The sequence below is a fragment of the Arachis ipaensis genome, chromosome B1 (genome assembly GCF_059453495.1).
Source record: "Arachis ipaensis isolate K30076 ecotype BB chromosome B1, ASM5945349v1, whole genome shotgun sequence".
NCBI classification, from domain to species: Eukaryota; Viridiplantae; Streptophyta; class Magnoliopsida; order Fabales; family Fabaceae; genus Arachis; species Arachis ipaensis.
Genome location: NC_142436.1, coordinates 60,848,729 through 60,920,817, shown reverse-complemented (window position 1 = coordinate 60,920,817; position 72,089 = coordinate 60,848,729). Strand labels below are relative to the sequence as shown.

Below are 72,089 nucleotides of genomic sequence, written 5' to 3'. Positions count from 1 at the left end.
GATGATGCTAAGCCAGTGGTTCAACCACAGAGGCGGCTAAACCCAACCATGAAGGAAGTGGTGCAGAAAGAGGTCACCAAGTTACTAGAGGCTGGGATTATTTATCCTATTTCTGATAGCCCCTGGGTGAGCCCCGTCCAAGTTTTCTCCAAAAAGGGAGGCATGACAGTGGTTCATAATGAAAAAAAATGAACTGGTTCCTACAAGAACAGTTACAGGGTGGCGCATGTGTATTGACTATAGAAGGCTCAATACGGCCACCAGAAAGGATCATTTTCCTTTACCATTCATAGACCAGATGCTAGAAAGACTAGCAGGTCATGATTATTACTGCTTTTTGGATGGCTATTCAGGCTACAACCAAATTGTAGTAGATCCCCAGGATCAAGAGAAAACAGCATTCACATGTCCATCTGGAGTATTTGCCTACAGAAGGATGCCATTTGGACTGTGTAATGCACCTGCAACCTTTCAGAGATGCATGCTCTCTATTTTCTCTGATATGGTGAAAAAATTTTTGGAAGTCTTCATGGATGACTTCTCAGTATATGGAGACTCATTCAGCTCCTGTCTTAATCACCTGACACTGGTTCTGAAAAGATGCCAAGAGACTAACCTGGTTTTAAACTGGGAAAATGTCACTTTATGGTGACTGAAGGGATTATCCTTGGGCACAAGATTTCGAACAAGGGAATAGAGGTGGATCAAGCTAAGGTAGAGGTAATTGAAAAATTACCACCACCTGCCAATGTTAAGGCAATCAGAAGCTTTCTGGGACATGCAGGATTCTATAGGAGGTTTATAAAGGATTTTTCAAAAATTGCAAAATCTCTGAGCAATCTGCTAGCTGCTGACACGCCATTTGTGTTTGACACAGAGTGTCTGCAGGCGTTTGAAACTCTGAAAGCTAAGCTGGTCACAGCACCATTTATTTCTGCGCCAGACTGGACATTACCATTTGAACTAATGTGTGATGCCAGTGACCATGCCATTGGTGCAGTACTGGGACAGAGGCATAACAAGCTTCTTCATGTCATTTATTATGCTAGCCACATTTTAAATGATGCCCAAAAAAATTACACAACCACAGAAAAAGAATTGCTTGCAGTGGTTCATGCCATTGACAAGTTTAGATCATACTTAGTAGGATCAAAAGTGATTGTGTATACCGACCATGCTGCTCTTCAATATCTACTCACAAAGCAGGATTCAAAACCTAGGCTCATAAGATGGGTGTTGCTTCTGCAAGAGTTTGATATAGAAATAAGAGACAGAAAAAGGACAGAGAATCAAGTAGCTGATCACCTGTCCTGGATAGAACCAGTAGCAGGAGAATCCCTCCCTCCTACTGAGATCTCTGAAACCTTTCCAGATGAGCAATTGTTTACTATTCAGGAAGCTCTGTGGTTTGCAGACATCACAAACTATAAGACACAAGGTTCTCCTTCTGTAACCATGGAGAGGAAGCATGAAAAGCTTCTCTCAATACAGAGTCAAACAAAACCCCCACATTCAAACTCTAAGTTTGGTGTTGGGAGGCCACAACCAAACTCTAAGTTTGGTGTTGAGAGGCCCCAACCCTGCTCTGATTATCTATGAGGCTCCATGAGATCTCACTGTCAAGCTATTGACAATAAAGAAGCACTTGTTGAGAGGCAACCCAATGTTTTTTAACTATATCTATTTAGTTTACATTGCTATTTTATGTTTTCTATAGGTTGATGATCATGTGAAGTCACAAAAACTACTAAAAATAAAAAACATAATGAAAAATAGCATTAAAAACAGCTCACCCTGGAGGAAGTGCTTACTGGCGTTTAAACGCCAGTAAGAAGCATCAGACTGGCGTTTAACGCCAGAAACAAGCACCAAGTTGGCGTTCAACGCCAAGAAAGGGGAAAAGCTGACATTTAACGCTAGAAACAAGCAGCAGTCTGTCGTTAAATGCCAGGATTGCACACTAAAGGCATTTTGCATGCCTCAATGGAGCAGGGATGCTATGTCCTTGACCCCTCAGGATCTGTGGACCCCACAGGATCCCTACCTACCTCACCATTCCAATTCAAACCATTCCACTCCCATACCTACCCATTCACACACCTCCTTCTCTTCCACTTCTCCTTCTACTCCCTTCTATCTTCTTTTGCTCGAGGACGAGCAAAACTTTTAAGTTTGGTGTGGAAAAAAGCGTTGCTTTTTGTTTTTCCATAACCATTTATGGCACCTAAGGCCGGAGAAACCTCTAGAAAGAGGAAAAGGAAGGCAGTTGCTTCCACCCCCGAGTCATGAGAGATGGAGAGGTTCATCTCAAGGGTCCATAGTTCAGTGATAGAGCATTTGACTGCAGATCAAAGAGCTATGAGGAAGGAGCAAAAAAGACAAGGAAGAGACATAGAGGAGCTCAAGAGCACCATTGGTTCTTCAAGAAGAGGAAGATGCCACCCTCACTAAGGTGGACCTGTTTCTTAATCTCCTTGTTCTTATTTCTCTGTTTTTCGTTTACTATGCTTTATGTTTATTTATGTTTGTATCTTTATTACATGATCATTAGTGTCTAGTGTCTATGTCTTAAAGATATGAATGTCCTATGAATCCATCACCTTTCTTAAATGAAAAATGTTTTCTAAAAAAGAAAAAGAAGTACATGAATTTTGAATTTTAAAATAGTTTAATTATTTTGATGTGGTGGCAATACTTTTTGTTTTCTGAATGAATGCTTGAACAGTACATATGTCTTTTGATACTGTTGTTTATGAATGTTAAATATGTTGGCTCTTGAAAGAATGATGAAAAAGGAGAAATGTTATTGATAATCTGAAAAATCATAAAATTGATTCTTGAAGCAAGAAAAAGCAGTGAATACAAAAGCTTGCGGAAAAAAAAAAGAAAAGAAAAATGAAAAAAACAAGAAAAAAAAAAAGAAAAAGCAAGCAGAAAAAGCCAAAAGCTCTTTAAACCAAAAGGCAAGAGCAAAAAGCCAATAGCCCTTAAAACCAAAAGGCAAGGGTAATAAAAAGGATCCAAAGCTTCGAGCATCAGTGGATAGGAGGGCCTAAAGGAATAAAATCCTGGCCTAAGCGGCTAAACCAAGCTGTCCCTAACCATGTGCTTGTGGCGTGAAGGTGTCAAGTGAAAACTTGAGACTGAGCGGTTAAAGTCAAGGTCCAAAGCAAAAAAAAAAAGAGTGTGCTTAAGAACGCTGGACACCTCTAATTGGGGACTTTAGCAAAGCTGAGTCTCAATCTGAAAAGGTTCACCCAGTTATGTGTCTGTGGCATTTATGTATCCGGTGGTAGTACTGAAAAACAAAGTGCTTAGGGCCACGGCCAAGACTCATAAAGTAGCTGTGTTCAAGAATCAACATACTGAACTAGGAGAATCAATAACACTATCTAAATTCTAAGTTCCTATAGATTCCAATCATTCTGAACTTCAAAGGATAAAGTGAGATGCCAAAGCTATTCAAGAGGCAAAAAGCTAATAGCCCCGCTCATCTAATTAAGACTGATCTTCATAGATGTTTTTGGTATTCATTGTGTATTCTCTTCCTTTTATCCTACTTTGTTTTTAGTTTCTTGGGGACAAGCAACAATTTAAGTTTGGTGTTGTGATGAGCGGATAATGTATACGCTTTTTGGCATTGTTTTTACATGTTTTTAGTATGATTTGATTAGTTTTTAGTATATTTTTGTTAATTTTTAAATAAAAATCACATTTCTGGACTTTACTATGAGTTTGTGTGTTCTTCTGTGATTTCAGGTATTTTCTGGCTGAAATTGAGGGACCTGAGCAAAAATCTGATTCAGAGGCTGAAAAAGGACTACAGATGCTGTTGGATTCTGACCTCCCTTCACTCAAAGTGGATTTTCTGGAGCTACAGGAGTCCTAATGGTGTGCTCTCAATTGCGTTAGAAAGTAGACATCCAGGGATTTCCAGAAATATATAATAGTTCATACTTTGCTCGAGGATAGATGACGTAAACTTGCGTTCAACGCCAGTTCTATGTTGCATTCTGGCGTTAAACGCCAGAAACAGGTTACAAGTTGGAGTTAAACGCCAGAAACAGGTTACAACCTGGCGTTTAACTCTAGAAACATCCTAGGCACGTGTAAAGCTCAAGTCTCAGCCCCAGCACACATCAAGTGGGCCCCAGAAGTAGATTTCTGCACTATCTATCTCAGTTTACTCATTTTCTGTAAACCTAGGTTACTAGTTTAGTATTTAAACAACTTTTGGAGATTTATTTTATACCTCATGACATTTTTAGATCTGAACTTTGTACTCTTTGACGGAATGAGTCTCTAAACTCCATTGTTGGGGGTGAGGAGCTCTGCTGTGTCTCGATGAATTAATGCAATTATTTCTGTTTTCTATTCAAACACGCTTGTTTCCATCTAAGATGTTCATTCGCACTTCAATATGATGAATGTGATGACCCGTGACACTCATCACCATCCTCAACCTATGAATGCGTGCCTGACAACCACCTCCGTTCTACCTTCGATTGAATGAGTATCTCTTGGATTCCTTAATCAGAATCTTCGTGGTATAAGCTAGAATCCATTGGCAGCATTCTTGAGAATCCGAAAAGTCTAAACCTTGTCTGTGGTATTCCGAGTAGGATTCAAGGATTTAATGACTGTGATAAGCTTCAAACTCACAAGGGTTGGGCGTAGTGACAGACACAAAAGGATCAATGGATCCTATTCCAGTATGAGTGAGAACCGACAGATGATTAGCCGTGCGGTGACAGCGTACCTGGACCATTTTCACTGAGAGGACGGATGGTAGCCATTGACAACGGTGATCCACCAACACACAGCTTGCCATAGGAGGAACCTTGCGTGCATGAAGAAGAAGACAGGGGGAAAGCAGAGATTCAGAAGACAAAGCATCACCAAAACTCCAACATATTCTCCATTACTGCATAAAAAGTATTTAATTCATGCTCTTTTATTTTTTCGCAATTCAAACTGATAATCATAATTAATCTCCTGACTAAGATTTACAAGGTAACCATAGATTGCTTCAAGCCAACAATCTCCGTGGGATCGACCCTTACTCACGTAAGGTATTACTTGGACGACCCAGTGCACTTGCTGGTTAGTTGTGCAGAGTTGTGAAAAGTGTGAATCACAATTTCGTGCACCATACACCTCTGAGAGGAGTCCTGTGAATAATGGGACGCCTCAGAAGAAGGGAGTTCTTGAAATTGATACTCTGAATGCCATATTGGCTCAGAAAAAAATATTGACTCAGCAAGTCAATATGATTTCTCAGAGTCTAAATGGATTGCAGGCTGCATCCAACAGTACTAAAGAAGCATCTTCTGAAGAAGAAGCTTATGATCCTGAGAACCCTGCAATGGCAGAGGTGAATTACATGGGAGAACCCTATGGAAACACCTATAATCCTTCATGGAGAAATCACCCAAATTTCACATGGAAGGACCAACAGAAGCCTCAACAAGGCTTCAACAATAATGGTGGAAGAAATAGGTTTAGCAATAGCAAGCCTTTTTCATCATCTTCTCAGCAACAGACAGAGAATTCTGAACAGAGCCATTCTGGCCTGACAACCATAGTCTTTGATCTATCTAAGACCACACTAAGTTTCATGAATGAAACAAGGTCCTCCTTTAGAAATTTGGAGGCACAGGTGGGTCAGCTAAGTAAGAAAATTACTGAAACTCCTCCCAGTACTCTCCCATGCAATACAGAAGAAAATCCCAAGAGAGAGTGCAAGGCCATAACCATGACCAACATGGCCGAACCTGGAGAGAGTGAGGAGGACGTAAGTCCCAGTGAGAAAAGCCTCATGGGACGTCCTCTAGACAGAAAGGAGTTTTCCTTTGAGGAACCAAAAGAATCTGAGGCTCATATAGAGACCATAGAGATTCTATTGAACTTTCTTCTGCCATTCATGAGCTCTGATGAATATTCTTCCTCTAATAAGGATGAAGACATCACTGAAGAGCAAGTTGCTAAGTATCTAGGAGCAATCATGAAGCTGAATGCCAAGTTGTTTGGTAATGAGACTTGGGAGGATGAACCCCCCTTGTTCACCAATGAACTGAATGCATTAATGAGGCAGACATTACCTCAGAAGAAACCGGATCCCGGAAAATTCTTCATACCTTGTACCATAGGCACCATGACCTTTGAGAAGGTTCTGTGTGACCTGGGGTCAGGGATAAACTCATGCCACTCTCTGTAATGGAGAAACTGGGAATCTTTGAGGTACAAGCTGCAAGAATCTCACTAGAGATGGCAGACAAATCAATGAAACAGGCTTATGGACTGGTAGAAGACGTGCTAGTGAAGGTTGAAGGCCTTTACATCCCTGCTGATTTCATAATCCTAGACACTGGAAAGGATGAAGATGAATCCATCATCCTTGGCAAACCCTTCGTAGCCACAGCAAAAGCTGTGATTGATGTTGACAGAGGAGAGTTGGTCCTTCAGTTAAATGAGGACTACCTTGTATTTAAGACTCAAGGTTCTCCTTCTGTAACCATGGAGAGGAAGCATGAAAAGCTTCTCTCAATACAGAGTCCAACAAAACCCCCACATTTAAACTCTAAGTTTGGTGTTGGGAGGCCACAACCAAACTCTAAGTTTGGTGTTGAGAGGCCCCAACCCTACTCTGATTATCTGTGAGGCTCCATGAGAGCTCACTGTCAAGCTATTGACATTAAAGAAGTGCTTATTGGGAGGCAACCCAATGTTATTTAATTATATCTATTTATTTTCCATTGTTATTTTATGTTTCATGTAGGTTGATGATCATGTGAAGTCACAAAAACAACTAAAAAAAAATCAAAAACAATGAAAACGAGCATTAAAAACAGCACACCCTGGAGGATAAGCTTACTGGCATTTAAACGCCAATAAGAAGCATCAGACTGGCATTTAACACTGGAAAGATGCATCAAGCTGGCGTCAAATGCCAGAAACAGGCTACAGTCTGGCGTTTAACGCCAAGAAAGGGAGAAAAGATGGCGTTTAATACCAGAAACAAGCAGCAGTCTAGCGTTAAATGCCAGGATTGCACTCTAAGGGCTTTACACGCCTAAATGGAGTAGGGATGCTAAGTCCTTGACTCCTCAGGATCTGTGGACTTCACAGGATCCCCACCTACCCCACCTCTCTCTCTCTCTTTCTTCATACCTTTTCATAACACTCTTCCCCAAATACCCTTCACCAATTACCTCATTCACTCTTCCCCAAAAACCCCATCTACCTTCAAATTCAAAACCCTTTTTCCCTCCCAAACCCAACCCTAATACATGAAACCTAACCCTCCCCCCACCCCTATATAAACCCCTTACCATTCCTTCATTTTCACACATTACAACCACTACTTCTACCCCTTGGCCGAACCATATATCTCCCTCTATCTCCTCCATTTTCTTCTTCTTCTCCTTCATTCTTTCTTCTTTGCTCGAGGACGAGCAAACCTTTTAAGTTTGGTGTGGTAAAAGCATTACTTTTTTATTTTTCCATAACTATTTATGGCACCTAAGGCCGGAAAAACCGCTAGAAAGAGAAAAGGGAAGGCAAAAGCTTCCATCTCCGAGTCATGGGAGATGGAAAGATTCATCTCAAAGGTCCATCAAGACCACTTCTATGAAGTTGTGGCCAAGAAGAAGGTGATCCCTGAGGTCCCTTTCAAGCTCAAAAGGAAGAGAGCCCACTCATAGACCTCAACAAGAGGATGAGGAAGCTCCTCATCATGAAATCCCTGAGATGCCTCAAGGGATGCACTTCCCTCCACAAAATTATTGGGAGCAAATCAACACCTCCTTAGGAGAATTAAGCTCCAAAATAGGACAATTAAAGTTAGAGCACCAAGTGCATTCCATCCTCCTCCATGAAATTAGAGAAGATCAAAGAGCTATGAGGGAGGAGCAACAAAGGCAAGGAAGAGACATAGAGGAGCTCAAGAGCACCATTGGTTCTTCAAGAGGAGGAAGACGCCACCCTCACTAAGGTGGACCCGTTCCTTAATCTCCTTGTCTATTTATTTTTTCTGTTTTCATTCTCTATGCTTTATGTTTATTTATGTTTGTGTCTTTATTACATGATCATTAGTGTTTAAGTGTCTATGCCTTAAAGCTATGAATGTCCTATGAATCCATCACCTTTCTTAAATGGAAAATGTTTTAATTACAAAAGAATAAGAAGTACATGGTTTCGAATTCTATCTTGAAATTAGTTTAATTATTTTGATGTGGTGGCAATACTTTTGTTTTCTGAATGAATGCTTGAATAGTGCATATTTTTGAATTTGTTGTTTATGAATGTTAAAATTTTTGGCTATTGAAAGAATAATGAAAAATGAGAAATGTTATTGATAATATGAAAAATCATAAAATTGATTCTTGAAGCAAGAAAAAGCAGTGAAAAACAAGGCTTGCAAAAAAAATGGCGAAAATAAAAGAAAAAAAGAGAGAGAAAGAAAAAGAAAAAGCAAGCAGAAAAAGCCAAGAGCTCTTTAAACCAAAAGGCAAGAGCAAAAAGCCAGTAACCCTTTAAACCAAAAGGCAAGGGTAAAAAGGATCCAAGGCTTTGAGCATCAGTGGATAGGAGGGCCCATAGGAATAAAATCCTGGCCTAAGCGGCTAAACCAAGCTGTCCCTAACCATGTGCTTGTGACGTGAAGGTGTCAAGTGAAAAGCTTGAGATTGAGTGGTTAAAGTTGTGATCCAAAGCAAAAAGAGTGTGCTTAAGAACCCTGGACACCTCTAATTGGGGACTCTAGCAAAGCTGAGTCAGAATCTAAAAAGGTTCACCTAGTTTTGTGTCTGTGGCATTTATGTATCCGGTGGTAAAACTGGAAAACAAAGTGCTTAGGGCCACGGCCAAGAATCATAAAGTAGCTATGTTCAAGAATCAACATACTGAACTAGGAGAATCAATAACAGTATCTAAATTCTGAGTTCATATAGATGCCAATCATTTTGAACTTCAAAGGATAAAGTGAGATGCCAAAACTGTTCAGAGGCAAAAAGCTACTAGTCACGCTCATCTAATTGGAGCTAAGTTTCATTGATATTTTGGAATTTATAGTATATTCTGTTTTTTTCATCCTATTTGATTTTCAATTGCTTGGAGACAAGCAACAATTTAAGTTTGGTGTTGTGATGAGCGGATAATTTATACGCTTTTTGGCATTGTTTTTAGGTAGTTTTTAGTATAATTTAGTTAGTTTTTACTATGTTTTTATTAGTTTTTATGCAAAATTCACATTTCTGGACTTTACTATGAGTTTGTGTGTTTTTCTGTGATTTTAGGTATTTTCTGGCTGAAATTGAGGGACCTGAGCAAAAATCTGATTCAGAGGCTGAAAAAGGACTGTAGATGTTGGATTCTGACCTCCCTGCACTCGAAGTGGATTTTCTGGAGCAACAGAAAACCAATTGGCGCGATCTCAATTGCGTTGGAAAGTAGACATCCAGGGCTTTCCAGCAATATATAATAGTTCATACTTTGCCTGATTTTTGATGATGAAAACTGGCGTTCAAACACCAACTTCCTGCCCTATTCTGAAGTTAAACGCCAGAAACAAGTTACAAACCAGAGTTAAACGCCACAAATTGGCTGCAACCTGGCGTTTAACTGCATGTGAAGTCTCTACACGTGTAAAACTCAATGCTCAGCCCAAGCACACACCAAGTGGGCCCCGGAGGTGAATTTTTGCATCATTTACTTATTTCTGTAAACCCTAGTTACTAGTTTAGTATAAAAACTACTTTTAGTGATTTATTTCACATCTTTTGATCATCTCATTTTTGAGACTATCTTTGTATCACTTTTGATCTCTTGATCACGTTTAGGGGCTGGCCATTCGGCCATGCTTGGACCTTCATCACTTATGTATTTTCAACGGTGGAGTTTCTACACCTTATAGATTAAGGTGTGGAGCTCTGCTGTTCCTCATGAATTAAGGCAAAGTACTATTGTTTTTCTATTCAACTCAAGCTTATTCTTATTCTAAGATATTCATTCGCACTTCAACCTGATGATTGTGATGATCTGTGACACTCATCATCATTTTCACCTAGGAACGCGTGCCTAACAACCACTTCCGTTCTATTTGTACTAGCTTGAGTGTGTATCTCTTAGCCTCCTGGTTCATGATCAGAGTCTTCGTGGTATAGGCTAGAATTATTGGCAGCCATTCCTGAGATCTGGAAAGTCTAAACCTTGTCTGTGGTATTCTGAGTAGGATTTGGGAAGGGATGACTGTGACGAGCTTCAAACTCGCGAGTGTTGGGCGTAGTGACAGACGCAAAAGGATCAATGGATCCTATTCCAACATGATCGAGAACCGATAGATGATTAGCCGTGCGGTGACAGCGCATTTGGACCATTTTCACTGAGAGGACGGATGGTAGCCATTGACAACGGTGATCCCCCAACATAAAGCTTGCCATGGAAGGAGTATGAATGATTGAATGAAGACAGTAGGAAAGCAAAGATTCAGAAGGAGCAAAGCATCTCCATACGCTTATCTGAAATTCTCACCAATGAATTACATAAGTATTTCTATCTTATTTTCTGTTTTAATTATATTTTAATTATCAAAATCCCATAACCATCTGAATCCACCTGACTGAGATTTACAAGGATGACCATAGCTTGCTTCAAGCCAACAATCTCCGTGGGATCGACCCTTACTCACGTAAGGTTTATTACTTGGACGACCCAGTGCACTTGCTGGTTAGTTGTGTGGAGTTGCGAAAAAGAGTTGAGATTAAGATCATGCGTACCAAGTTTTTGGCGCCGTTTTAGAGATCACAATTTCGTGCACCACTAATCAATTGTCAGATTTCTCGTCTCGGATGAAAAATACCAGGTACAGCTACCGCATGGCTAATCATCTGTCGGTTCCTGCTAGCGTCGGAATAGAATCCATTGATCCTTTTGCACACTGTCACTTGCGCCCAACATTTGCAGGTTTGAAGCTCGTCACAGTCATTCCTTCCTGGATCCTACTCGGAATACCACAGACAAGGTTTAGACTTTCCGGATCACAGGAATGGCTGCCAATTGGTTCTAGCCTATACCACGACGATACTAATCTCACGGACTCGGTCCGTGTATTAGATATCCAAGAGAATATACTCCAGCTGTCGTCCAATGACTACGTTGAACATCATGTAGACCGCTTTGTGGTTGTTAGGCACGCGATCTTGGCTAAGCGAGTAACGAAGATTGGGTGATTGGCACGGATCACCCCTTCATTCTGACTTAACTAAATTAAGTACGAGAGTATATCTTGGAGAAGAAGTAGGCATGAATTGAATAGAGAACAGTAGTAATTGCATTAATTCGTGAAGAACAGCAGAGCTCTACACCTTAATCTATTGGGTGTAGAAACTCTACCGTAGAAAATACATAAGTGAAAAGAGGTCTAGGCATGGCCGTGAGGCCAGCCTCCAAACGTGAACATTGGTCTCAAAGATCAAAGTGATCAAAAGATATTCTAAAGATGTAAAATAAATCTCTAAAAGTAATTTTTATACTAAACTAGTAACCTAGGTTTACAGAAAATGAGTAACTAAGTGCAGATAGTGCAGAAATCCACTTCCGGGGCTCACTTGGTGTGTGCTTAGGCTGAGAATTAAAGCTTTTTCGTGCATAGGCTGTTTCTGGAGTTAAACGCCAGCTTTGGTGCCAGTTTGGGCGATTAACTCCAATTCTGGTGTCAGTTTGGGCATTTTACGCCAAGATGTTTTAGGCTGTCTTTAGACACCAGTTTGCGCCATCAAATCTCAGACAAATTATAGACTATTATATATTGCTAGAAAGCCCAGGATGTCTACGTTCCAACGCAGTTGAGAGTGCACCAATTGGGCTTTTGTAGCTCCCGAAAATCCACTTCGAGTGCAAGAGGGTCAGAATCCAACAGCATCTGCAGTCCTTTTTCAGCCTCTGAATCAGATTTTTGCTCAGGTCCCTCAATTTCAGCCAGAAAATACCTGAAATCACAAAAAAACACACAAACTCATAGTAAAGTCCAGAAATATGATTTTTGAATAAAAACTAATAAAAATATAATAAAAAGTAATTAAAATATAGTAAAAATTATGTAAAAACAATGCCAAAAATAGTATAAATTATCCGTTCATCAAGCACCAATTGCAAGGTCACTTACATCACACATAAGTTCAAAAGGTAATTTCCAATCAGGGGGTGTGATGATTGGTGTTGTAATAAGTTTTCTCTTTAAAGTTTCAAAGGCATGCTTGCAATTGTCATCAAAGATGAAAGGACTATCAATCATTAGCAAATTGCTCAATGGTTTTGCTATTTTTGAAAAATCCTTGATGAACCTCCTGTAAAAACTAGCATGTCCAAGAAAACTCCTTACTGCTTTCACATTAACAGGTATATGAAGCTTTTCAATGATTTTTATTTTAGCTTTGTCAACTTCTATACCTTTTCTTGAAACCATATGCCCAAGAACTATCCCTTCAGGAACCATGAAATGGCATTTCTTCCAATTCAATACTAGGTTAGTTTCTTGGCATCTTTTCAAAACAAGAGTTAAATGATGCAAGCAGGTGTTAAATGAATTGCCAAATACAGAAAATCATTCATGAAGACTTCTAAAAATTTTTCTACCATGTCAGAGAATATAGAAAGCATCCACCTTTGAAAAGTTACAGGGGCATTACACAAACCAAAGGGCATCCTTTTGTAAGCAAAAATTCCAAATGGACAGGTGAAGGAAGTCTTTTCTTGATCGTTGGGATCCACCACTATTTGATTGTACCCAGAATATCCATCAAGGAAGCAATAATAAGCATGGCCAGCCAATCTCTCCAGTATTTGATCAATGAAAGGGAGAGGAAAGTGATCTTTCCTTGTAGCATCATTCAGTCTTCTATAATCTATGCACATCCTCCACCCAGTCACTGTCCTGGTGGGGATCAACTCATTCTTCTCATTGATGATTACTATCATTCCTTCTTTCTTTGGTACAACTTGAACCGGACTCACCCATGAGCTATCAGAGATTGGAAAGATTATCCCAGCATTCCATAACTTCATGACTTCTTTTTGAACCACCTCTTTCATAGCTAGGTTGAGCCTTCTTTGGGGTTGAACTACAGGCCTTGAATCTTCCTCCAATAGAATTTTGTGCATACAGATGGCAGGGCTTATGCCCTTGATATCATCAATCGTCCATCCCAAGGCTGTCTTGTGAGCCTTTAACGCTTCAATGAGCTTTGTTTTTTCTTCTATTTTTAGAGAGGAGTTTATGATTACTGGTAAGGCATCTGCTTCCCCAAGAAACACATACTTGAGATGAGGGGGAAGGGACTTTAACTCTTATTTTGGCTTCTCTTCTGCCTTGCTTTCAAAGGAGATCTCCACCACTTCCTTTTCTATAAGTTCTTGTTCCTCTTCTTTCTCAATGGAACTTGAAGCTTCTTCTTTTTCCATTGTCTCTTGATCTCCTTCCCCTTCTTCTTCCTGTTGCTCATGATAATTGGTTTCCAATATTTCTTCAACCAAACTTTCTATCATATCCACTTTCATGTAGTTCTCTTGCTCAAGGGGATGTTGCATTGATTTGAAAATATTGATGACCATTTGCTCATTGTGCACCCTGAAGATCATTTTTCCCTTTTCTACATCAATAATAGCTCTTGCTGTGGCTAGGAATGGTCTTCCCAAGATAATTGAGTTGTTTCCCTCCTCCTCTATGTCCAAGATCACAAAGTCTGCAGGGAAGATAAATTCTCCAACCTTCACTAAGAGATTTTCCACAACTCCATTGGGTGTCTTGATTGATCTGTCGGCCATCACCAGTGACATCCTAGTAGGTTTGATTTCTTCTATGGCAAGCTTTCTCATCATTGAGAGGGGCATCAAGTTGATACTAGCACCTAGATCGCAGAGAGCTTTCTCTAATGTCATCTTACCTATGGTGCACGAAACCACAAAGCTCCCTGGATCTTTAAGCTTTGGTGGAATACCCATTTGGATCACAGCACTGCATTCTTCAGTGAGCATAATGGTTTCCTTCTCATGCCAGCTTCTCTTTTTGTTAATGAGCTCCATCAGGAACTTTGCATATAGAGGCATCTGCTCTAATGCTTCAGCAAGTGGGATATTAATCTCCAGCTTCTTGAAGACCTCAAGGAACTTGGGGAATTGTTGATCATTGAGTTCTTTTTGTAGCCTTTGAGGATATGGTAAAGGAGGTGTGTAAGTCTTCACTTCCTTCCTCTGTTCTTGTGATGATTCCTCCATGACTTGTTTCCCTTTCCTTGAAGCTTGGAGCTGCTCATCTTTCTCTTTAAGCTCCTTTTGTTCTTGCTCGTCTTCTTTCTTGTTGCTGGCTTCATATTTCTTGCTGCTAGCCTTGTCATTGTCCATAGGATTCTTGTTAACTTCTTTGTCATTCACCAAGGTTCATCTAGTCCTTAATTGAATAGCTTTGCATTCTTCCTTGGGATTTGAAATGGTATCACTTGGGAGTGAGCTTGTTGGCCTTTCAATCACTGCTTGCTTGGACAGTTACCCAATCTGCCTTTCTAAGTTTCTCTTTGAGGCTTCATGATTCTTGCTGGTCATCTCCTGATGCTTCATCATTTTTTCCATCAGTATCTCTAAGTTTGAGATCCTATGAGCATCTTGTGGTATTTGTGGCTGGTTGTGGGGTGTAGATGTTGGATGATAGCTTTTTTGGTTAGTGGATGGGTTATTGGGTGGATAGTAGCTGGAATTTGGGTAGTTGTTTTTGGGGTTTTCTATATAGATTATGGTTAGTGTTTTGCTGATTGTGGTTTGTATTTCTTGAGTTATTTTAGTTTGAATTTTTTTGCCAAGGCTGCTGGTTTTGATTGTGGTTATCTCCTCATCTTAGATTTGGATGGTTCTTCCAAGAGGGATTGTATGTGTCTCCATGGAATTCATTCTGGCTGGATCCTTGGTTGTGCATGTAGTTCACTTATTCCTACTGCTGATCTTCACAATTTTCCTCATTTTGTCCCCACCCAGTTGGTGGTTGATTGGTGACATTCACTGATGCAACTTGTAAACTATCAATCCTCTTAGCCATCTACTTAAATTATTGCTGGATTTGCTGCTGCATCACCTTGTTTTGAGCTAGAATAGTGTCCACTCCTTTCAACTCCAGTACTCCCTTTCTTTGAGCTGGTTGGCGTTGTCTTTGATGAGAAAAAAAGTATTGATTATTTGCCACCATATCTATGAGGTTTTGGGCTTTCTCTGTTGTCTTCATTAATTGCAATGAGCCTCCTACTGAATGATCTAGTACTTCCTGAGCTTTCAGAGTCAACCCTTTATAGAAATTCTGAAGTATGTCCCATTCATTAAATATTTCAGGGAGACATTTTCTAATTAAGGCCTTGTATCTCTCCCATGCCTCATAGAGAGATTCTGCATCCATCTGTGTGAAGGTTTGTACCTCTGTCTTCAATCTGATAATCCTCTGAGGTGGGTAGATGGTGCACGAAATTGTGATCATCAACAATGGCGCCAAAGGACTTGGAGCTCTTAAACGTGAAGCACACTTTGTCACAATTCTGCACAACTAACCAGCAAGTGCACTGGGTCGTCCAAGTAATAAACCTTACGTGAGTAAGGGTCCATCCCACGGAGACTGTCGGCTTGAAGCAAGCTATGGTCACCTTGTAAATCTCAGTCAGGCTTAATTCAGATGGTGATGGAGAATTGATAATTAAAAGATAAATAAAACATAAAGATAGAGATACTTATGTAATTCTTTGGTTGGAATTTCAGATAAGCGTATGAAGATGCTTTGTTCCTCCTGAACCTCTGCTTTCCTATTGCCTTCTTCCAATCATTCATACTACTTTTCATGGCAAGATTTATGTTGGGCATCACTGTTGTCGATGGCTACTTCCCGTCCTCTCAGTGAAAACGTTCCAAATGCGCTGTCACCGCACAGCTAATCATCTGTCGGTTCTTGATCATGTTGGAATAGGATCCATTGATCCTTTTGCATCTGTCACACGCCCAACAATCGCGAGTTTGAAGTTCATCACAGCCATCCCTTCCTAGATCCTACTCAGAATACCACAAATAAGGTTTTAGATGTTCCGGATCTCAGAAATGGCCGCCAATAATTCTAGCCTATACAACGAAGGTTCCAATCTTAGATTAGAAACCCAAGACATACACATTCAAGCTTGTTTGCATGTAGAACGGAAGTGGTTGTCAGTCACGTGTTCATAGGTGAGAATGGTGATGAGTGTCACATAATCATCACATTCATCATGTTCTTGGGTGCAAATGAATATCTTGGAGAAGAAATAGACTTTAGTTGAATAGAAAAACAATAGTACTTGTATTAATTCATGAAGAACAGCAGAGCTCCACACCTTAATCTATGGTGTGTAGAAACTCCACCGTTGAAAATACATAAGAACAAGGTCAAGGCATGGCCGAATGGCCAGCCTCCAAACCTGTCTAAGATAGCATAAGACTTATCAAAGATCTCAAATACAATAGCAAAAGGTCCTATTTATAGAAAACTAGTAGCCTAGGGTTACAGAAATGAGTAATTAATGCAGAAATCTTCTTCTGGGCCCACTTGGTGTGTGCTTGGGCTGAGCATTGAAGCTTCCATGTGTAGAGACTTTTCTTGGAGATAAACGCCAGCTTTTGTGCCAGTTTGGGCGTTTAACTCCAACTTTTGTGCCAGTTTTGGAGTTAAACGCCAGAATTCTTGAGCTGACTTGGAACGCCTGTTTGGGCCATCAAATCTTGGACAAAGTATGGATTATTATATATTGCTGGAAAGCCCAGGATGTCTACTTTCGAACGCAATTGAGAGTGCACCAATGGGGCTTCTGTAGCTCTTGAAAATCCACTTTGAGTATAGGGAGGTCAGAATCTAACAGCATCTGCAGTCCTTTTTCAGCCTCTGAATCTGATTTTTGCTCAGATCCCTCAATTTCAGCCAGAAAATACCTAAAATCACAGAAAAACACACAAACTCATAGTAAAGTCCAGAAGAGTGATTTTTATTTAAAAACTAATAAAAACATAATAAAAACTAACTAAAATATACTAAAAACATACTAAAAACAATGTCAAAAAGCATATAAATTATCCGCTCATCACAACACCAAACTTAAATTGTTGCTTGTCCCCAAGCAACTGAAAATCAAATAGGATAAAAAGAAGAGAATATACAAAGAATTCTAAAAACATCTATGAAGATCAGTATTAATTAGATGAGTGGGGCTTTTAGCTTTTTGCTTCTGAACAGTTTTGGCATCTCACTTTATCCTTTGAAGTTCAGAATGATCGGCTTCTATAGGAACTCAGAATCCAGATAGTGTTATTGATTCTCCTAGTTAAGTATGTTGATTCTTGAACACAGCTACTTTATGAGTCTTGGCCGTGACCCTAAGCATTTTGTTTTCCAGTATTACCACCGGATACATAAATGCCACAAACACATACCTGGGTGAACCTTTTTAGATTGTGACTTAGCTTTGCTAGAGTCCCCAATTAGAGGTGTCCAGAGCTCTTAAGCACACTCTTTTTGCTTTTGGACCATGACTTTAACCGCTCAGTCTCAAGTTTTCACTTGACACCTTCACGCCACAAGCACATGGTTAGGGACAGCTTGGTTTAGCCGCTTAGGCCAGGATTTTATTCCTGTGGGCCCTCCTATCCACTGATGCTCAAAGCCTTGGATCTCTTTTTATCACCCTTGCCTTTTGGTTTAAAGGGGTATTGGCTTTTTCTGCTTGCTTTTTCTTTTTCTTTCTCTTTTTTCTTTTTTTTTTCTGCAAGATTTTCACTGCTTTTTCTTGCTTCAAGAATCAATTTTATGATTTTTCAGATCATCAGATAACATTTCTCCTTTTCCCATCATTCTTTCAAAGCCAACAATTTTAACATTCTTTAAACAACAAATTCAAAAATATGCACTACTGTTCAAGCATTCGTTCAGAAAAACAATAGTATTGCCACCACATCAAAATAACTAAACTGTTTTAAAATTTGAAATTCATGCACTTCTTTTTCTTTTTCAATTAAAAACATTTTTCATTTAACAAAGGTGATGGATTCATTTTCATAACTTTGAGGCATAGACACTTAGACACTAATGATCATGTAATAAAGGCACAAATATAAATAAACATAAAGCACAATTTTCAAAAAACAGAAAATAAAGAACAAGGAAATTAAAGAACGGGTCCACCTTAGTGATGGTGGCTTGTTCTTCCTCTTGAAGATCTTATAGAGTGCTTGAGCTCCTCAATGTCTCTCCCTTGCCTTTGTTGTTCCTCTCTCATGGTTCTTTGGTCTTCCCTAATTTCATGGAGGAGGATGGAATGCTCTTGGTGCTCCACCCTTAGTTGTCCCATGATGGAACTTAATTCTTTTAGGGAGGTGTTGATTTGCTCCCAATAGTTTTGTGGAGGAAAATGCATCCCTTGAGGTATCTCAGGGATTTCATGATGAGGAGTTTCCTCATGCTCTTGGTGAGGTTCTCTCACTTGCTCCATCCTTTTTTTAGTGATGGGCTTGTCCTAATCAATGAGGATGTCTTCCTCTATGTCAATTCATGCTGAATTGCAGAGGTGACAAATGAGATGAGGGAAGGCTAACCTTGCCATAGTAGAGGACTTGTCCGCCACCTTGTAGAGTTCTTGGGATATAATCTCATGAACTTCAACTTCCTCTCTAATCATGATGCTATGAATCATGATAGCCCGGTCTATAGTAACTTCAGACCGGTTGCTAGTTGGAATGACTGAGCATTGAATGAACTCCAACCATCCCGCAGCCACGGGCTTGAGGTCATGCCTTCTTAGTTGAACCAGCTTCCCTCTTGAATCTCTCTTCCATTGAGCGCCTTCTTCACATATGTCCATGAGAACTTCGTCCAACCTTTAATCAAAGTTGACCCTTCTAGTGTATGGGTGTGCATCTCCTTGTATCATGGGCAAGTTGAACGCCAACCTTACATTTTCCGGACTAAAATCTAAGTATTTCCCTTGGACCATTGTAAGCCAATTCTTAGGATCCGGGTTCACACTTTGATCATGGTTCTTGGTGATCCATGCATTGGCATAGAACTCTTGAACCATTAAGATTCCAACTTGTTGAATGGGGTTGGTGAGAACTTCCCAACCTCTTCTTCGGATCTCATGTTGGATCTCCGGATATTCGCCCTTTTTTAGCTTAAAAGGGACCTCGAGGATCACCTTCTTCTTGGCCACAACTTCATAGAAGTGGTCTTGATGCACCTTTGAGAATAATCTCTCCATCTCCCATGACTCAAAGGTGGAAGCTTTTGCCTTCCCTTTCTTCTTTCTAGAGGTTTCTCTAACCCTTGGTGCCATAAATGGTTATGGAAAAACAAAAAGCTTTAGCTTTTACCACACCAAACTTAGAAGGTTGCTCGTCCCCGAGCAAAAGAAGAAAGAAGAGAGTAGAAGAAGAAGAAATAAAGGAGATGGAGGGGGCTTTGTGTTTCGGCCAAGGGGGAGAAGTAGTGTTTAGGTTGTGTGAAAATGAAGGAGTGAAGATGGGTTTATATAGGAGTGGAGAGGGGGCTATGGTTCGGCCATTATGGGTGGGTTTGGGTGGTGAAGAGAATAGTAGGATTTGATAGGTGAGGTAGTGGGGTTTTATGAAGGATGGATATGAGTGGTGAAGAGAATGGTAGGATTTGATAGGTGAGGGGTGTTTGGGGAAGAGGTATTGAGGTGATTAGTGAATGGGTGAAGAAGAGAGAGAGAGGTGGGGTTGGTGGGAATCCTGTGGGGTCCACGGATCCTGAGGTGTCAAGGATTTCTCATCCCTGTACCATGTGGCATGCAAAACGCCCCTTGCTGCCAATCCTGGCGTTAAACGCCAGGCTGCTGCCCATTTTTGGCGTTTAACGCCAGCTTCTTGCCCATTCCTGGCGTTAAACGCCAGTCTGGTGCCCATTTCTGGCGTTAAACACCCAGAATGGTGCCAGACTGGGCGTTTAACGCCCATTCTGCTACCCTTACTGGCGTTTAAATGCCAGTAAGTTTCTCCTCCAGGGTGTTTTGTTTTTCATTCTGTTTTTCCTTTTGTTTTTGCTTTTTCAATTGTTTTTGTGACTTCACATGATCATCAACCTATAGAAAACATAAAATAACAAAAGAAAACAGAAATTTAACATAGATAATTAAAGATTGGGTTGCCTCCCAACAAGCGCTTCTTTAATGTCAATAGCTTGACAGTTGGCTCTCATGGAGCCTCACAGATGTTCAGAGCAATGTTGGAACCTCCCAACACCAAACTTAGAGTTTGAATGTGGGGGTTCAACACCAAACTTAAAGTTTGGTTGTGGCCTCCCAACACCAAACTTAGAGTTTGACTGTGGGGGCTCTGTTTGACTCTGTATTGAGAGAAGCTCTTCATGCTTCCTCTCCATTCTGACAGAGGGGTATCCTTGAGCTTTAAACACAAGGGAGTCTTCATTCACTTGAATGATCAATTCTCCTTTGTCAACATCAATCACAGCTATTGCTGTGGCTAGGAAGGGTCTGCCAAGGATGATGGATTCATCCATACACTTTCCAATCTCTAGGATTATAAAATCAGCAGGGATGTAATGGTCTTCAACCTTTACCAAGACATCTTGTACAAGTCTATAAGCATGTTTCTTTGAATTGTCTGCCATCTCTAGTGAGATTCTTGCAGCTTGTACCTCAATGATCCCTAGCTTCTCCATTATAGAGAGAGGCATAAGGTTTATACTTGATCCCAGGTCACACAGAGCCTTCTCAAAGGTCATGGTGCCTATGGTACAAGGTATTGAGAATTTTCCAGGGTCTTGTCTCTTCAGAGGTAATCTCTGCCTAGTCAAGTCATCCAGTTCTTTGATGAGCAATGGAGTTTCATCCTCCCAAGTCCCATTACTAAATAACCTGGCATTTAGCTTCATGATTGCTCCAAGGTACTTAGCAACTTGCTCTTCAGTAACATCTTCATCTTCTTCAGAGGAGGAATATTCATCAGAGCTCATGAATGGCAGAAGTAAATTCAATGGAATCTCTATGGTCTCAATGTGAGCCTCAGATTCCCATGGTTCCTCATTAGGGAACTTCATGGAGGTCAGTGAAAGTCCATTGAGGTCTTCCTCAGTGGAGATCACTGCCTCTTCCACCTCTCTAGGTTCGGCTATGTGAGACGTGTTTATGGCCTTGCACTCTCTCTTTGGATTCTCTTCTGTATTGCTTGGGAGAGTACTAGGAGGGAGTTCAGTAATTTTCTTACTCAGTTGACCCACTTGTGCCTCCAAATTTCTAATGGAGGACCTTGTTTCAGTCATGAAACTTTGAGTGGTTTTAATTAGATCAGAGACAATGGTTGCTAAGTTAGAGTGGCTTTGCTTAGAATTCTCTGTCTGTTGCTGAGAAGATGATGGAAAAGGCTTGCTATTGCTAAACCTGTTTCTTCCACCATTATTGTTGTTGAAACCTTGTTGAGGTCTCTGTTGATCCTTCCATGAGAGATTTGGATGATTTCTCCATGAAGGATTATAGGTGTTTCCATACGGTTCTCCCATGTAATTCACCTCTTTCATTGCTGGGTTCTCAGGATCATAAGCTTCTTCTTCAGAGGAAGCTTCCTTAGTACTGCCGGGTGTAGCTTGCATTCTAGACAGACTCTGAGAAATCATATTGACTTGCTGAGTTAATATTTTATTCTGAGCCAATATGGCATTCAGAGTATCAATTTCAAGAACTCGTTTCTTCTGATTTGTCCCATTATTCACAGGATTCCTTTCAGAAGTGTACATGAATTGGTTATTTGTATCCATTTTAATGAGTTCCTGAGCTTCTGCAGGCGTCTTCTTCAGATGAAGAGATCCTCCAGCAGAGCTATCCAATGACATCTTGCATACTTCAGACAGACCATCATAGAAAATACCTATGATGCTCCATTCTGAAAGCATGTCAGAAGGGCACCTTCTGATCAATTGCTTGTATCTTTCCCAAGCTTCATAGAGGGATTCACCTTTCTTCTGTCTGAAGGTTTGGACTTCCACTCTAAGCTTGCTCAATTTTTGAGGTGGAAAGAACTTTGCCAAGAAGGCATTGACTAGCTTTTCCCAAGAGTTCAGGCTTTCTTTAGGTTGTGAATCCAACCATGTCCTAGCTCTGTCTCTTACAGCAAAAGGAAAAAGCATAAGTCTATAGACTTCAGGGTCAACCCCATTGGTCTTGACAGTGTCACAGATTTGCACGAATTCAGCTAAGAACTGATGAGGATCTTCCAATGGAAGTCCATGAAACTTGCAATTCTGTTGCATTAGAGAAACTAATTCAGGCTTAAGCTCAAAGTTGTTTGCTCCAATGGCAGGGATTGAGATGCTTCTCCCATAGAAGTTGAGAGTAGGTGCAGTAAAGTCACCAAGCACCTTTCTTGCATTGTTGGCATTGTTATTTTCGGCTGCCATGGTTTCTTCTTCTTTGAAAAGCTCTGTTAGGCCCTCTAGAGAGAATTGTGCTTTAGCTTCTCTTAGTTTTCTCTTCAAGGTCCTTTCAGGTTTAGGATCAGCTTGAACAAGTATGCCTTTATCTTTGTTCCTGCTCATATGAAAGAGAAGAGAACAAGAAAGTAGGGAATCCTCTATGTCACAGTATAGAGATTCCTTGAGGTGTCATAGGAAAAGAAGAATAGAAGGAGGATGTAGATAGAAGAGAATTCGAACATATAAAGAAGGATAGAGTTTGAATTGCACCTTGAGGATGAGTGTTAGTCCCTTGAATAGAAGGATATGAGAAGAGGGGAAGAATTTTCGAAAATAAATTAAGAAGATTTTGAAATAATAAAAAGAAATTTGAAAATTTGATTGAGATTTTCGAAAATTAAGATTTGGAAAGAAATTAAGTGATTTTTGAAAAAGATTTTGAAATTAGAAATCAAAAAGATATGATTGAGAGTTGATTTTGAAAAGATGCGATTGAAAAGATATGATTGAGAAGATATGATTGAAAATCAATTTAAAAAAAGAAAGTTTTAAAATTAAAGTTGATTACTTGACTAACAAGAAATTAGAAGATATGATTCTAGAATTAAAACTTTTGATCCTTTCCTAATAGGCAAGTAACAACTAGAAAATTTTGAAGTAAATCATTAATTATAACAAGGATTTTCGAAAATAATAAAAAATGGAAAGAAATTGATTTTGAAGAGATATGATTGAAAAGACATGATTTGAAAAAGATTTGATTTTGAAAAATTACGAAGATTTGAAAAAAAATTTGAGTTAAAAACAAAATCTTTCCTCTAGTGTCATCCTGGCGTTAAACGTCCAGAATGGCATCCATTCTGGCGTTTAACGCCCAAAATGCTACCTTTTTGGGCGTTAAACGCCCAGCCAGGTACCCTGGCTGGCGTTTAAATGCCGGTTTTCCTTCTTCACTGGGCGTTTTGAATGCCCAGCTTTTTCTGTTTGATTCCTCTGCTGAATGTTCTGAATCTTTAATTCTCTGTATTATTGACTTGAAAAGACATAGTTTTAAGATTTTTTGTTGAATTTTTTAATGATGAGAAACAATCAAAATATAATTAATCTTAGGAAACTCAAATCAAACAGACAATGCATGCAGGACACCAAACTTAAAAATTTTCATATAGGGGACACTAACATATTGAGAATGCATATGAGAAACAACAAAACACACAAAACAAGAGAATTTAAAGATCAGAGCAATGAAATCATCAAGAACAACTTGAAGATTAATGAAGAACATATTGCATGTTTTCGAAAAATGCAAGAAGAATGCAATTGACACCAAACTTAAAAATTGATACTAGACTCAAACAAGAAACATAAAATGTTTTTTTATTTTATGATTTTATAAAAAAAATTTTGTGATTTTTGAAACTTATATGGAAAAGAAAATAAAGGGATTCAAAACTTTTAATAAGAATTCCAGGAATCATGCAATGTTAGTCTAAAGCTTCAGTCTAAAAAGATTAGACATGGTTGGCCAAGCTTCAGCAGGACATTACATTCAGCAGCTAAATTGATGAGAATCAATCAGCTTTTGTGATGATAAGAACATCACCTTGAAACTCTAGAATTCATTCTTAAAATTCTGAAAAATAAAAAGAAAAGTACCTAATCTAAGCAACAAGATGAACCGTCAGTTGTCCAAACTCGAACAATCCCCGGCAACGGCGCCAAAAACTTGGTGCACGAAATTGTGATCATCAACAATGGCGCCAAAGGACTTGGAGCTCTTAAACGTGAATCACACTTTGTCACAATTCCGCACAACTAACCAGCAAGTGCACTGGGTCGTCCAAGTAATAAACCTTACGTGAGTAAAGGTCGATCCCACTGAGACTGTCGGCTTGAAGCAAGCTATGGTCATCTTGTAAATCTCAGTCAGCCTTAATTCAGATGGTGATGGAGAATTGATAATTAAAATATAAATAAAGCATAAAGATAGAGATACTTATGTAATTCTTTGGTTGGAATTTCGGATAAGCGTATGAAGATGCTTTGTTCCTCCTGAACCTCTGCTTTCCTATTGCCTTCTTCCAATCATTCATACTCCTTTCCGTGGCAAGCTTTATGTTGGGCATCACCATTGTCAATGGCTACTTCCCGTCCTCTTAGTGAAAACGTTCCAAATGCGCTGTCACCGCACGGCTAATCATCTGTCGGTTCTCGATCATGTTGGAATAGGATCCATTGATCCTTTTGCGTCTGTCACACGCCCAACAATCGCGAGTTTGAAGCTCGTCACAGCCATCCCTTCCCATATCCTACTCAGAATATCACAGATAAGGTTTAGACGTTCCGGATCTCAGGAATGGCCGCCAATAATTCTAGCCTATACCACGAAGGTTCCAACCTTAGATTAGAAACCCAAGAGATACACATTCAAGCTTGTTTGCATGTAGAACGGAAGTGGTTGTCAGTCACGCATTCATAGGTGAGAATGGTGATGAGTGTCACATAATCATCACATTCATCATGTTCTTGGGTGCGAATGAATATCTTGGAGAAGAAATAGACTTGAGTTGAATAGAAAAACAATAGTACTTGTATTAATTCATGAAGAACAGTAGAGCTCCACACCTTAACCTATGGTGTGTATAAACTCCACCGATAAAAATACATAAGAACAAGGTCTAGGCATGGCCGAACGTCCAACCTCCAAACGTGTCTAAGATAGCATAAGACTTATCAAAGATCTCAAATACAATAGTAAAAGGTCCTATTTATAGAAAACTAGTAGCCTAGGGTTACAGAAATGAGTAATTAATGCAGAAATCTTCTTCTGGGCCCACTTGGTGTGTGCTTGGGCTGAGCATTGAAGCTTCCATGTGTAGAGACTTTTCTTGGAGTTAAACGCCAGCTTTTGTGCTAGTTTGGGCGTTTAACTCCAACTTTTGTGCCAGTTTTGGAGTTAAACGCCAGAATTCTTGAGCTGACTTGGAACGCCTGTTTGGGCCATCAAATCTTGGGCAAAGTATGAACTATTATATATTGCTGGAAAGCCCAAGATGTCTACTTTCTAACTCAATTGAGAGCGCGCCAATTGGGCTTTTGTAGCTCCAGAAAATCCACTCTGAGTACAGGGAGGTCAGAATCTAACAGCATCTGCAGTCCTTTTTCAGCCTCTGAATCTGATTTTTGCTCAGATCCCTCAATTTCAGCCAGAAAATATCTAAAATCACAGAAAAACACACAAACTCATATTAAAGTCCAGAAGAGTGATTTTTATTTAAAAACTAATAAAAACATAATAAAAACTAACTAAAATATACAAAAAATATACTAAAAATAATGCCAAAAAGCGTATAAATTATCCGCTCATCACAACACCAAACTTAAATTGTTGCTTGTCCCCAAGCAACTGAAAATCAAATAGGATAAAAAGAAGAGAATATACAAAGAATTCCAAAAACATCTATGAAGATCAGTATTAATTAGATGAGCGGGGCTTTTAGCTTTTTGCTTCTGAACAGTTTTGGCATCTCACTTTATCCTTTGAAGTTCAGAATGATTGGCTTCTATAGGAACTCAGAATCCAGATAGTGTTATTGATTCTCCTAGTTAAGTATGTTGATTCTTGAACACAGCTACTTTATGAGTCTTGGCTGTGACCCTAAGCATTTTGTTTTCCAGTATTACCACCAGATACATAAATGCCACAAACACATACCTGGGTGAACCTTTTTAGATTGTGACTCAGCTTTGCTAGAGTCCCCAATTAGAGGTGTCCAGAGCTCTTAAGCACACTCATTTTGCTTTTGGACCACGACTTTAACCGCTCAGTCTCAAGTTTTCACTTGACACCTTCACGCCACAAGCACATGGTTAGGGACAGCTTGGTTTAGCCGCTTAGGCCAGGATTTTATTCCTGTGGGCCCTCCTATCCACTGATGCTCAAAGCCTTGGATCCCTTTTTATCACCCTTGCCTTTTGGTTTAAAGGGGTATTGGCTTTTTCTGCTTGCTTTTTCTTTATCTTTATCTTTTTTCTTTTTTTTTTCTGCAAGCTTTTCACTACTTTTTCTTGCTTCAAGAATCAATTTTATGATTTTTCAGATCATCAGATAACATTTCTCCTTTTCCCATCATTCTTTCAAGAGCCAACAATTTTAACATTCTTTAAACAACAAATTCAAAAATATGCACTACTGTTCAAGCATTCATTCAGAAAAACAATAGTATTGCCACCACATCAAAATAACTAAACTGTTTTAAAATTTGAAATTCATGCACTTCTTTTTCTTTTTCAATTAAAAACATTTTTCATTTAAGAAAGGTGATGGATTCATTTTCATAACTTTGAGGCATAGACACTTAGACACTAATGATCATGTAATAAAGACACAAATATAAATAAACATAAAGCACAATTTTCAAAAAACAGAAAATAAAGAACAAGGAAATTAAAGAACGGGTCCACCTTAGTGATGGTGGCTTGTACTTCCTCTTGAAGATCCTATGGAGTGCTTGAGCTCCTCAATGTCTCTCCCTTGCCTTTGTTGTTCCTCTCTCATGGTTCTTTGGTCTTCCCTAATTTCATGGAGGAGGATGGAATGCTCTTGGTGCTCCACCCTTAGTTGTCCCATGTTGGAACTTAATTCTCCTAGGGAGGTGTTGATTTGCTCCCAATAGTTTTGTGGAGGAAAATGCATCCCTTGAGGTATCTCAGGGATTTCATGATGACGAGTTTCCTCATGCTCTTGGTGAGGTTCTCTCATTTGCTCCATCCTTTTTTTAGTGATGGGCTTGTCCTCATCAATGAGGATGTCTTCCTCTATGTCAATTCCAGCTGAATTGTAGAGGTGACAAATAAGATGAGGGAAGGCTAACCTTGCCATAGTAGAGGACTTGTCCGCCACCTTGTAGAGTTCTTGGGATATAACCTCATGAATTTCAACTTCCTCTCTAATCATGATGCTATGAATCATGATAGCCCAGTCTATAGTAACTTCAGACCGATTGCTAGTAGGAATGACTGAGCGTTGGATGAACTCCAACCATCCCCTAGCCACGGGCTTGAGGTCATGCCTTCTTAGATGAACCGGCTTCCCTCTTGAATCTCTCTTCCATTGAGCGCCCTCTTCACATATGTCCATGAGAACTTGGTCCAACCTTTAATCAAAGTTGACCCTTCTAGTGTATGGGTGTGCATCTCCTTGTATCATGGGCAAGTTGAACGCCAACCTTACATTTTCCGGACTAAAATCTAAGTATTTCCCCCGGACCATTGTAAGCCAATTCTTAGGATCCGGGTTCACACTTTGATCATGGTTCTTGGTGATCCATGCATTGGCATAGAACTCTTGAACCATTAAGATTCCAACTTGTTGAATGGGGTTGGTGAGAACTTCCCAACCTCTTCTTCGGATCTCATGTCGAATCTCCGGATATTCGCCCTTTTTTAGCTTAAAAGGGACCTCGAGGATCACCTTCTTCTTAGCCACAACTTCATAGAAGTGGTCTTGATGTACCTTTGAGAATAATCTCTCCATCTCCCATGACTAGAAGGTGGAAGCTTTTGCCTTCCCTTCTTTCTAGAGGTTTCTCCGGCCCTTGGTGCCATAAATGGTTATGGAAAAACAAAAAGCTTTAGCTTTTACCACACCAAACTTAGAAGGTTGCTCGTCCCCGAGCAAAAGAAGAAAGAAGAGAGTAGAAGAAGAAGAAATAAAGGAGATGGAGGGGGCTTTGTGTTTCGGCCAAGGGGGAGAAGTAGTGTTTAGGTTGTGTGAAAATGAAGGAGTGAAGACGGGTTTATATAGGAGTGGAGAGGGGGGTATGGTTCGGCCATTATGGGTGGGTTTGGGTGGAAAAGTGGTTTGAATTTGAATGGTGAGGTAGTGGGGTTTTATGAAGGATGGATGTGAGTGGTGAAGAGAATGGCGGGATTTGATAGGTGAGGGGTGTTTGGGGAAGAGGTATTGAGGTGATTGGTGTATGGGTGAAGAAGAGAGAGAGAGGTGGGGTAGGTGGGAATCCTGTGGGGTCCACAGATCCTGAGGTGTCAAGGATTTCTCATCCCTGTACCATGTGGCATGCAAAATGCCCCTTGCTGCCAATCCTGGCGTTAAACGCCAGGCTGCTGCCCATTTTTGGCGTTTAACGCCAGCTTCTTGCCCATTACGGGCGTTAAACGCCAGTCTGGTGCCCATTTCTGGCGTTAAACACCCAGAATGGTGCCAGACTGGGCGTTTAACGCCCATTCTGCTACCCTTACTGGCGTTTAAATGCCAGTAAGTTTTTCCTCCAGGGTGTTTTGTTTTTCATTCTATTTTTTCTTTTGTTTTTGCTTTTTCAATTATTTTTGTGACTTCACATGATCATCAACCTATAGAAAACATAAAATAACAAAAGAAAATAGAAATTTAACATAGATAATTAAAGATTGGGTTGCCTCCCAACAAGCACTTCTTTAATGTCAATAGCTTGACAGTAGGCTCTCATGGAGCCTCACAGATGTTCAGAGCAATGTTGGAACCTCCCAACACCAAACTTAGAGTTTGACTGTGGAGGCTCTGTTTGACTCTGTATTGAGAGAAGCTCTTCATGCTTCCTCTCCATTCTGACAGAGGGGTATCCTTGAGCTTTAAACACAAGGGAGTCTTCATTCACTTGAATGATCAATTCTCCTCTGTCAACATCAATCACAGCTATTGCTGTGGCTAGGAAGGGTCTGCCAAGGATGATGGATTCATCCATACACTTTCCAATCTCTAGGATTATAAAATCAGCAGGGATGTAATGGTCTTCAACCTTTACCAAGACATCTTCTACAAGTCCATAAGCCTGTTTCTTTGAATTGTCTACCATCTCTAGTGAGATTCTTGCAGCTTGTACCTCAATGATCCCCAGCTTCTCCATTACAGAGAGAGGCATAAGGTTTATACTTGATCCCAGGTCACACAGAGCCTTTTCAAAGGTCATGGTGCCTATGGTACAAGGTATTGAGAACTTTCCAGGGTCTTGTCTCTTCAGAGGTAATCTCTACCTAGTCAAGTCATCCAGTTCTTTGATGAGCAATGGAGGTTCATCCTCCCAAGTCTCATTACTAAATAACCTGGAATTTAGCTTCATGATTGCTCCAAGGTACTTAGCAACTTGCTCTTCAGTAACATCTTCATCTTCTTCAAAGGAGGAATATTCATCAGAGCTCATGAATGGCAGAAGTAAATTCAATGGAATCTCTATGGTCTCAGTGTGAGCCTCAGATTCCCATGGTTCCTCATTAGGGAACTCCATGGAGGTCAGTGGAAGTCCATTGAGGTCTTCCTCAGTGGAGATCACTGCCTCTTCCACCTCTCTAGGTTCGGCTATGTGAGACGTGTTTATGGCCTTGCACTCTCTCATTGGATTCTCTTCTGTATTGCTTGGGAGTGTACTAGGAGGGAGTTCAGTAATTTTCTTACTCAGTTGACCCACTTGTGCCTCCAAATTTCTAATGGAGGACCTTGTTTCAGTCATGAAACTTTGAGTGGTTTTAAGTAGATCAGAGACAATGGTTGCTAAGTCAGAGTGGCTTTGCTTAGAATTCTCTGTCTGTTGCTGAGAAGATGATGGAAAAGGCTTGCTTTTGCTAAACCTGTTTCTTCCACCATTATTGTTGTTGAAACCTTGTTGAGGTTTCTGTTGATCCTTCCATGAGAGATTTGGATGATTTCTCCATGAAGGATTATAGGTGTTTCCATAGGGTTCTCCCATGTAATTCACCTCTTTCATTGCTGGGTTCTCAGGATCATAAGCTTCTTCTTCAGAGGAAGCTTCCTTAGTACTGCCTGGTGCAGCTTGCATTCTAGACAGACTCTGAGAAATCATATTGACTTGCTGAGTTAATATTTTATTCTGAGCCAATATGGCATTCAGAGTATCAATTTCAAGAACTCCTTTCTTCTGATTTGTCCCATTATTCACAGGATTCCTTTCAGAAGTGTACATGAATTGGTTATTTGTATCTATTTCAATGAGTTCCTGAGCTTCTACAGGCGTCTTCTTCAGATGAAGAGATCCTCCAGCAGAGCTATCCAATGACATCTTGCATAGTTCAGACAGACCATCATAGAAAATACCTATGATGCTCCATTCTGAAAGCATGTCAGAAGGGCACCTTCTGATCAATTGCTTGTATCTTTCCCAAGCTTGCTCAATTTTTGAGGTGGAAAGAACTTTGCCAAGAAGGTATTGACTAGCTTTTCCCAAGAGTTCAGGCTTTCTTTAGGTTGTGAATCCAACCATGTCCTAGCTCTGTATCTTACAGAAAAAGGAAAAAGCATAAGTCTATAGACTTCAGGGTCAACCCCATTGGTCTTGACAGTGTCACAGATTTGCACGAATTCAGCTAAGAACTGATGAGGATCTTCCAATGGAAGTCCATGAAACTTGCAATTCTGTTGCATTAGAGAAACTAATTCAGGCTTAAGCTCAAAGTTGTTTGCTCCAATGGCAGGGATTGAGATGCTTCTCCCATAGAAGTCGGGAGTAGGTGCAGTAAAGTCACCAAGCACCTTTCTTGCATTGTTGGCATTGTTGTTTTCGGCTGCCATGGTTTCTTCTTCTTTGAAAAGCTCTGTTAGGCCCTCTAGAGAGAATTGTGCTTTAGCTTCTCTTAGTTTTCTCTTCAAGGTCCTTTCAGGTTTAGGATCAGCTTGAACAAGTATGCCTTTATCTTTGTTCCTGCTCATATGAAAGAGAAGAGAACAAGAAAGTAGGGAATCCTCTATGTCACAGTATAGAGATTCCTTGAGGTGTCATAGGAAAAGAAGAATAGAAGGAGGATGTAGATAGAAGAGAATTCGAACATATAAAGAAGGATAGAGTTTGAATTGCACCTTGAGGATGAGTGTTAGTCCCTTGAATAGAAGGATATGAGAAGAGGGGAAGAATTTTCGAAAATAAATTAAGAAGATTTTGAAATAATAAAAAGAAATTTGAAAATTTGATTGAGATTTTCGAAAATTAAGATTTGGAAAGAAATTAAGTGATTTTTGAAAAAGATTTTGAAATTAGAAATCAAAAAGATATGATTGAGAGTTGATTTTGAAAAGATGCGATTGAAAAGATATGATTGAGAAGATATGATTGAAAATCAATTTAAAAAAAGAAAGTTTTAAAATTAAAGTTGATTACTTGACTAACAAGAAATTAGAAGATATGATTCTAGAATTAAAACTTTTGATCCTTTCCTAATAGGCAAGTAACAACTAGAAAATTTTGAAGTAAATCATTAATTATAACAAGGATTTTCGAAAATAATAAAAAATGGAAAGAAATTGATTTTGAAGAGATATGATTGAAAAGACATGATTTGAAAAAGATTTGATTTTGAAAAATTACGAAGATTTGAAAAAAAATTTGAGTTAAAAACAAAATCTTTCCTCTAGTGTCATCCTGGCGTTAAACGTCCAGAATGGCATCCATTCTGGCGTTTAACGCCCAAAATGCTACCTTTTTGGGCGTTAAACGCCCAGCCAGGTACCCTGGCTGGCGTTTAAATGCCGGTTTTCCTTCTTCACTGGGCGTTTTGAATGCCCAGCTTTTTCTGTTTGATTCCTCTGCTGAATGTTCTGAATCTTTAATTCTCTGTATTATTGACTTGAAAAGACATAGTTTTAAGATTTTTTGTTGAATTTTTTAATGATGAGAAACAATCAAAATATAATTAATCTTAGGAAACTCAAATCAAACAGACAATGCATGCAGGACACCAAACTTAAAAATTTTCATATAGGGGACACTAACATATTGAGAATGCATATGAGAAACAACAAAACACACAAAACAAGAGAATTTAAAGATCAGAGCAATGAAATCATCAAGAACAACTTGAAGATTAATGAAGAACATATTGCATGTTTTCGAAAAATGCAAGAAGAATGCAATTGACACCAAACTTAAAAATTGATACTAGATTCAAACAAGAAACATAAAATGTTTTTTTATTTTATGATTTTATAAAAAAAATTTTGTGATTTTTGAAACTTATATGGAAAAGAAAATAAAGGGATTCAAAACTTTTAATAAGAATTCCAGGAATCATGCAATGTTAGTCTAAAGCTTCAGTCTAAAAAGATTAGACATGGTTGGCCAAGCTTCAGCAGGACATTACATTCAGCAGCTAAATTGATGAGAATCAATCAGCTTTTGTGATGATAAGAACATCACCTTGAAACTCTAGAATTCATTCTTAAAATTCTGAAAAATAAAAAGAAAAGTACCTAATCTAAGCAACAAGATGAACCGTCAGTTGTCCAAACTCGAACAATCCCCGGCAACGGCGCCAAAAACTTGGTGCACGAAATTGTGATCATCAACAATGGCGCCAAAGGACTTGGAGCTCTTAAACGTGAATCACACTTTGTCACAATTCCGCACAACTAACCAGCAAGTGCACTGGGTCGTCCAAGTAATAAACCTTACGTGAGTAAAGGTCGATCCCACTGAGACTGTCGGCTTGAAGCAAGCTATGGTCACCTTGTAAATCTCAGTCAGGCTTAATTCAGATGGTGATGGAGAATTGATAATTAAAATATAAATAAAGCATAAAGATAGAGATACTTATGTAATTCTTTGGTTGGAATTTCAGATAAGCGTATGAAGATGCTTTGTTCCTCCTGAACCTCTGCTTTCCTATTGCCTTCTTCCAATCATTCATACTCCTTTCCATGGCAAGCTTTATGTTGGGCATCACCATTGTCAATGGCTACTTCCCGTCCTCTTAGTGAAAACGTTCCAAATGCGCTGTCACCGCACGGCTAATCATCTGTCGGTTCTCGATCATGTTGGAATAGGATCCATTGATCCTTTTGCGTCTGTCACACGCCCAACAATCGCGAGTTTGAAGCTCGTCACAGCCATCCCTTCCCATATCCTACTCAGAATATCACAGATAAGGTTTAGACGTTCCGGATCTCAGGAATGGCCGCCAATAATTCTAGCCTATACCACGAAGGTTCCAACCTTAGATTAGAAACCCAAGAGATACACATTCAAGCTTGTTTGCATGTAGAACGGAAGTGGTTGTCAGTCACGCATTCATAGGTGAGAATGGTGATGAGTGTCACATAATCATCACATTCATCATGTTCTTGGGTGCGAATGAATATCTTGGAGAAGAAATAGACTTGAGTTGAATAGAAAAACAATAGTACTTGTATTAATTCATGAAGAACAGTAGAGCTCCACACCTTAACCTATGGTGTGTATAAACTCCACCGATAAAAATACATAAGAACAAGGTCTAGGCATGGCCGAATGGCCAACCTCCAAACGTGTCTAAGATAGCATAAGACTTATCAAAGATCTCAAATACAATAGCAAAAGGTCCTATTTATAGAAAACTAGTAGCCTAGGGTTACAGAAATGAGTAATTAATGCAGAAATCTTCTTCTGGGCCCACTTGGTGTGTGCTTGGGCTGAGCATTGAAGCTTCCATGTGTAGAGACTTTTCTTGGAGTTAAACGCCAGCTTTTGTGCTAGTTTGGGCGTTTAACTCCAACTTTTGTGCCAGTTTTGGAGTTAAACGCCAGAATTCTTGAGCTGACTTGGAACGCCTGTTTGGGCCATCAAATCTTGGGCAAAGTATGAACTATTATATATTGCTGGAAAGCCCAAGATGTCTACTTTCTAACTCAATTGAGAGCGCGCCAATTGGGCTTTTGTAGCTCCAGAAAATCCACTCTGAGTGCAGGAAGGTCAGAATCAAACAGCATCTGTAGTCCTTTTTCAACCTCTCCTCACCCTTGTGTTTCTTTTCTTACATTACATTCTTTTCTTCTTCTTTTCTTCTACTCACACAGGGACCTCTATACTATGGTAAAAAGAACCCCTATTATTATTATTTTTCTGTCCCTCTTTTTCATATGAGCAGGAGCAAGGACAAGAATATTCTTGTTGAAGCAGATCCAGAACCTGAAAGGACTCTGAAGAGGAAACTAAGAGAAGCTAAATTACAACAATCCAGCAAGCACCTTTCAGAAATTTTCGAACAGGAAGAGGAGATGGCAGCCGAAAATAATAATAATGCAAGGAGGATGCTTCGTGACTTTACTGCACCTAATTCCAATTTACATGGAAGAAGCATCTCCATTCCTGCCATTGGAGCAAACAATTTTGAGCTTAAACCTCAATTAGTTTCTCTGATGCAGCAGAACTGCAAGATTCATGGACTTCCATCCGAAGATCCTTTTCAGTTCATAACTGAATTCTTGCAGATATGTGATACTGTTAAGACTAATGGAGTAGATCCTGAAGTCTACAGGCTCATGCTTTTCCCTTTTGCTGTGAGAGACAGAGCTAGAATATGGTTGGACTCTCAACCTAAGGATAGCCTGAACTCTTGGGATCAGCTGGTCAAGGCTTTCTTAGCCAAGTTCTTTCCTCCTCAAAAGCTAAGTAAGCTTGGAGTGGATGTTCAGACCTTCAGACAGAAAGAAGGTGAATTCCTCTATGAAGCTTGGGAGAGATACAAAGAACTGACCAAAAAGTGTCCTTCTGACATGCTTTCAGAATGGACCATCCTGGACATATTCTATGATGGTCTGTCTGAGTTAGCTAAAATGTCATTAGATACCTCTGCAGGTGGATCCATTCACCTAAAGAAAACACCTGCAGAAGCTCAAGAACTCATTGACATGGTTGCTAATAACCAGTTCATGTACACTTCTGAGAGGAATCATGTGAGTAATGGGACGCCTATGAAGAAGGGAGTTCTTGAAATTGATACTCTGAAAGCCATATTGGCTCAGAATAAACTATTGACTCAGCAAGTTAATATGATTTCTCAGAGTCTGAATGGAATGCAAGCTGCATCCAACAGTACTCAAGAGGCGCCTTCTGAAGAAGAGGCCTATGATCCTGAGAACCCTGCAATAGCAGAGGTGAATTACATGGGTGAACCTTATGGAAACACCTATAACCCCTCATGGAGAAATCACCCAAATCTCTCATGGAAGGATCAACAAAAGCCTCAACAAGGCTTTAATAATGGTGAAAGAAATAGGTTTAACAATAGTAAACTTTTTCCATCATCCACTCAGCAACAGACAGAGAACTCTGAACAAAATACCTCTAATTTAGCAAACTTAGTCTCTGATCTATCTAAGGCCACTGTAAGTTTCATGAATGAAACAAGGTCCTCCATTAGAAATTTGGAGGCACAAGTGGGCTAGCTGAGTAAAAGGATCACTGAAATCCCTCCTAGTACTCTCCCAAGCAACACAGAAGAAAATCCAAAAGGAGAGTGCAAGGCCATTGACATAGTCAACACGGCCGAACCTGGAGAGGAAGGGAAGGACGTAAATCCCAGTGAGGAAGGCCTCCTGAGACGTCCAGTGATCAATAAGGAGTTTCTTTTTGAGGAACCAAAGGAATCTGAGACTCATCTAGAGACCATAGAGATTCTATTGAACCTCCTTATGCCCTTCATGAGCTCTGACGAGTATTCATCTTCTGAAGAGAATGAGGATGTTACTGAAGAGCAAGTTACCAAGTACCTTGGTGCAATCATGAAGCTGAATGCCAAATTATTTGGTATTGAGACTTGGGAAGATGAACCTCCCTTGTTCACCAATGAACTAAGTGATCTGTATCAACTGACATTGCCTCAGAAGAAACAGGATCCTGGAAAGTTCGTAATACCTTGTACCATAGGCAACATGATCTTTGAAAAGGCTCTGTGTGACCTTGGTTCAGGGATAAACCTCATGCCCCTCTCTGTAATAGAGAAACTGGGAATCTTTGGGGTGCAAGCTACTAAAATCTCATTAGAGATGGCAGACAATTCAAGAAAACAGGCTTATGGACAAGTAGAGGACGTGTTAGTAAAGGTTGAAGGCCTTTACATCCCTGCTGATTTCATAATCCTTGATACTGGGAAGGATGAGGATTAATCCATCATCCTTGGAAGACCTTTTCTAGCCACAGCAAGAGCTGTGATTGATGTTGACAGAGGTGAATTAGTCCTTCAATTGAATGAGGACTCCCTTATGTTTACAACTCAAGGTTACCCTTCTGTAAACATGGAAAAGAGGCACAGTAAGCTTCTCTCAAAACAGAGTCAACCAGAGCCCCCACAGTCAAACTCTAAGTTTGGTGTTGGGAAGTCTCAACAATGCTCTGAACATCTGTGAGGCTCCATGAGAGCCCACTGTCAAGCTATTGACATTAAAGAAGCACTTGTTGGGAGGCAACCCAATTTTTATTTATCTAATTTTATTTTTCTTGTTCTTTCATGTTTTATTAGGTTCATGATCATGTGGAGTCACAAAATAAATATAAAAATTGAAAACGGAATCAAAAACAGCAGAAGAAAAATCACACCCTGGAGGAAGACCTTACTGGCGTTTAAACGCCAGTAAGAAGCATCTGGCTGGCGTTCAACGCCAGAACAGAGCATGGTTCTGGCGCTGAACGCCCAAAATGGGCAGCATCTGGGCGTTTGAATGCCAGAATTGCACCCTGGAGAAGAGCTGGCGCTGAACGCCCAGAACAAGCATGGTTCTGGCGTTCAACGCCAGAAATGGGCAACAAATGGGCGTTCAATGCCCAGAACAAGCACCGATCTGGCGCTGAACGCCCAGAGTTGTGTGCAAGGGCATTTTGCATGCCTAATTTGGTGCAAGGATGTAAATCCTTGAACACCTTAGGATCTGTGGACCCCACAGGATCCCCACCTACCTCCACTCACTTCTTCTCACCCCTCTTTCACATAATCCCATAAACACTCTTCCCCAAAACTCTTCACCAATCACCTCAATCTCTCTTCCCTATAACCACTTCACCACTCACATCCATCCACTCTTCCCCATAAACCTACCTCATAAACCCCACCTACCTTTAAAATTCAAAATCAATTTCCCACCCAAAACCCACGCTTATAGCCGAACCTTACCCCCCCTCCCTTCCCTATATAAAGCCCTCCATTCTTCTTCATTTTCACACAACACAACCCTCTCTTCCCCTTCTTGGCCGAATACACCCCTCCCCCCTCTCCTCCATATTTTCTTCCTTTTCTTCATCTATTCTTTCTTCTCTTGCTCGAGGGCGAGCAATATTCTAAGTTTGGTGTGGTAAAAGCATAAGCTTTTTGTTTTTCCATTACCATTGATGGCACCCAAGACCGGAGAATCCTCTAGAAAAGGGAAAGGGAAGACAAAAGCTTCCACCTCCGAGTCATGGGAGATGGAAAGATTCATCTCCAAAGCTCATCAAGACCACTTCTATGATATTGTGGCCAAGAAGAAGGTGATCTCCGAGGTCCCTTTCAAGCTCAAGAAGAATGAGTATCCGGAGATCCGACATAAAATCCAAAAAAGAGGTTGGGAAGTTCTAACAAACCCCATCCAACAAGTCGGCATCCTAATGGTTCAAGAGTTTTATGCCAATGTATGGATCACTAGGAACCATGATCAAAGTAAGAACCCAAACCCAAAGAATTATATTACAATAGTTCGGGGGAAATACTTAGATTTTAGTCTGGAGAATGTGAGATTGGCGTTTAACTTGCCTACAATGCAAGGAGATGCACACCCCTACACTAGAAGGGTCAACTTTAATCAAAGGTTGGACCAAGTCCTCATGGACATATGTGTGGAAGGAGCTCAATGGAAGATTGACTCCAAAGGCAAGCCAGTTCAACTAAGAAGATTGGACCTCAAGCCTGTGGCTAGAGGATGGTTAGAGTTCATCCAACGCTCCATCATCCCCACTAGCAACCGATCTGAAGTTACTGTGGATCGGGCAATCATGATTCATAGCATCATGATTGGAGAGGAAGTAGAAGTTCATGAAGTCATCTCCCTTGAACTCTACAAAATAGCCGAAAAGTCCTCCCATGGCAAGGCTAGCTTTTCCTCATCTTATTTGCCATCTATGTTACTCAGTTGAAGCTTTCATAGAAGGAGACATTCCCATTGAGGAAGAGAAGCCCATCACTAAGAAAAGGATGGAGCAAGCAAGAGAGCCCATTCATGAATCTCAAGAGACGCATGAAGCTCATCACCATGAGATCCCGGAGATGCCTCAAATGCATTTTCCTCCACAAAACTATTGGGAGCAAATCAACACCTCCCTAGGAGAATTAAGTTCCAACATGGGACAATTAAGGGTGGAACATCAAGAGCACTCCATCATCCTTCATGAAATAAGAGAAGATCAAAAAGCAATGAGGGAGGAGCAACAAAGACAAGGAAGGGACATAGAAGAGCTCAAGGACATCATTGGTTCCTCAAGAAGGAAACGCCACCATCACTAAGGTGGACTCATTCCTTGTTCTTACATTCTCTGTTTTTTGTTTTCTATGTTAAGTGCTTATCTATGTTTGTGTCTTCATTACATGATCATTAGTATTTAGTAACTATGTCCTAAAGTTATGAATGTCCTATGAATCCATCACCTCTCTTAAATGAAAACTGTTTTAATTCAAAAGAACAAGAAGTACATGAGTTTCGAATTTATTCTTGAACTTAGTTTAATTATATTGATGTGGTGATAATGCTTTTTGTTTTCTGAATGAATGCTTGAACACTGCATATGTCTTTTGAAGTTGTTGTTTAAGAATGTTAAATATGTTTGCTCTTGAAAGAATGATGATAAGGAGACATGTTATTTGATAATCTGAAAAATCATAAAAATGATTCTTGAAGCAAGAAAAAACAGCAAAGAACAAAGCTTGCAGAAAAAAAAATAGCAAAACAATAGAAAGAAGAAAAAAAAATAAAAAGAAAAAGCAAGCAGAAAAATCCAAAAGCTCTTAAAACCAAGAGGCAAGAGCAAAAAGCCAATAACCCTTAAAACCAAAAGGCAAGGGTAAATAAAAAGGATCCCAAGGCTTTGAGCATCAGTAGATAGGAGGGCCTAAAGGAATAAAATCCTGGCCTAAGCGGCTAAACCAAGCTGTCCCTAACCATGTGCTTGTGGCGTGAAGGTGTCAAGTGAAAACTTGAGACTGAGCGGTTAAAGTCAAGGTCCAAAGCAAAAGAAGAGTGTGCTTAAGAACCCTGGACACCTCTGTGGCATTTATGTATCCGGTGGTAATATTGGAAAATAAAGTGCTTAGGGCCACGGCCAAGACTCATAAAATAGCTGTGTTCAAGAATCATCATACTGAACTAGGAGAATCAATAACACTATCTGAACTCTGAGTTCCTATAGATGCCAATCATTCTGAACTTCAATGGATAAAGTGAGATGCCAAAACTATTCAAGAGGCAAAAAGCTACAAGTCCCGCTCATCTGATTGGAGCAATGTTTCATTGATAGTTTGGAATTTATAGTATATTCTCTTCTTTTTATCCTATTTGATTTTCAGTTGCTTGGGGACAAGCAACAATTTAAGTTTGGTGTTGTGATGAGCGGATAATTTATACGCTTTTTGGCATTGTTTTTAGTATGTTTTTAGTAGAATCTGGTTACTTTTAGGGATGTTTTCATTAGTTTTTATGTTAAATTCACATTTCTGGACTTTACTATGAGTTTGTGTATTTTTCTGTGATTTCAGGTATTTTCTGGATGAAATTGAGGGACTTGAGCAAAAATCAGATTCAGAGGTTGAAGAAGGACTGCTGATGCTGTTGGGTTCTGACCTCCCTGCACTCAAAGTGGATTTTCTGGAGCTACAGAACTCAAAATGACGCGCTTCCAATTGCTTTGGAAAGTAGACATCCAGGGCTTTCCAGAAATACATAATAGTCCATACTTTGGCCAAGTTTTAGATGACGTAAAAGGGCGTTGAACGCCAGTTCTACGCTGCTATCTGGAGTTAAACGCCAGAAACACGTCACAAGCCAGAGTTGAACGCCAGAAATACGTTACAAACTGGCGTTCAACTCCAAGATTGACCTCTACAAGTGTAACATTCAAGCTCAGCCCAAGCACACACCAAGTGGGCCCCGGAAGTGGATTTATGCATCAATTACTTACTTCTGTAAACCCTAGTAACTAGTTTATTATAAATAGGACTTTTTACTATTGTATTAGACATCTTTTGATCATTTTGAGATCTCTAGACCTCCATGGGAGGCTGGCCACTCGGCCATGCTTACCCTATGTTCACTTATGTATTTTTCAACGGTGGAGTTTCTGTACTCCATAGATTAAGGTGTGGAGCTCTGCTGTTCCTCAAAGATTAATGCAAAGTACTATTGTTTTTCTATTCAATTCAACTTATTCCGCTTCTAAGATATTCATTCGCACTTCAACCTGAATGTGATGAACGTGACAATCATCATCATTCCCCCACGAACGCGTGCCTGACAACCACTTTCGTTCCACCTTAGATTGAATGAGTATCTCTTGGATCTCTTAATCAGAATCTTCGTGGTATAAGCTAGATTGATGGCGGCATTCATGAGAGTCCGGAAAGTCTAAACCTTGTCTGTGGTATTCCGAGTAGGACTCTGGGATTGAATGACTGTGACGAACTTCAAACTCGCGAGTGCTGGGCGTAGTGACAGACGCAAAAGGAGGGTGAATCCTATTCCAGTATGATCGAGAACCTCAGATGATTAGCCGTGCTGTGACAGAGCATTTGGACCATTTTCACAAGAGGATGGGATGCAGCCATTGACAAGGGTGATGCCTCCAGACGATTAGCCATGCAGTGACAGCGCATCGGACCATTTTTCAGAGAGGATAAAAAGTAGCCATTGACAACGATGATGTCCTTACTTATAGCCAGCCATGGAAAAGAGTAAGATTGATTGGATGAAGACAGCAGGAAAGCAGAGGTTCAGAGGAACGAATGCATCTCTATACGCTTATCTGAAATTCTAACCAATGAATTACATAAGTATTTCTATCCTTATTTTCTATTTATTATTAATATTCGAAAACTCCATAACTATTTGATATCCGCTTGACTGAGATTTACAAGGTGACCATAGCTTGCTTCAAGTCGACAATCTCCATGGGATCGACCCTTACTCACGTAAGGTTTATTACTTGGACGACCCAGTGCACTTGCTGGTTAGTTGTATCGAAGTTGTGAATGAAAAACGATTTATTAAGACGTGCGTACAGAGTTTCTGGTGCTGTTGCCTGAGATCACAATTTCGTGCACCATCGATCCCACGAGGATTGTTGGCTTGAAGTAAGTTATGGTTATCTTGCAGGTCTTAGTCAGGCAGATCAGAAGGTTGATTATGTTTGAATGCCGTTTGATTGTGAATTTTTGAATGGAATCGGTAAAAGGGTTATAATTAAGGATTAGAGTTGCTTAGCCTTTTCTGAATTAACTCTGGTATTACTATCTTCCTTGCTTGTGAGTGATCTCTTCTATGGCAGGCTATATGTGATTGACAATGGTTTGAGCAGCTACCAATACTCCTCCAGATCTGAACCCCAGGTTTAGTGCGGATCCATTCTGATTGAGGGTGAAACTCGTACAGTTTATTCTCCTTAATGATCCTACTCAAAATGCCACAAACAAGGTGGGATCTTCCGGATCAGAGAATGTTGCACCTTGGATTCTAGCCTCTACCACGGAGACCCTAATCTCCCAGGAAATCTGCTGAACTGATGTCTCAAGAAGTCCCCAACGAAGTCGTGGATTAGCTATCTGAGAGACGTATATTCAAGCTGGTGGTTCATCATTGTCCAATGAAAGACGCACTCTAAACCATGTAGAATGTGATAACCTTGTGCTAGTTTAACGCATCCATATTGATGAAGAATGAATATACATCTTAGAATTAATCAAACACGGATCAAAGAGAAACAGTAATACTTTTATTAATTCATAGGACTCAGCAGGGCTCCTCCCCTCAACCTAAGAGGTTTAGAAACTCATACTGATGTGAAAAACAAAGTAATACACAAATATATGCTGAATTATGGTAAAAATTATTGAATAACATGATTCTAATCCCTTAAATACTAAACAAATGACTAGTAATGGTAAAACAGTCTATTTGGTGCTAAAATCCACTTTTGGGACCCACTTGGTGAGTGTTTGGACTGAGCTTTGATGAGATCCACGTGCTTTGAGGTATCTGGGCATGGAACGCCAGCTAGGGGGTCCTCTCTGGGTGTTTGGATGCTGGGCTCTGCTCTTTGGGCGCTAGATGCCTGGAATGGGGCAGGTAGCTGGCGTTGGACGCCACTTTTGGGCCTTCTAATCTAAAGCAAAGTATAAACTATTATACATTGCTAGAAATTTCTAGAAGTCAGCTTTTCATAGCCATTAAGAACTCTCCATTTGAACTTCTGTAACTCGATAAAAGCTCTTCCGAATGCAAGGAGGTCAGATCCGGACAGCATCTGTAGTGCTTTCTCTGTCTCTGAATTAGACTTCTGCTCCAACTCCTCAATTTCAGCCAGAAAACACCTAAAATTGTACAAAAACACAAAAACTCATAGTAGAATCTAAAAATGTGAATTTAACATTAAAACCTATAAAAACTTAACAAAAACTAAATAAAACGCACTTAAAACTATATCAAAATGTTGCCAAAAGCGTATAAAATATCCGCTCATCAATCTCACTATCCATTGAAGCTCAGAAGTGTTGGCTTCTTTGGGAACTTAGAATCCTGATGATATTATTGACTCTCCTAGTTTAGTTCTTTTTTATTATTGAACACAGCTTTTAGAGTCTTGGTCGTGGCTCCAAGCACTTTGTTTTCCAATATTACCACCAGATACATAAATGCTACAGACACATAACTGGGTGAATTTAACACTAAAACCTATGAAGACTTAATAAAACTTAAATGAAACATACTAAAAACTATATGAAAACAATGCCAAAAAACATATAAAATATCCGCTCATCAGAACACCAAACTTAAACTGTTGCTTATCCCCAAGCAACTAAAAACAAAGTAGGATAAAAACAAGAGTAAGATACAATAAATCTCTGAGTTCTCAATGAAGCTCAGTTTCAATTAGATGAGCGGGACTTAGTAGCTTTTTGCTTCTGAATAGTTTTGGCATCTCACTATCCATTAAAACTAAGAAGTATTGGCATCCTTAGGAACTTAGAATCCAGATGATATTATTGACTCTCCTATTTTCGTTCTTTTTTATTCTTGAACACAGCTTCTTTAGAGTCTTGGTCGTGACCCTAAGCACTTTGTTTTCCAGTATTACCACCGGATACATAAATGCCATAGACACTTAACTGGGTGAACCCTTTCGGATTGTGATTCAGCTTTGCTAGAATCCCCATAAAGAGGTGTCCAGAGTTCTTAAGAACACTCTTTTTATTTTGGATCACGACTTTAACTGCTCAGTCTCATGCTTTTTACTTGACACCTTCACACCACAAGTATATATTTAGGGACAGCTTGGTTGAGCCGTTTAGGCCAAGATTTTTTTGTTTCTTTTAGGCCCTCCTAACCATTGATGCTCAAAACCTTGGATCCTTTTACCCTTGCCTTTTGGTTTAAAGGGTTATTGGCTTTTTGCTCTTGCCTTTTGGTTTTAAGAGCTATTGGCTTTTTCTGCTTTTTATTTTTCACATTTTTTTCATCTTGCTTTTTTTTTGGCATGCAAATTTTTTTCTTTTTATTGCATCTTGCTTTTTGCTGCTTTTTCTTGCTTCAAGAATCAATTTCTTTTGATTTTTCAGATCACCAATAATACTTCTCCTTTTTCATCATTCTTTCAAGTGCCAACATTCTTAAACTCCAATTTCAATTATGCACTGTTTATTCATACATTCAGAAAACAAAAATAATGCCACCATATTAAGATAATTGAACTATTCTTAAGATAAACTTGAAATTCATGCATCTTAATTTTCTTTTTCAAATAAAAATTTTTTTAAGCAAGGTGAGAGATATATGGAACATTTTATAACTTTAAGACATAAACAGAAATGATCATGCAATAGGAACACGAGAACAGACAACAAAACATAATGGAAAATAGAAAAATAAAATAAAAGCAAGGGGTGATGGAACGGGACCACCTTAGTGACAGCGACTACCACTTCCTCTAGAAAATCCAATAAAGCACTTGATGTCTTCAATGTCACGCCCTTGTCTCTGTTGTTCTTCCCTCATAGCTCTTTGATCTTCTCTAATTTTATTCAGAATGGTGGAATGCTCTTGATGCTCCATCCTCAGCTGATTCATATTAGAGCTTAATTCTCCCACATAAGTATGCCATCGATCCCAATAGCTTTGAGGAGGAAAATACATCCCTTGAGGCATGTCAGGGATCTCATGTTGAGGCGGCTCTACATGCTCATGTTATGGTTCATGTGCCAGCTCTCTAGTATGCTCCATCCTTCTTTTAGTGATGGGCTTGTCTTCCTCAATTGGAATGTCACCTTCTATGACAATTCCTCTAGCTGTGGGCTTAAGGTCAGGCCTTCTTAGTTGGATAGGCTTGCCTTGGAAATCCCTTTTCCACTGTGCTCCTTCCACACAGATGTCTGAGAGCACTTGATCCAACTTTTAATCAAAATTGACTCTTCTAGTGTAGGAATGTGGGTCTCCTTGCATCAAAGGCAAGTTGAACGCCCACCTCACACTTTTCGGGCTAAAATCTAAGATTCTCCCTCGAACCATGGTGCTCCAATTTTTAGGATGAGGGTTCACACTAATGTTATGGTTTTTTGTGACCCATTCATTAGCATAGAACTCTTGCACCATTAAGATTCTAACCTCTTCTCTAGATTTCATGTCGGATCTCCAGATACCCATTCTTCTTAAGCTTAAAAGGGACCTCAGGGATCACCTTTTTCTTTTTCACTACTTCATAGAAGTGGTCTTGGTAGGCTTTGGTGATGAATCTCTCCATCTCCCAAGATTCGGAGGTAGCGGCTACGGCCTTTCCTTTCCTCTTTCTAGAGGGTTCTCTGACCTTGGGTGCCATAAGTGGGAATGGAAAGTAAAAAGCAAGGCTTTTCCAACACCAAACTCAAAACTTTGCTCATCCTCGAGCAAAAATAAACAAAAGAGAATAATGGAGTAGAAGAAGAAGAAAATAGAAGGAGAAGTGAGGGCTAAATGTGTATGAGTAGTATGTGGGATAAGTGGAATGAGGGGGGTATTTATAGGGAGGGTATGGTTAGGGTTTCAAATGAATGGGGGGGAATATGGGTGGGAAATTTGAACTGTGGTGGGTGGGGGTTAGTGGGAGTTATGATGGTTTTAGGAAAGAGATATGGATGTAATTGGTTGAGGGTTTATAGAGAAGAGTGTGTGGGGAAGTATGAAAAGAAGAGAAAAAAGGTGGGATAGGTGAAGATGCTGTGGGACCTAATGGTCCTAAGAGGCTAGGGAATTCAAATTCCCTGCCCTCCTTATGGGCGTTGAACGCCCAGCTCATACTCCATAGCTGGCATTGAACGCCAGCTTGCTGCTCCACTCAGGGCGTTGAACGCCCAGGAGAGACCTCCTTCCTGGCATTCAATGGCAGGTCTTCTGTCTCTGTTGGGTGTTGAACGCCCAGCTAGCTGCTCCACTCAGGGTGTTGAACGCCTAGGAGGGACCTCTTTCCTGGTGTTCAACGCCAGGTCTTCTGTCTCTGTTGGGCGTTGAGTGCCCAGCCTCTACTCTAGGGCTGGCGTTCAATGCCAGTAATGTTACCTTTTGTGGGCGTTGAACGCCCTCTCTTGCCTTCTTGTCTGGCGTTCAATGCCAGCAAGACATATATTCCAAAGTATTCTGTTTCCGTTTCTGAACATTTCTGTCTCTGTTCTGACTAATGCACATGATCATGAACCTAAAGAAAATATGAAGAAAAATAAATTCAAAGAAAAACATATATAATAACTATGGTTGGGTTGCCTCCTAATAAGCGCTCCTTTAACATCACTAGCTTGACAGTTAGCTCCTTGCAGAGATTGATATGGGCTCAGAATTTCGCCCCTTACAGTGAACTTTCTTTTTGTATTCTCATGAATGAGCTCCACATGCTCTAGAGATAACACACGACTCACTGTATGTGGTATGTTTGGTTTCTTGATGAAGACAATTCTCATGCCAGGTGAGAGGCCTTCAGTGGGGATCTTTTTATCCCTCCAGCCTTTAAGTACTTTCTTCTTAGTACCTTTGGTCTCAGTGCTTGTTGATGGCTGCCCAACACCAAACTTAGAATTGGTGTCTGGTGGCTTAGTAAAGCTCTGCACTGAAAGAGATGGTTGGAACACTAAGTGTTGCATAATTATCTCTCTTTTCTTAGAGGGAGAGTTAGGGTGAGGCATCTTGAACAAGATGTGCTTCTTCCCTAGTTGTAAAAGCAGTTATCCCTTTGCTACATCAATGATAGCATTGGCAGTGGCTAGGAAAAGTCTTCCAAGGATGATGGATTCATCCTCATCTTCCCCGGTATCTAAGATTATGAAGTTTGCAGGGATGTAAAGGTCTTCAACCTTCACCAAGACATCCTCTACTAAGCCATATACTTTATTCATTGACTTGTCTACCATCTCCAGTGAGATATTTACAGCTTGTACCTCAAAGATTCCCAACTTCTCCATCACAGAGAGTGGCATGAGGTTTATACTTGATCCTAGGTCACACAGAGCCTTCTCAAAGGTCATGGTGCCTATGGTGCAAGGAATTAGGAAGCATCTGGGATCTGAAAGCTTTTGGGGTAGCCTCTGCTGAACCAAAGCATTGAGTTCTTTGGTAAGCACTGGAGGTTCTTCCTTCAATGTCTTTACTCCAAATAACTTGGCATTTAGCTTCTTGAGAGCTCCTAGGTACCGAGCAACTTGCTCTTCCCTAGTTTCCTCATCCTCATCAGAGGATGAGTATTCATCAGGACTCATGCATTGTAAGAGTGCATGCAAGGGGACCTCTATGGTCCCTACATGAGCCTTGGCTTTCTTTAATTCTTGGATAGGGACTTTATTATTGGTTGTTAAATACTCAGTAGAAATACCTTCACTAGCGTTCAACTCCACCTCTTGTGGCCTTTTTGGCGTTGAACGCCTAGTGGGGGCATCTTCACTGGCATTCAACGCCAGCTTCTTTGCCATTTTGGGCATTGAACGCCCAATAAGGTCCTCCTTAGTTGCGTTGAACACCAGCTCTAGTGCCAGTTTGGGCATTGAACGCCCAGGAGGGACCTCCTTCATGGCGTTCAACGCCATTAAGGGTGTAGCATTGGGCGTTGAACGCCCATTAGGGATCTCATCATTGGCGTTCAACGCCAGATTGCTCCCTTCAGATTTGGCCTCAACTTCAGTAGTGATGGCCTTGCACTCTTCTCTTGGGTTTACTTCAATGTTATTAGAAAGAGTGTTAGGAGGAGTCTCAGGGATTCTCTTACTCAGTTGACCAACTTGTACCTCTAAATTTCTGATGGAGGACCTTATTTCAGTTATGAAACTATGAGTGGTCTTAGAGAGGTTGGAGACTATAGTAAGTCAGAAAGGCTCTGCCTAGGAGTCTCCATATGTTCCTGAGAAAATAGGAATGGTGGTCTGTTGTTGAACCTGTTCTGGTTTCTTCTACCTTGATTATTATTGAAGCCTTGCTGAGGCTTCTGTTGATCCTTCCATGAAAGGATAGGATGATTCTTCCATGAAGGGTTGTAGGTGTTTCTATAGGGTTCTCCCATGTAGTTCACCTACTCCATCATGGGTTGTTCAGGATCATAAGCTTCTCCTTCAGAGGAAGCTTCTTGAGTGTTGCCAGTTGCAGCTTGTATTCCAGTCAAATGATGAGAGATCATATTGACCTGTTGGGTCAAGATCTTGTTCTGAGCCAATATGGCATTCAAAGTGTCTACTTCAAGAACTCATTTCTTCTGAGGTACCCCATTATTCACCGGGTTTCTCTCAGAAGTGTACATGAATTAGTTGTTTGCAACCATCTCAATGAGTTCTCTTGCTTCTGCAGGTGTTTTGTTCAAGTGGAGTGATCCTCCTACTGAATTGTCCAATGATATTTTGGACATCTCAGAGAGACCATCATAGAAGATGCCTAAGATAGACCATTCTGAGAGCATGTCAGAAAGACATCTTCTAATCAGTTTCTTGTATCTTTTCCAAGCTTCAAAGAGGGATTCACCTTCTTTTGTCCAAAGGTTTGAACTTCCACTCTGATTTTGCTCATCTTCTGAGGTGGAAAGAACTTGGCCAAGAAAGAATTAACCACTTTTTCCCAAGAGTCTAGGCTTTCTTTAGGTTGAAAATCCAATCATATCCTAGCTCTGTCTCTAACCGCAAAGGGAAAGAGCATAAGTCTGTAGACCTCAGGATCCACTCCTTGGTCTTAATAGTGTCACAGAATTGCAAGAATTCAGATAGAAACTGATGTGGATCTTCCAGTGGAAGTCCATAAAACTTGCAATTCTGTTGCATTAGAGAGACAAATCGAGGCTTAAGCTAAAAGTTGTTTGCTCTAATGGCAGGTACAGAGATACTTCTTCCATAGAAATCAGAAGTTGGTATGGTGTAGTCACCAAGAACCTTTCTTGCATCTCCGTCATTATGAGGCTCGGCTGCCATCTTTCAGCTTCTTGTTCGAAAATATCTGTGAGGTTTTTTCTGGAGTGTTGTGCTTTAACTTGTTGCAAATGCCTCCTTAGAGTCCTCTCAGGTTCAGAATCAGCATTTAAGAGAGGTTCTTTATCCCTGTTCTTGCTCATAAATAAGAAAAGAAAGCAAAGAAAGAAAGGAAACTTCTATGCTTGAATATAGAGGACTTCCAGTGAGATATGGAAAAGAAAGAAGAATGAAGATAGAGAAGAATAATTTGAATAATAAGGAAGAGAATTCGAAAATTAGAAGTAAAAAGAGAAGATATTTTTGTTTTTATTTTATTTATTAATTAAATCCAAAAATTAAAGCTAATTAACTAAAAAGATTTGAAAATTAAATGATGAATTTTGAAAAAGAAGAGAGAGAAGTAGAGAAGATATTTTCAAAAATTAGAAGAGAGAAGAATTAGTTAGGAAGTTTTGAAAAAGAAGAAAGAGAAAACAAGTAACTAATTAAGAAAGATTTGAAATTAAGATAAGATAGAAGATTAGAAAAGATTTGATTTTAAAATTAGAAAAGATAAGATAGAAATTGAAAAGATTTGAAAAAGATTTGATTTTAAAATTTGAAATTTAAAAAGATAAGATAAGAATTTGAAAAGATTTGAAAGAGATAAGATTTTAAATTTGATTTTTGAAAAAGATTCGATTTTGAAACTTGAAATCTGAAATTTAAAATTTAAAATTTTGAAATTGAATTTTAAAATTTGAATCTGAAATAAGATAAGATAAGATTTTTGAATTTTAAAGAAAGATAAAAAGATAAGATAGTCATTTGAAAAAGATATGATTTTTTTGAAAAGATTTGAATTTAAAATTTTAAAACTAAGATAAGATAAGATACTGATTTTGAAATTAAAATTTGAAATTTTTGTTGAGATTTTCAAAAATTAAAGTAAAAAGATAGAAAAGATATTTTTTATTTAATGAAGAAAGAGAAAAACAAGTAAATGACACTAAACTTAAAATTTTAAAGATCAAAACAAGAAGAAAAACAAGAACAACTTGAAGACCAAGAAGAACACAAAGACACCAAACTTAAGATTTGACACAAGACTCAAACAAAATACACTATTTTTGAAAATTTTTGGAAAAAAGACTCAAGAAGGTTTGAACTTTAACAGGAACAAGAACAAAAAATTCAAACAAAGATAAAGATTAATAAATAAAAGAAATGGTTTTGAAAAAAATTTTATATTTTTTTTTTGAAAAAGGAAACAAAAGATTCAAATAAAATTAAAAACAATACTTAATTTAAGCAACAAAATAATCCGTTAGTTTGTTTAAACTCGAACAATCCCCGACAACGGTGCTAAAAACTTTGTGCACGGATTTCCACACTCCGTACAATTGAACCAGCGAGTGCACTGGGTCATCCAAATAATACCTGAGGTGAGTCAGGGTCGATCCCACGAGGATTGTCAGCTTGGATAAAATAGTGGTTATTTTGTAAATCTTAGTGAGGCAGATAGAAATTAAAAGTTGTTTCATTGTTTAAGTGCATAAAAGTAAAAAAAAAAGATAACGTTACTCAGTAGTTGTGAATTCAATGATAAGAAGATTGTAACACCCTACCACACATAGCCTTATGCTTAAGTCATAAGACAGAGGTGGCGAGGTATTACGACCTCTAAAAATAAAATTTAGTACATATAGTAGTGTGAAAAATGTTTATAACTAGGAGCCTTTGAATAAAAGGGATAAAACAAAATCGTTAAACAGCAAAGCGCAACACTCCGATCGATAACGTAACAAAATCGACAAAGGATTGGCTAAGGAGAAACCATAAACAAAGAGTGCCAAAGATACGAATATTAAGACTCAAGACCTGGTTTGCGAAGATAACCGATCTGAGCATAAAAGTATACATATTTATATAAACATAAAGTAAGAAATCCAAGGGAAACCCCAAGGACAAGCTAACAAAACCTGTTCTCCAAAATAACCTCTAAGAGTAGTCAAAACAGTATATATATACATTTATTTAGTAGAGATAGTAACTATCTACATAAACCAAAATAAAGTGCCGAGACCCAAGAATCTTCGCTAATCCAGAAGTCTCCAGCATGCCTCAGTGAGGAGCTTCATGTCCTGCATCTGAAAACCTCAAAATCCGCATGGATGAGAACCGAAGGTTCTCAGTATGGTAACACTACCCACATATCTAACATGTAATGTCCTGAGAAAGCCGAAGGCAATCCTAGAACTTCCAGCAGATAAATCAAAGCTTATAAATAGACTAAACCATAAATGGCAACTAACTAAAGATCTTCAGTCTAACTAATACTTCCCTTTCCAAATCCTTCAGACCTCCCAACCACCAGCAGTAGTATAATATGGCAAACACAATTATATCAGACAAGGAGATATACAAATAGGAACAAATACGACATTTAGACAATTAGCAAGTAATATGCAGTCAATTAGGCAATTCCAAACAATTCACATAATATGCATATGATGTATTCCTGTCCCAATGGCTGATGAATCTTATCTGTCGGTTATAAAGCCAACCCGACAAGTCCTGGTAGCTAACCATTGGACTGTCCCTCTGTCGTGCATTCCCAACTCGAGTTATTCTCAATCATAAATCATAATTCATATCCAACACCCTCACTGGTATATATTCACGGGGGCGAGCTCATCCAGAACTTTCACAGTGTCCGGCCACACTAACAACATAGGGTCGACATAGTATCAAGTCTCCACCTGGAGCACATGGTGGCTAGCCATTGCTTTCTCCCAGGGAAACTCGTATCTCAGATAGTGGAAGTGCAACATTCACATTTCATTCAATATGCATATATGCAATCATACTCAGCCATAATTCAATAGTAGCTCAGCCGTAACTCGGCAATATCTCAGCCATTCAACTCATAATACAATCCATAATCAGCCAATTCATTAACAATTACAGCCTTTCGGCTCATGGCATATCAAAGCACTTCCACATTCATCCTCTGTATCTCATACAATGATCCTTGATCATCATTCATCATTAATTCTCCCCTTTCTTCATCCATAAGTTACCACATTTGCTAGACCTTCCCATTGCTAGGCATATCATCAAATTTAAGAAATAAGGGCTGAGATCAGAGGCTTAGAAGTCTGAAATTTGGCTTTGAAAACTCAAAAATCAACTTTGGAATGAAAACAGGGTCACGCGTGCGCGTCGCCCACGCGCACGCATGGAAAGCAACAAAATACAGTGACACGTACGCGTCCCCCACGCACATGCGTGGATGGGAGAAAGGCCAACTGACGCCTACGCGTTAGCCACGCATTCGCGTGGGTGCGTTTTGTGCCCCACGCACAAAACCAGCACAGTTCTTGCACAACTCTCTGGAATTTGGCTAGGCCAATTGAATTTGATCATCGACACGTACGCGTCGGCCATTTGCACGCGTGGGTAGAGAATATTTGAAAACGACGCGTGCGTGTCGGCCACGCATACGCGTGGGAATGCGTTCTGCCAAAAATTTTACTAAGTCAGAAAGCTGCAGAATTCACAGTTTCAAACCCCAATCTTCCGACGGGCATAACTTCTCCGTTTCAAATCATTTTTCACCCGTTCTTCAAACGGCATAAACATCCCGAATCCAATTTTATTTCTAAATAAGTTTGGCATAAATCGGGGATCCAGAGTCCAAGTTATGCTCCATCAAAATATGCCCAAAAACCACATTTTCATACAAAACCACAAAGTGCCATTTTCAAAACAAACCAATTCCTACCCTTTTTAAAATCAACCAAGACATACCAAAAATCAACCTCAAGCCTCCTCAACTCATACATTAACATTTTTATCAAAATCATAACCCACCAATCTATCATTTCACCAATCTCAACCAAATAATGCTACTTTAAATACAATACCATGTCATATATCTTTTATCATTCCAATTTCCAATAATACCACTTCCAATCAACCATCAATACATACAATCATTACCATCCTCACTCTTAACATGGTTTCACCCACAATTCAACCTCAACCAATCGTTAATCATATATCTAAACATGCATATCTCTCATGCATCATGATGCCAAGGCATCTTAGGCTAGTTTCACTAGCATTTTTCTGTTAGTTTTAGTGGTTTTATGCATTTTCTTGAGCTTAAAGTAACCAAGAATGGTTAAATGAATAACAAAGCAATGAATCATCCAAACAGTATGATTTTAATGCAAATTCCATGAGTTTTTAGTTATATTACTTGAATGCTATGAATGGAAGATTTCTCATGAAATTTTGCAAGACTTTGATGCAATTGTTTGGATGATTTCAGGGAAGAAGAGGCTAGGCAAGGAAGCAATAAAATCAATAAAGGAAGCTTGAATATCACATGTGGAGTTTAAGTTCCAGTTTAAGCTTAAACTGGAACTTAAACTACCAAGCCATATAATGCTGGAAATGGCGTTTAAGTTCCAGTTTAAGCCTAAACTGGAGCTTAAACGCCAGAATCATGAAGGCTAAGAAATGCTGGAACTGGCGTTTAACCTCCAGTTTAACCTTAAACCGGAAGTTAAACGCCAGAATGAGAATTTCACCAAGGGAGCATTTCCACGTTTAAGCTCCAGTTTAACCTTAAACTGGAGCTTAAACGTGTTCGACACAAATTCTCACCAAAGAAGCATTTCCACGTTTAACCTCCAGTTTAACCTTAAACTGGAGGTTAAATGCCAGAAGTAAGAAAGGCACCAGGAGCATTTCCACGTTTAAGCTCCAGTTTAACCTTAAATTGGAGCTTAAACGTGTTCGACTATTTCTCCCCTCCAGGGTTGCTTTCTTCATTTCCACGTTTAAGCTTCAGTTTAACCTTAAACTGAAGCTTAAACGTGTTCGACTATTTTCCTCCTCCAGGGTTGCTTTCTTCATTTCCACGTTTAAGCTTCAGTTTAACCTTAAACTGAAGCTTAAACGTGTTCGACCCAATTGCTCCTCCAGGGTTGCTTTCTTCATTTCCACGTTTAAGCTTCAGTTCAACCTTAAACTGAAGCTTAAACGTGTTCGACATTTCACACTCCTGGGTTGCTTTCTTCCATTTCCACGTTTAAGTTTCAGTTTAACCTTAAACTGAAACTTAAACTTCAACTTAAACGCCACTTTTTGAAAGAGGTTTCTGGGCCAAATATATTGAAGTTTAAGTTAGCATTTGAGCACAAACATTAACTTAAACGTATTATGGTATGAAACCCAATTGAATATCATGGTTTATGGGATTGGGCCTGAAGGATTGATGAGTCTGGAGCTTCAATTTGTTGAGTCTTGTGTCATTACTTGTTTATCACTAAGTTTGCTCAATGAATGTTACAGAATTGGATCACAGCCTCATCAGGATTATGGACCATAAACCCAAAGCAAAAGGAAATCAGGGAAAGGCCTCAAAGCCCAAGAAACACAACAGAAGCTCAATTTAGAAAGTGTATAAATAGGATAGAATTTAAGTTAGTGAGGATCATCGGGAGACACGGAGAATTTTGGATCATTTTCTTTTAGTTTTGAATTCAGAGCTATGACTCACTAAACCCCTTTCATTGGGTTAGGGAGCTCTATTGTAATTCAATGAATCAATAATAGTTTTATCTTCTTCTTCAATCTTTTCTCTTGAATTTTGTTAGAAAGCTTCTCGATCTAATTCCATTGGGTAGTTGTCTTGGGAAAGAAACTACCCATAATTGGAATCCTTCGGAACCTTGGGAAAGGAATGAAGGATTCATGCTAGAGAAGCTTTCTCACAGTGAATTGGATTGGGGTTTGGATGGATATTGTGACATGTAATCCTACCAAATTGTGGTTCATGAAACTGTGTGGTATAATCAGTGATCGAGCATCATCTCTTCTTATGAACATTTAAACCAAGGGATTGGGAATTTGTTTGTTTTTAGAGAGAATTGGTGAGCCAAGGGATTGGGATCCAATCATATAAGATTGCCAAGCAAAATTCAATGAATGCATTGGTTGAGGAAGGGATAAAAGTTGTTTTGATTCGGAGATCTCAATATCTCCTAACACCCAATGAACTTCCCATTTCTGATTTACCACTTTCTCTTTACATTCTGCAATTAAATTCATGCAATCACCCCCATCCCTTTTAATTTCAGCAATTTAGCTTCTCGCTCTTTAATTCATGCAATTTTACATTCCGCAATTCTCATCTAAATCTTGATTCCGCTCAACTAGAACATACTTCTAATCCGAATTGCTCACTCAACCAATCCTTGTGGGATTCGACCTCACTCTATTGTGAGTTTTTACTTGACGATAACCGGTGCACTTGCCGGAAGGAATTTTGCCGATCGTGCAATTTCCTAAATCGTAGCATAACAAGTTTATGCGCATCAAGTTTATGGCACCGTTGCCGGGGATTGGTTTTCGATTGACAATTCTCAAATTGGAAGTTAACTAGATTGAGCATTTTTTTTTGTTTTGATTAATTCAGTTCAAGTTACTTGTTGAATTTTAATTTCTGCACTCTGTTACATGCTTTCTTTCTTTATGCCTTTAAATTCAAGCAACTAACTCACTGACTCACTAACTGTTTGAATTAATTCCTCAACTGCTCTAACCATACTCTTCCATTAACCAAGAGTATTTCACTTGTTTGTTGCCTGTGCTGTGTTCTTGTATGACAGGTAGGAGAGGAGAGACATCAACTCCTCCATATACCAAACCAGAGAGGACCCTTCATAGACTTAGAAGGGAAGCAAGAGGGAAGAGAGTACTGGGAGAAGAAGAATCTGAAGGAGAATCTGAGGACAATTTTGAGGAAGCTTTAGATCTCAACATGGATAGAGAAGTTCACAACCATGAGAGAGCTGATGGAAACAATGCCATTCCTGAGAGGAGGGTTCTTGGTTCATACATAAACCCAACCTCTGGGAATTGTGGTAGCAGCATTCAGAAACCACCCATTCAGGCCAACAATTTTGAACTCAAACCACAGCTAATATCACTTGTGGAGGATCATTGTTCATTTGGTGGGAGTGCTAATGAAGATCCAAACCAACATCTCACAAAATTCCTGAGAATTTGCGACACTGTGAAGTCCAATGGAGTCCAGGAAGATACCTATAAACTGCTCTTGTTCCCATTTTCACTTAGGGACAAGGCAGCTAAGTGGCTGGAATCATTCCCAAGGGGGAGCCTAACAACCTGGGATGAGGTGGAAAGCAAGTTTCTGGCACGTTTTTACCCCCCACAAAAGGTCAATAGGCTTCGATCTGAGGTTCAGACTTTTAGACAACAAGATGGTAAAACTCTCTACGAGGCATGGGAGAGATTCAAGGATTTGACAAGGAAATGCCCACCAGACATGTTCCATGACTGGGTGCAATTGCATATTTTCTATGATGGACTTTCTTATGAATCAAGGAAGGCTGTAGACCATTCATCAGGAGGTTCATTGAACAGGAAAAAGACTGTTGAAGAAGCCATAGAAGTGATTGAGACAGTGGCTGAGAACGAGTACTACTATGCTTCAGAGAGACACAACACTAAGGGAGTCATGGAGCTGAACCATGTTGATACAATTTTAGCCCAAAACAAGGTGTTTGCCAAGCAACTAGCAGAGCTCACCAGGAAATTAGAAACAAAGCAAGTGGCTGCAATACACACACAAGATCAAGAGGAAGTAAGCACTGAAGGAGGTGATTGGGAAGAAGCCAACTATGTGGGAAACCAACAAAGGCAATCATATGATCCACATTCCAACACTTACAACCCAGGATGGAAAAACCACCCAAACTTTGGGTGGGGGAACCAACAAACCCAACCACAAAACCACAAACCTTACAACCACAACCAACATAACAATTCCACATACCAAAACTCCAACCAAAGATCATACCAAGCCACACAAAACACTTACTCCCAACCATCATATCATGGCCAAAATAATCAACCTACCCAACCTAATCCGAACCAACAATTTCAAGATCAATTAAATAGGATAGAAGGAATGCTGGCAAACATGGGTCAGGACATAAGTGAGTTGAAAAGCTTTAGGGATGATGTGAGAACTACCTTAAGGAACCATGGTGAAAAACTCAAGAGGATGGAGTCTCAAGTAGGAGAGCTATCTCAACAGGCCCCCAAGTCAACTGCAGTGTTCCCTAGTGACACAGAAAAGAATCCTAAAGGGGAACAAAAGGGAGTGAGATGGGAAGAATGCAAGGCCATCACCATATTGAAGGAAGTTTCAGAAGAAGAAGGAATCAGACCCTCAGAACAGGAGCCAGAAATCTTGAAGGAAGGTGTGGAAGAAGCTAAGCAGGAAAGTGAAACTGAACAAGCCTAGGAACTGCAAAAAGGCATGCTGGAAACATACCAACCAAAAGCACCATTTCCTCAGAGGTTAGGAGGAGGTGAAAAAGGGAAAACCTATTCAAGGTTTTTAGAAACATTTAAGTCTCTCCATATCAATATTCCCTTCCTTGAGATTCTCCAGCAGATGCCTACACATATCAAGTATTTAAAGGAATTGCTGAGAAAGAAAAGAGTTTTGAAGGGAGGACAAACTGTAATAATGAACAAAGAATGCAGTGCCCTCATCAAGAAGGACATAGTCTCTAAGAAAACAGACCCAGGAAGTTTTCATATCCCCTGCATCATAGGGGAAACAAAAATTGACAAAGGATTCTGTGATCTAGGAGCTAGCATAAATGTGATGCCTCTGACTCTTATGAAGAGGCTACAACTAAATGAGGTGAGATCCACTGATGTAATCATACAACTGGCTGACAAAACTCAGAAGCAAGCTGAAGGGGTAGTTGAGAATGTGCTGGTGAAAGTGGGAAATTATTTCTTCCCCACAGACTTTGTCATTTTGGACATGGAGGAAAGCTACCTACACCCTATCATTCTGGGAAGGCCATTTCTAGCCACTGCTAGAGCGCTCATAGATGTAGAACAAGGAGAGCTAATCTTGAGAATACATGATGAACAGCTCATTTTCAATGTTTTCAAACCTGCATCTGAGCCTGAACCAGAACCTGAAAAGCCTAAGGATGATAGTAGCCATCTGTGTTTGGAGGAAAGCAATCCAGCAGCTGAAACTCTGAAACAGTCCTTGGAAGGCAAACAAGAATTGCAAGAGTTAAAGCCACAAGAATCAATAGAAACAGATCAGAAGGATCCTCCTGGCATAAGGGTCAATGAAGAAATCCTCAAGAGAAAGGGAAGAATTGTAAAGAAAGTGCCAAGAGGGTGGAGAAACAAGAAAATCCCCACTGAAGGTTTCTCTCCGGGAGATAAAGTGATATCAAGTCATTATCTGCCAATCCCACCTGGCCTCAAAACCATTCCTTCCCAGCTCCCTCAAGTGTTCACAATCAGGAAAGTTCTTTCTATGGAACATTTGGAAATCATGAAGGAATCAAATGGGGACATTTTCATAGTGAGAGGAGAGGACATCAAGCACTACAATCCACCCTAACAAGGGGCAACCGTCAAGCTAGTGACATTAAAGAAGCGCTTGTTGGGAGGCAACCCAACCTGAGGTAATACCCCTTTGCTGTTTCTTTTATTTGTTTCAATAAAAAGGGTGAAGTAGTTTCTGTGCATTGCAAAGAATTAAGTTTGGTGTTTCACACCAAACAATGAATTCGTGGATCAATAATTCAAAGGGGAATGTGTGACTCTAAGTTTGGTGTTCCACCATAAAGATCAACTGAACACAACAACCTTTGAATTATATGAAAGGAACAACCATTCTAAGCAATCACAGAAATGCTTAAAATCCTTAGCAGCAACTTCATTCCAAGGAGAACTCAAGGATTCAAAGAACAGAGAAGTAAGTAGGAGACTAAGTTTGGTGTTCACACACCAACTTAAGACTCAGACACTTGCCCATACATAGTTGAGCTAACCACTCAAGTGCTTGAGAAGCAAGCAACTTCGTCACTCTTTGCAGGAAAGGAAATAAGGATCTTAGAAAGAACATGAAGCAACAACTAGGAGAAGAAGGAGAAATCAAATTGTTTCCTGGCAACAAAGAGAAAACAAGAAATTTCACAAGGTGGTGGTGTTCCTTGACCATTCTTTAAAAGGCAAACAAAAGCATGCTTGTTCTGGTTTAAACTGTAATTGTTGAATCTTTCTGGAATGTGAAGTTCTAGTATGTTTGTCTGTTTATTGCTTTGAATAAAGTGAATGCCTAGATGTTTGGATATAACTTCACCTTCTTAAACAAATGCTTACCATGCTTGTTCTGTTTCCAAAAAAAATAAGAGAAAAGTTTGAACAAAAGTAACTTGGCTCAATTAGTGACAAATCAAGTAGAATTAAGTGGTGGTATGCATGCTTGATTGTTTAGTCAGATCACTGGAAATAGAGTGTAGAATTATCATTTTTTTGTGTAGAAATTGAAAACTGTCTATGGATCTTGATGAATAAATGTCTTTGGCCATGAAAAAGAAAGAAAAAGAAGAAGAAAAAGCCACTGAAAAAGGGCAACCAAAAAGCAAAAAAAAATTGAGAAAATAAGCTAGGCACCAATGGTTTGAACTTCTGAGACAAATGCCTGTGGTGTTTATGTATTAAGGATATGCTTGGATGAATAGGTTCTGAGGAGTGTTTCAACACTTGGTAACTTGGGTTAACTAACCCGGGATTATCAACCAAAAGTCCATTATCAAGAGCAACCTAAATACAAAACATTTAGTCACACAAAGAGGTGCTGGGCACCAATGTCTCAAGAAGAAATGTGAACTAAAATGCCTGTAGTGGATATGTGTAGTGCACTGATAAGAAAAAGAAAATGCCAAAGGCTTGTGCAACACATGACACTAAGCAAACAAGGAGCAAAGGAGCTCTAAGAAAAAGAAAAGAAAAACAAAGAAGAGAAAAGTGCCAAGGACATAAGAATAACAAGAGGCCATAGCAGTGTTTGATGGATGCAATGAAAAAGTGATAATCTTACCTGATAAGAATGAAAAAGTGATGCTGCAACTTTCTGCATAAAACCCTTCTGATGAACTTCAAATGCTTGCTAATATAGCCAATGTAATTGCTTTCTGTTTCATACTTTCTCAGGACTTGCTTAGGGACAAGCAAGTATTAAGTTTGGTGTTGTGATGCCAAGGCATCTTAGGCTAGTTTCACTAGCATTTTTCTGTTAGTTTTAGTGGTTTTATGCATTTTCTTGAGCTTAAAATAACCAAGAATGGTTAAATGAATAACAAAGCAATGAATCATCCAAACAGTATGATTTTGATGCAAATTCCATGAGTTTTTAGTTATATTACTTGAATGCTATGAATGGAAGATTTCTCATGAAATTTTGCAAGACTTTGATGCAATTATTTGGATGATTTCAGGGAAGAAGAGGCTAGGCAAGGAAGCAATAAAATCAATAAAGGAAGCTTGAATATCACATGTGGAGTTTAAGTTCCAGTTTAAGCTTAAACTGGAACTTAAACTACCAAGCCACATAATGCTGGAAATGGCGTTTAAGTTCCAGTTTAAGCCTAAACTGGAGCTTAAACGCCAGAATCATGAAGGCTAAGAAATGCTGGAACTGGCGTTTAACCTCCAGTTTAACCTTAAACTGGAAGTTAAACGCCAGAATGAGAATTTCACCAAGGGAGCATTTCCACGTTTAAGCTCCAGTTTAACCTTAAACTGGAGCTTAAACGTGTTCGACACAAATTCTCACCAAAGAAGCATTTCCACGTTTAACCTCCAGTTTAACCTTAAACTGGAGGTTAAACGCCAGAAGTAAGAAAGGCACCAGGAGCATTTCCACGTTTAAGCTCCAGTTTAACCTTAAACTGGAGCTTAAACGTGTTCGACTATTTCTCCCCTCCAGGGTTGCTTTCTTCATTTCCACGTTTAAGCTTCAGTTTAACCTTAAACTGAAGCTTAAACGTGTTCGACTATTTTCCTCTTCCAGGGTTGCTTTCTTCATTTCCACGTTTAAGCTTCAGTTTAACCTTAAACTGAAGCTTAAACGTGTTCGACCCAATTGCTCCTCCAGGGTTGCTTTCTTCATTTCCACGTTTAAGCTTCAGTTCAACCTTAAACTGAAGCTTAAACGTGTTCGACATTTCACACTCCTGGGTTGCTTTCTTCCATTTCCACGTTTAAGTTTCAGTTTAACCTTAAACTGAAACTTAAACTTCAACTTAAACGCCACTTTTTGAAAGAGGTTTCTGGGCCAAATATATTGAAGTTTAAGTTAGCATTTGAGCACAAACATTAACTTAAACGTATTATGGTATGAAACCCAATTGAATATCATGGTTTATGGGATTGGGCCTGAAGGATTGATGAGTTTGGAGCTTCAATTTGTTGAGTCTTGTGTCATTACTTGTTTATCACTAAGTTTGCTCAATGAATGTTACAGAATTGGATCACAGCCTCATCAGGATTATGGACCATAAACCCAAAGCAAAAGGAAATCAGGGAAAGGCCTCAAAGCCCAAGAAACACAACAGAAGCTCAATTTAGAAAGTGTATAAATAGGATAGAATTTAAGTTAGTGAGGATCATCGGGAGACACGGAGAATTTTGGATCATTTTCTTTTAGTTTTGAATTCAGAGCTATGACTCACTAAACCCCTTTCATTGGGTTAGGGAGCTCTATTGTAATTCAATGAATCAATAATAGTTTTATCTTCTTCTTCAATCTTTTCTCTTGAATTTTGTTAGAAAGCTTCTCGATCTAATTCCATTGGGTAGTTGTCTTGGGAAAGAAACTACCCATAATTGGAATCCTTCGGAACCTTGGGAAAGGAATGGAGGATTCATGCTAGAGAAGCTTTCTCACAGTGAATTGGATTGGGGTTTGGATGGATATTGTGACATGTAATCCTACCAAATTGTGGTTCATGAAACTGTGTGGTATAATCAGTGATCGAGCATCATCTCTTCTTATGAACATTTAAACCAAGGGATTGGGAATTTGTTTGTTTTTAGAGAGAATTGGTGAGCCAAGGGATTGGGATCCAATCATATAAGATTGCCAAGCAAAATTCAATGAATGCATTGGTTGAGGAAGGAATAAAAGTTGTTTTGATTCGGAGATCTCAATATCTCCTAACACCCAATGAACTTCCCATTTCTGATTTACCACTTTCTCTTTACATTCTGCAATTAAATTCATGCAATCACCCCCATCCCTTTTAATTTCAGCAATTTAGCTTCTCGCTCTTTAATTCATTCAATTTTACATTCCGCAATTCTCATCTAAATCTTGATTCCGCTCAACTAGAACATACTTCTAATCCGAATTGCTCACTCAACCAATCCTTGTGGGATTCGACCTCACTCTATTGTGAGTTTTTACTTGACGATAACCGGTGCACTTGCCGGAAGGAATTTTGCCGATCGTGCAATTTCCTAAATCGTAGCATAACAAGTTTATGCAGCATCACATCACACCATCAAAACATCAATATTCATAATCACATATATGACCACACAATTTATTTCAACCATTTAACAACATCAACCATTCAAATCCTATCTTAGGGCCTCTAGCCTAAGTTTTCATACCACATTACATTTTAGATACAGGAAACCGAGACCATACCTTAGCCGATTTTCTCGCTCAACCCGGAGCACTTCCAAATCACTTTTTCTCAAGCTCACCAAGCTTCAACACCTCCAAGAACAGATTTTTAGCACACCAAAGCCCTTTTCCAAGCTCTCCAAAATCTCAATCAAGCTTCAATATTCACATACACACTACCTAAGCCACAATTATCACATCCAAACACAACAACTCAATACACAACATCATAAATCAACAAATCCCATTAGGGTTGAGAATCTTACCACACCCAAGGATCAAGGAGACAAGATTAAGCTTCTCTTTCAAGCTAGTTGGGTCCTATAACATCAAAAAGTCCAAAATTTCAACACTTTTTCCCATTAAATTCGAATTTAAGGCTGAGCAAACTAGACTAATTTCGTGGCTTAGCTCAAGAACAAAGTAGTAGGTTTTGTAGAGTTCATCGCGGTGAACGCGTGGCTGCAAACGATGCGGTAATCAGAGCTCCGGATCAAAAGTTATGGTGGTTTGAAGATCAAACAAGGGTAGAACTTTGGAAGAGTGTTCTTCCCCTTTCCATTTCCTTTTTCAGCGTGCTTGAGTGTTTAGAGTGGAAAGAGAGTGTTGTCTTTAGGGTTTTAGATTTAGTTTGGGTGGGCCAAGGGCCCAATATGGGTTCGGTTGGCCCGGTTTAGCCCGTACGGTCTAATCTTGTGCCGATTTCTATAAAATTGGTATCAAAATTCTCGTTTCAATCTCCTCTATCATATTAAGCCATAAAAATCACATTTTTGGCTTTGTAGAATAAATTCTCATTTATGGGCTAATTAGTCATTAAATAACTGGGTTTTACATTCTACCCACTTAATTGGGAATTTTGCCCACAAAATTTGAATTCAATTACCTGAGAATAAGTGTAGGTAATCAGTTCGCATCTCCGACTCAAGTTCCCAAGTGTGCTCCTCAACACCGGCTCAACTCCATGCCACTTTGACTAATGAAACTTCTTTCCCACGCAATCGTTTGATACTAGTGTCGTCAATTCTGACCGGAGCCACTGGAACCGTCAAATCTTCTTTTAACTAAACAGATTCAGGTTCTAATACATGGCTAGCATCAGGAGTATACTTCCGAAGCTGCGACACGTGAAATACGTTGTGCAGGTTTGAAGGGTGGGGTGGTAGAGCCATTCGATACGCCACTGGTCTAACCCTCTCCAGGATCTGAAACGGACCAATGTACTGAGGATTCAACTTCTTTGCTTTAATTTCCCTACCTACTCCTATGGTGGGAGTAACTTTAAGGAAAACATGGTCTCCTTCCTCAAATTCCAAGGGCTTCCGCCTCTGATCGGCATAACTCTTCTGACGACTCTGCGCTGTGAATATCCTATCTCGGATTTTCTTGACTTGTTCAGTGGTCTCAGCTATCATCTCCGGCCCCAACAAGCTTTTCTCCCCAGCTTCATACCAACATAACGAACATTGACATTTCCTCCCATACAAAGCCTCATACGGAGCCATTCCGATGCTCGCATGGTAGCTATTATTGTACGCAAACTCCACTAGCGGCATATATCGATCCTAACTCGCCGGCTGGTCCAAAACATAGCCCTCAATATATCTTTTAAGGATTGGATCGTCCTCTCAGATTGACCATCTGTTTGAGGATGGTAAGCTGTGCTGAGGCTTAAGCGGGTTCTGAAAGCCTTCTGAAATGCACGCCAAAACGTCGAAGTGAAACAAGGATCTCTATCAGAGATTATAGTAGCAGGTACACCATGAAGTCTCAAAATCGCCTTTATGTATAACCGTGCTAACTCCTCAAGAGTGTAGTTTATCCGAATGGGTAGAAAGTGAGCCGACTTTGTCAATCGGTCTACAATCACCCAGATAGCATCAAAACCGGCCCTAGTCCTTGGCAATCCAGACACAAAGTCCATCGCAATGCTCTCCCATTTCCATTGCTGAACTTCTAAAGGTTGTAATGTCCCGGAAGGTCTCTGATGTTCAATCTTCACCTTCTGACAAGTTAAGCACTTTGAGACGTATTCCGCCACATCATTCTTCATGCCCAGCCACCAAAAACATCACCTTTAAATCATGGTACATCTTAGTACTCCCCAGGTGGATAGAGAATCCGCTTTTGTGTGCTTCCTTTAAGATATCTTGCCGCAAAGTGCCAACATCCGGCACTATGATCCTATCCTTGAATCTCCATAGCCCATCCTGATCCTTCGACACTCTCCACCACTTTCCTTGCTCAATAGCTGGCAACACCTTCGGTAACACGTCATCGTTTTCATAAGCCTTTAGGAGTTCGGATTTAAAGTCACTTGAGATCTGTAATTGACTCAAACACAGGGTTCCAGACACTTCTTGAACACCAATCTTTAGACTCTCGAATGCCTTGAGTAACTCCTCTTCTCGAAGCATCATCCAAGCCGCATATAATGATTTCCGACTTAACGCATCCGCCACTACATTAGCTTTCCCCGGATGGTAATTCAACACAAAGTCGTAGTCTTTCAGTAACTCCATCCACCTCCAATGCCGCATATTAAGCTCTTTCTGATCAAAGAGATATTTCAAGCTTTTGTGATCAGAGAAAACTCGGAACTTAACCCCATAGAGGTAATGCCTCCACACCTTTAATGCAAACACAATCGCAGTAAGTTCCGAATCGTGCGTAGGGTAGTTAACTTCATGAGGTCTCAACTGTCGTGAGGCATATGCCACCACATTACAACGCTGCATCAGCATGCACCCTAGACCCTTCAGTGAGGCATCATAGTACACCTCAAATGATTCATTTGGCTCATGTAACACCAACACAGGCGTGGTGGTCAACCTTTGCTTCAACGTTTGAAAGCTCTCTGATGAATCCATATTTGATGATGATTTTTGGTTAGAATTGAATGGATTTTCATCACATAAAATTGCACTTATTCCCTTGAATAGCATGCTTTTAAACTTTCCTCCCAAATTGCGCTTGATTATGAAAATATGCTCTTTTGTGCCTAATTGAATCTATTTTATTCTGTTTGCTTTCCATTCGATGCCTTGATGTTGTTTGTGAGTGATTCCAGGTGTAAAAGGTAGGAATGGGTTGGAGAAAATGGAAGAAGAGCATGCAAAGTGGAGGAAGCATGAAGAATCAAAGGAGATGAGCTCAGAGACGTGTGCATGCGCACAGCTACCTATGCGTACGCACAGGACTGGATTTATCGCGAGGTGTGCGAACGCACGCATCTGTGCGTCCGCACAGGTGTCCGGACATGACTTCATTAAAATAGCACGTGACTCACGATTTGGGGGCTTTGGAGGCCCATTTCTGAAGTCTTCTAGCTCATATTGAAGGGGAAATGAGCAACATAACATAGCATATCATTTAGGATAGTTTAGGAGTAGTAGTAGGAAGCTTTAGTTAGTTTTTCTCTAAGTTTTTCATCATCTCTATTAGGTTTATATTAGGGTTTTACATTCAAGTGTCATTTCCATTTTTTATCTTGGATTTTGCTAGATTTCATTGTAAGTATTCTCTTGTTTTTACTCTTTAAAGTTACATTGTCATTACTATTTCTTCTAATTCAAGTTATAGTTTAATTTTGCTTCTCTCTTGCAATTCTAATTTCATGTTGATGAATTTGATGTTTGAAGTTTATTTCATGCTTTCTTGTGTTATTCTTGTTGATTAAGATCAATTGTTGCTTTTAGTTTCAAGCCTTTTATCATTTTCTCCATGTTTTAGGTTTTTGCCCACCAAGTGTTTGACAAAATATCAAACATGGTTTTAGGCTAAATTTTTGGTTCTTGGCTTGGGTAAAGTGAGCAATTGGGTTTCTAGAGTTGGACTATCCAACATTTAGTTTCAATTCTTGGATTGTTAATTGTTCTTGTTCCCACCAACGCTAATTTGTTGCTAAACCAATTAGCAAGCAAGTTAGGATTTGTGGGTTGGGAACACTTATACTCATTTAACTTACTTTCCGATGTGGGGGTTGATCAAGTGAGATTAATCCATCATAATTGTCATAGTTGTGGTTTCAACAAGGAAAGGACCCTTAGCTTACTCCAAGCCAAGACTCCTTTTGATGCTTTCTATTTTTCATACATTTCCATATTAATCTCTTTTATACTTTACTTGTTTATATTACATAGTCAGTTCTTTAATTTCTTTATTAGTTCAATCGTTACAATTTTGCATGTTCTTTTATTGCTTTATGTGTTCATTTCTTCATTGACAACCCCTTGATCACTACAACCGGAATTGCACACTCATTGCTTTAGAGTACTCATTGGGAGATGACTCGGGAGTCAAATACTCTCGGTTTTTAAATTAGTTTTGAATTGTGACATATCTTGTGAATTTCTAATTTGATCGGTGGCCGACTTGTTGGGTTAGGGCTATACTCACAACGCTAACTCAAAGCCCTAACCTATGCGAATTAGCCACTCTTATCAAATTTTGGTGCCGTTGCCGGGGACTTCACTTTAAGTGCAATGAGTGCTACAATTTTGGTTGTTGTAAATATGTGAATAGTGTGAATATTTGGTTTTTGGTTTGTTACTTAGAACTAATTGTAGATACTACTTTTCTCTTTAGATAGTTTTATTAGTTGTTGATTGTTAAGTGGTTCTTGTTTACTTGCATATTTTTGTTTTGCTTTTCATAATTGCATGGTTTTCACTGCCTCCTCAGTTGAATGACACGGTCGCTTCCAGACCCGAGCTTGGCCACTTTTGATCCGGAAATCAAAAGAACTTTAACTCATATACGGCAAGCTCGGCGCCGGCTAGCTTTTGTGGATAGTGAATTGGGACCCTGATGAGCGGATATTTTATACGCTTTTTGGGGTTAATTTCATATAGTTTTTAGTGTGTTTTAGTTAGTTTTTAGTTTATTTTCAGTAGTTTCTAGGCAAAATTCATATTTCTGGACTTTACTATGAGTTTGTGTGTTTTTCTGTGATTGCAGGTATTTTCTGGCTGAAATTAAGGGAGTTGAGCAAAAATCTGATTCAGGCTAAAAAAGGACTGCTGATGCTGTTGGATTCTGACATCCCTACACTCAAAGTGGATTTTCTGGAGCTACAGAACTCCAAATGGCGCGCTTCCAATTGCGTTGGAAAGTAGACATCCAGGGATTTTCAGCAATATATAATAGTCTATACTTTGCTCAAGGATAGATGACATAAACTGGCGTTCAACGCCAGTTTCATGTTGCTGTCTGGCGTCCAGCGCCAGAAACAAGTTACAAGTTGGAGTTCAACGCCAGAAAAGGATCCAAAGCTGGCGTTGAACGCCTAAAACAGCCCTATGCACGTGATTAGCTTAAGTCTCAACCCTAGCACACACCAAGTGGGCCCCAGAAGTGGATTTCTGCACCATCTATCATAGTTTGTTCATTTTCTGTAAACCTAGGTTACTAGTTTAGTATTTAAACAACTTTTAGAGGTTTATTTCGCATCTCATGACATTTTAGATCTGAACTTTGTACTTTTTGACGGCATGAGTCTCTAAACTCCATTGTTGGGGGGGAGGAAATCTGCTGTGTCTCGATGAATTAATGCAAGTATTTCTGTTTTCCATTCAAACATGCCTGTTCCTGTCTAAGATATTCATTCGCACTTTAACCTGAATGTGATGAACGTGACAATCATCATCATTCCCTATGAATGCGTGCCTGACAACCACTTCCGTTCTACCTTAGATTGAATGAGTATCTCTTGGATCTCTTAATCAGAATCTTCGTGGTATAAGCTAGATGATGGCAGCATTCAAGAGAATCCGGAAAGTCTAAACCTTGTCTGTGGTATTCCGAGTAGGATTCAGGGATTGAATGACTGCGACGAGCTTCAAACTCGTGAGTTCTGGGCGTAGTGACAAATGCAAAAGGATAGTAAATCCTATTCCGGTATGATTGAGAACCTGCAGATGATTTGCCGTGCGGTGACAGCGCATCTGGACCCTTTTCACTGGAAGGATGGATGGTAGCCATTGACAACGGTGATCCACCAACACACAGCTTGCCATAGGAGGACGTGCGTGCGTGAATCAGAAAACAGAGGAAAGCAGAATTTCAGAAGACAAAGCATCTCCAAAACTCCAACATATTCTCCATCATTGCATACAAGTATAATTTGTGTTCTGCCCTTTTATTCCTTGCAATCAAATTTGATAAGTGAATTATTTTATTGTTTTCCTGACTAAGAGTTACAAGATAACTATAGATTACTTCAAGCCAACAATCTCCGTGGGATCGACCCTTACTCACGTAAGGTATTACTTGGACGACCCAGTGCACTTGCTGGTTAGTGGTACGAGTTGTAAAAAGTGTGATTTACAATTCGTGCACCAAGTTTTTGGCGCCGTTGCCAGGGATTGTTTGAGTTTGAACAACTGACGGTGAATCTTGTTGCTTAGATTAGGAAATTTTTGTCTTTTAGGTCAGATTCTTTTATTTTCTTTTAAAAAATTTTTCAAAAAAAAAATAATTTTTCTATTAAATGTCGTACCAAACTTTAAGTTTGGTGTTTTCTTGTTGATTTCCCTTTGTTTTTCGAAAATTTTAGTTTGGTTTTCAAAAAAATTTTAAATTTGGTGTTCTTTCTTCATGTTCTTGTGTTTTTGTGAATCTTCAAAGCGTTCTTGAGTTTCCTTATGTCTTGATCTTAAAATTTTTAAGTTTGGTGTTCCTTGGTGTTTTCCCCTAAAATTTTCGAAAATAAGGAGCATTAGATCTAAAAATTTTAAATCTTGTACTATCTTATTATTTTTCACTCTCCTCTTTAAATCCAAAAATATCTTTTTCTCTCTATTTTAAAGCAAATTTTCTAAATTTACCTTTAAAATTCAGATTTTTATTTCAAAATTTAAAACCTTTTTCAAAAATCATCATATCCTTTTCAAAACTTCCTAACCACTTTCTCTTCCTCATTTTTTTCGAAAATCTTCACCTATTTTTATTTATTTTATTTTAATTCATTTTATTTGCGAAATAATTAAATAAATAAATAAATAAATAAATAAAAATTTATTTTATTTTATATCATCTCCCTTTCTCCATCATGGATCTAAGTGAAAATGAACAGTCCAGGAGGACTCTGGGGTCATATGCTAACCCCTCTACTGCTTCATATGGGAGTAGTATATGCATACCCTCCATTGGAGTCAGTAGCTTTGAGTTGAATCCTCAGCTCATTATCATGGTGCAGCAAAGCTGCCAGTATTCCGGTCTTCCAGAGGAAGAACCTACAGAGTTTCTGGCACAGTTTTTACAAATTGCTGACACAGTACATGATAAGGAAGTAGATCAAGATGTCTACAGATTATTACTGTTTCCATTTGCTGTAAAAGACCAAGCCAAGAGGTGGTTAAATAACCAACCTAAGGCTAGCATAAGGACATGGAAACAGCAGACAGAAAAATTCCTAAATCAATACTTTCCTCCAAAACGGATGACACAGCTAAGGCTGGACATCCAAGGCTTTAAACAAGGAGATAACGAATCTCTTTATGATGCCTGGGAGAGATAAAGAGAGATGCTATGAAAATGCCCCTTTGAAATGTTTTCAGAGTGGGTTCAGTTAGACATCTTCTATTATGGGCTTACAGAAAGAGCTCAGATCTCTTTAGATTGCTCAGCTGGTGGATCTATCCACATGAGAAAGACAATTGAAGAAGCTTAAGAGCTCATTGATACAGTTGCTAGAAATCAGCATCTGTACCTAAGCAGTGACTCTTCCATGAAAGAAGAGGCTAAAATAGTAACTGCTGAACTCAGTCCTGCAGAGCAAGCTGCTGAATTCAATCAGCAATTGGATTTTCTAACAAAGCAGTTAGCTGAATTCAATGATAAACTACAAGAGACAAGGATGGCTAATATAAACATGGAGTACAATTAAAGCAAACAAAGCAGCAGCTGTCAAAACAAATAACAGAAGAATGCCAAGCAGTTCAATTAAGAAGTGGGAAGACATTAAATACCCCACCTCAAGGCAGCAGGAAGCCAAGAAATGAGCAAACCACCCAAAATCCACCTGAGGACAGTAAGAGCCCAGGGAAAAATAATTCTGGTGCTAAAACGCCAAAAATTGGGTGGAAGGCTGGCGCTAAACGCCCAGACCATGCTCAGGACTGGCGTTCAATGCCAGAAACAAGCAAGGATCTGGCGTTGAACACCCAAAAGAAGCATAGTTCTGGCGTTCAGATGCTAGGAACAGATGAGGAGCTGGCGTCTAACGTCACTCCAGCTTCTAACTCTGGCACTCAATTGCCAGTGAGGGATCAGACACACACAAGTGCTGATGACAACCCATCTAAAAAGGCCTCTTCAACTACTTTTGTAGGAAATAAACCTATAGCAACTAAGGTTGAGGAATATAAAGCCAAGATACCTAATCCTCAAAAACTCCGCCAAGAGGAGCAGGATAAGCAATTTGCTCGCTTTGCAGATTATCTCAGGACTCTTGAAATAAAGATTCCATTTGCAGAGGCACTTGAGCAAATACCTTCTTATGCCAAGTTCATGAAAGAGATCTTGAGTCATAAGAAGGATTGGAGAGAAACTGAAAGAGTTCTCCTCACTGAAGAATGCAGTGCAGTCATTCTGAAAAGCTTTCCTGAAAAGCTTAAAAACCCTGGGAGTTTTCTGATACCATGCACATTAGAAGGTAATTGCACCAAGACAGCTTTATGTGATCTTGGGGCAAGCATCAACCTAATACCTGCATCCACTATCAAAAAGCTTGGTTTAACTGAAGAAGTTAAACCAACCCGGATATGTCTCCAACTTGCTGATGGCTCCATTAAATACCCATCAGGCGTGATTGAAGACATGATTGTCAGAGTTGGGCCATTCGCCTTTCCCACTGACTTTGTAGTGATGGAAATGGAGGAGCACAAGAGTGCTACTCTCATTCTAGGAGGATCCTTCCTAGCAACTGGACGAACTCTCATTGATGTCCAACAGGGGGAAATAACGCTGAGAGTCAATGATGATGAGTTTAAGTTGAATACTGTCAAAGCCATGCAGCATCCAGACACATCAAAAGACCGCATGAAAGTTGATCTTATTGACTCTTTGGTAGAAGAGATCAACATGGCTGTGAGTCTCGAATCAGTGTTGGAAGACATCTTTAAAGATGTTCAGCCTGATTTGGAGGATTCAGAGGATGCTCAAACCATTACCACCATCCCTGAAATATACATTTCTGGGAGAAGGTGACACTTTTCCAGTGATCATAAGCTCTGCTTTAAATCCACAGGAAGAGGAAGCACTTATTCAAGTGCTAAGGACACACAAGACAGCTCTTGGGTGGTCCATAGGTGACCTTAAGGGCATAAGCCCAGCTAGATGCATGCACAAAATCTTATTGGAGGATAATGCTAAACCAGTGGTTCAACCACAGAGGCGGCTAAATCCAGCCATGAGAGAAGTGGTGCAGAAAGAGGTCACCAAATTACTGGAGGCTGGGATTATTTATCCTGTTTCTGATAGCCCCTGGGTGAGCCCTGTTCAAGTTGTCCCCAAAAAGGGAGGCATGACAGTGGTTCATAATGAAAAGAATGAACTGGTTCCTATAAGAACAGTTACAGGGTGGCGCATGTGTATTGACTATAGAAGGCTCAA

At 39.6% G+C, this 72,089-nt stretch overlaps 3 non-coding genes across 3 annotated transcripts; 1 reads left to right on the top strand and 2 right to left on the bottom strand.

The window, feature by feature from the left end:
* Window positions 1-21,961: 21,961 nt before the first annotated feature.
* LOC148576763 (small nucleolar RNA R71) lies at window positions 21,962-22,069 on the top strand. Its single transcript, XR_015903676.1, has one exon. It is a non-coding gene; the product is annotated as a small nucleolar RNA R71 (small nucleolar RNA).
* A 12,847-nt stretch (window positions 22,070-34,916) lies between these two features.
* Window positions 34,917-35,024, bottom strand: LOC148576762 (small nucleolar RNA R71). The gene has a single exon (XR_015904621.1). It is a non-coding gene; the product is annotated as a small nucleolar RNA R71 (small nucleolar RNA).
* A 21,150-nt stretch (window positions 35,025-56,174) lies between these two features.
* LOC148576761 (small nucleolar RNA R71) lies at window positions 56,175-56,278 on the bottom strand. Its single transcript, XR_015904592.1, has one exon. It is a non-coding gene; the product is annotated as a small nucleolar RNA R71 (small nucleolar RNA).
* Window positions 56,279-72,089: the final 15,811 nt, after the last annotated feature.